The sequence below is a fragment of the Phodopus roborovskii genome, unplaced genomic scaffold, assembly GCF_943737965.1.
Source record: "Phodopus roborovskii unplaced genomic scaffold, PHOROB, whole genome shotgun sequence".
In the NCBI taxonomy this organism is placed as follows: Eukaryota; Metazoa; Chordata; class Mammalia; order Rodentia; family Cricetidae; genus Phodopus; species Phodopus roborovskii.
This window is the reverse complement of record NW_026126639.1, coordinates 1,351,232-1,423,320: the sequence shown is the minus strand read 5'-3', so window position 1 is coordinate 1,423,320 and position 72,089 is coordinate 1,351,232. Positions and strand designations below refer to the sequence as shown.

Below are 72,089 nucleotides of genomic sequence, written 5' to 3'. Positions count from 1 at the left end.
CAAGAGACTCCTCATTGCACAAAGGTGCACAGGGTTTGCTTGCTTGCTTGTTTTTTTCATTGTGCGTGTGTGTGTGTGTGTGTGTGTGTGTGTGTGTGTGTGTGTGCATATTCAAGTGTGGTTTTGAGTGCATACATATGTGTAGAGGCCCAAAGATAATCCCAGTTGTCGTCCATCCTTAGAAGGACTGAATTGCCTTCTTGGAGGCAGTCTCTATCATTGACATGGAACTTGCCAGACATTTGTGGCAAGTTCCGTGTTTCAGCTTCTCGTGTTCTGGGGTTGTGTGTGTATGTCACTACATTCTCATAAACTAAAATACATTTTGAACAGAAAGTCCTCATTGCCTCCTTAGAGGGAAACACGGGAAACAAGGCACGGGAAAGTATGTTTTGGAGTTGGTTTACTAAGACTTGCATCGGGTAGACGAGCACTGTCAAGAGAGGAAAGGGGAGCAGTAACTGCACGGTGGTAGGCCCAATGGGATTCCGAAGAAAAGGAATCTGAGTAAATGACATCTATTTGCTAAGTTGTCTAACGAAGGCCCTTTCAGCTATTGTGGGGATGAAACTGAAAAAAGGTGCATTTCCACAAAAGCGTGATTACTGCTCATTTAGGAATAAATGTAAAATTTCACCTAATTACATTAACCAGTACTGATGAGTAATAATTAAAGGTCTTTTGCAAAAACTTCAGGGGAAATGAAGCCTTTGACCACAGCCAGTTAGCACTGAGATTCTGTCTTTTATTGTGTGAATCCAGACTTCCTGTGATTCAGCTAATGAGCCGAGAACCCAGAGATGGGATGAACTCAGACAGGCTGCGGTTTGTCCGTAGCCCACGTCTATCTACATTACGTGGTAATGTGGCTAGAGAGACAGTTCCAGTGATTAGCAGCACCTACCATTCCCCTAGAAGATCCCAGTTCAGTTCCTATATTGAGAGAATCACAACTGCCTGCAACTCCAACTCCAGAAGATTTGTCACCTCTGACCCCTGTGGGCACCTGTACTCACATGTACCTGTCCTCATGCAGATACACACATATATACTTAAAAAAACAAAACAAAACAAAACAAGCTCTTAAAAATAATATCCTCTAGGAAGTTGTTTTAAAATTTTCTTGGTGAGCTGGAGATGATAATGCAACTGTTTGGTTTACTGATAATAATTCTGCCCAATCTCAAAGTTAAAGAAAGCGGGTAGTGGGCTGGAGGGATAGCTCAGCCATTAAAGGCTAGGCTCACAACCATAAATATAAGAAAGTGGGTAGCTATCTACAAACTGTTAGCAGAAATGTCTTGTTTAAGCGTTTTGTAGGAGTCGTCTGTTCTTTGATTTGCATTCAGCCTCCTCAGCAGCCATGCACGGTCTTTTGTGTTGGACTTATTTCACTTGTTTTTAGGGAATGCATTACTCTTTGTTGACTCAGTTTTCCATTCATAGTATTGTTACCCTCAGCTAGGCTGCACAAGGGAATCCTCTGTGGCTCTGCCAGCATGAACAAATGTCCCTATATGGAAGGCTACCAGGCTACTTTCTTGCAGCTTTCCAGAAACCATAGATCCATGGAAGATAGCTTAGACCAGATGAAACTTGGACCATTTCCTTGTGGTGTTCATATTATAATTCATGTTTGTTCGCCTGTAAACATGTAGAAACTCAAATATATCTATACAGAAGTGAACCTCCACAGCTGTTACCTCAGCAAAGACCCACCCTGAATGTGGGTAATTTCATGCCTGTAGCCCCGGAACAGAACAAAACAGGAGGAAGAGAGCTGCGTTCCAATCTTTATCTCTTCCTGTTCCTGGCTGAGGGTATGATGTGACTGGCTGCCCTGTGCTCCGATACTAGATCTTTCCCACCATGATTATGGTGCGACTCACAAGCTCATGAAAAACTGTTGTGAGAAATTACACATAAAATACACTAAGTGCTTCCTGTACACTTCTCATGCTCCTGATTAACTTCTTCACAAACATCCCTCATCCATATTCGCAGAGTAGAAAATCAGCTGGATTCACTGATTCTTCACTCACTCCTATTTAACTTCTGTTTTTAATCTTCATGGTGACTATGTGTAGTGTTTTCATTCTACCTGGGCAGTCCATGATGCCTTGATCACTTTCATTTTTCTAGGTCACACGCACACTCACACACACACACACACACACACACACACACACACACAAAGAGGCATGCATATTCATGTGTGAGCACACACTCAAATGCATGCATTCATGCACAGATCACATGTACATGCAGGGACATACACAGGCAAACACACGCTCACGCGTACACATGTTCAAAGATGAAGAAAAGATAGTATTATAATAGCCATACAGACATTCCTGATGGAGTTACAGACAGACATACATTTGAGCCCAGTATTTGGAAACCACATTGGTGATGTTATACTGCAAATACCATACCAGAAGATGCTTCTGGAATGCCAAGGAGGCTTCGTTAGAGGAACATAAAACAGGTACATCTCAAAATAAGGTTTATGGGTTTTTTTTTTTTTTTAACGGTTCAGCAATTTTTTTTTCTGTATGGTTTATCATGTGCATCTTTCTGCATTTTTTTGTCATTTAATTTCCAATGGTTACGTGGGTTTCTGTCACGTGGTTTTATCATATTCTACTAATGATAACTATATTGAGCTCATATACACACAGCATTCAGTAAACATGTTTGTTGATAAATAGCGACTTTTTAAATGTTTTGAATAATTTCAACTCAGTATATGAAAAAGTCAACTGCAGGAAGGAAACTCTTACTTTGGCTTCTAGCTTGAGGGGAGGCATCATGGCAGGCACCATCTAACTGGCTGCATGTGTCTGTATTCAGAAAGCAGAGAGAAATGGATGGCGACACTCAGTCAGCTCTCTTATTATTATTCCATTCAGAACCCACTTGGGGTTGATTTTTCTCTATGCAGTTAACTCTACTCCTTCACAGACATGCCTAGAAATCTATTTCTTAGGGGATCCTAGATCCGATAGGTCAAGGTGACAATCAGTGTGTCAGCCATCATAAGTCTACTTGTCAACTTGACACCCAAGCATATAACTTTTAATCCACAATATTCCACCTATTGCTCACACCAAACTTCCTCCATCAAACTTCCCATTCTTGTGTTTCTCCTCTTTCTACTGGATATCTGAATGAGAACAGGAAGCAGTAGCCACGTCACAGCCTGAATGCTGCGCTATCGAGAGATTCCCTCTGCCGAAGAGATTCATCCATTTCCTTTTAGTTTACTGTCACTCAAGTTCTCAGCCATGCACAGAATCTAGCCAGGTATGGTAAAAGGAGAGAATTGGCTTCCCAGGGATTCCTTCTCATTTCTATGTATGTGCACTATAGCGTGTATTACCCACAGTCACATACATATGAAATGGTCATTGCTGTGATGCATGTGAGCTCATTACCTCACTCCTTTGGGACTGGTTTGTGTGAAGGTGGAGAGTCTGGAGATTAATTCTGGGGAAGCCTAGAGTGCTTTAAGCAGAACATAATGCATAATTCTGGCAGGAATCTGAAGACCAGAATGCCAAGAGAATGACAGGAGCAAGTGCCTTGCTCGTGGTGTTTCAAGGGTTGGAGGTAATCCAGGCCGAATGGTTCATGGACTTTTATGATAATGAAAATCCTTTATCCAATGTAATTGCGGAAGTCCAGCAAAAAGAACACAGCTGCCCTTAGAGAATCCGAGGGGATACACCCCATTCTTCCAGGGCCCTTGAGTAAATGTGCTCGCTCTTCTTTGAACACACCCCACACCCTGCAAGTGTGATTATTCCAGAGGGATCCTAGAACTTCACTGATGTTAAGAAGAATATCCTTCATGCATTCCAAGGACAGTTGAACTCAAATCCTTCATGCCACCTGGCTTGTTGTTGAGGAAAATCACCAAGACAACAAACATGAGAGTCTACTTGGCTCTTATTATTAGACACTCTCTTGGGTGTATTTTTTTTTTTTGTAACTACACCAAGGTGTGAAATTCAATCCCCAACACCAATGGGAATCAGATTTGTCATCTTATATTACTGTCACCTTGATTCTCTGTGGGATCTCACCTCTATAACCTTCTTGATTTTCCCTGAAATGGGAAATAGACAGGTGCTTCTGTTTTCTACAGTAAGTGGCATGCAGTGGTATGCAACAATGTGTTTATGGAAGATAGTCCATGATCAATTCAAAATCAATCCCGGAGTAGTCTGAAGTTTGTAAGATGTTGAAATTGTGAAACAGAAGTTTCTTAACAAAACAAAAACGGAGTAAAATTTTATGGAGCTGTTTATACGACTATAGGCAATGGACATGGATATTTATTGATTACTTGCTACACACAGGACCTTGCCATGGCTGCTGTGGGCAGGAGAGAGTAAGTTCTATGTGTTGGCTAGTTCTTAGAGCAGGAAGAAATCACCACAAGGCTAGGAGTGATTAGTGTTGCAATTATTTTAAGGAGACACGAGAGAAGCCGTCAGTCACATGGGCCAGGGAATAAAGACATGTTGGGATGAAAAGGCTTGGAGTTAGTCAGATGGCTCAGTGGGTAAAGACACTCGTCAATAAGCCCGATAACCTCAGTTTGATTTCCAAAACTCATTTAATGGAAAGAAAGATTCTTAACATTTGCACTGTGACCCCTCCACTACTGTTGCACGGTACGCTTATGCTTGCATTTCTACACAGAAAACATACACATACCCACACCAATAATAATTAAAGCTTGAAAGCTTGAAATGACAGAGGCTCCAAATCTGGATGCAGCAGCTAAGTCTCTCGTCTTCTGATCCAGTGGCCCCCATCTTTCTGCATTGGGGTGCTGTGGTCACACACTATGCAGATAACCAACTGTGTGATTGGCGTCTCATCCCCCACTGGTTATTCCCACCTGACTGTGGAACACTGTTTATATCAAAATCTACACCTCTTCCTTGTGCCTCTCTCCCTACTTCATTCTATGTGTCAGCGACCAGAGCTGCTGAGTCAGCGGGCTTTGGGTTCCATCTGACCTTTGCTCTTTCTTCTCTATCTTAGTTGACTCCCAAAGGTATTACTTATAGACCATTAACCTCTAACATGATTGTTTTTAGACAGTTGGTGCTACCTAAAGTGTTTTATTTAGGATAATGTGTAGATAATGCATGAAGTTTATTGTGGTATCTAGCAATATTTACTACAAACAAATGTCTTCTTTCTTACATCTGATGTCACTTAAGGTATGATATACACTTTTAATAGTCCATTAGCATTGTGTGGGCAAAAATGGCCTTTAAATAAATGAAAGAAGATGGCACGTTGTAACCTGGCATTTATTCTATATGCTAAGTTGTTTAAATCAGAAAAGGCTGGTTTGATGATGTTTCAAATTCCACACCCAAAGACTTAGAATGTTTTTTTAAGAAATAAATAAACTTTTATAAACATTCACTTTTTTTTAAATTTGAGGTTAGAGGTTTTTTTTTTTTTTTTTTTTTTTTTGGTGTGTGTGTGTTTGTTTGCAGATATTTCTTGAAGTATGAATGCCTAGGTATGTACAATTTTCCTTACTAATTCCTTTCAAAAATACTTCTGATCGATACAACCACATAAAATGAGGTACTAAAACTTTGAATCAAAGTCAAATTTGAGAATCAGGAGAAAATAATTTATCAAGTCACTTTTCTCAAGCAGCTCAGTGGGTTGGTTGGGCCTTCCCATCGGTGCTCGTCATGCATCCCTCTTGATCTAATGGCCCCATTAGAAGTGTAAACACAAAGGCACATGGCCACAAAAGAACACTGGAAGTTGCCTAATGATCCAAAGCATGATGCTGATGACAACTTATATATAGACACACCTCTGATGAACCCAGTCCCTGATTACCCAGATATTTATCTAGAGCCACATGCTGTTCCCTTTGTCAAGTTTACATAAATATTTTGTTTTCCATCTCCCACACAGAAACCTGGATCATACTGCTCTGACATCAAACAAATGGAGCCGGTAGGCCATTATGAGCAGTTACTGAAGGCACTTGTTGGTTATTTTTTGGCTCTGGATAGAAACTTAGGATGGCCTTGGACTGTCTAATTAAACTCAAATCCATATAAAGCAAAGAAGGGAGAACATGAGGGGGCTTTCCAGATGTGCTGAGCGAAATGAAAATAGTTAGTTAGTAATTAGCAAGAACAGTGAATATTCGACACCAGCCTGGCTCAGAAGTGTATAGTATTCTTGTTGGTATTAAAGAGTCAAATTTAGAACTGTCTTTAAAATGTGTCTAACTCTACTTGTGTCTTTGTGACTGTTTCCTCACATTAAATTTTTCTGGAATCTGTCAAGAACTCGATTTTTCGTACCTGTACGTTGAGAACAATAATAGATAAACTGAATGATCTGTTCAAAAGCATGCAGATAGTTTGCAAACAGAGCTTCAAACATGTGCGTATTTTAATGCACAAAGGGTTAAACTATTCTACTGCACTCAAGTGACACAGGCATGAGAATGTTTTCACTAATCTCTTCCCTCTGACATTGACTGCATCATGGCAATAGCTACCCATCACCACTTAATGATCCGTCTCTCACAATAGCTTCTGAGACTTTTTAAGAGCAAGCACAAGCTATTTATCTCCAGCTCCCTAACACCTGCTACTGTGCTGGGAATTCTGTAAAGCTTTAATATAAATATTTGTGGAGTGAAGGAATAATGTTCAAAGCCACGGACAGGGGGACTGCTTCACTCTGGCCCCATGCGAGGGTGCTGATGGGAATTTTTCAGTTCGGTCTTCATAACAGTCTTGCATGACAGACATGAAGATTCCTGTCTTTCAATATAAACAGGCTAAAAAGCACATATAGACCAGTCAGCTCACCAGGATTAAAGCCGGAATGATGTGTCACACCTGACACTCTCCAGCTGTCTCCTCCTTTTTACTATGTGAATTATTAAATGCACACATAAATAGATTAGGGGAAAGTCCTGGGATTTTGTTATACTTCCAGATATGTAGGGCACACTGGGAAAAAGGTAAACTCTTCTATGAGAAAAAGGAAGTCAACTATCCTTCTATGAGATTAAGTAGAGGTGCCTACCTTTGTTCTTCAAACTGTGCCTGTGCTTATAAGAAGGAGGAAATAACTGAGACCATCTGAAGAAATTATAATTCCCATTGTATTGACCCCATATAAAAGCTAGTGTTGACAGTGAATGGAGCAAGGCAAGCTTTCTTCAGGGACTGAAACAAATGCTGGGCATGCTTCAGTGTGGAATGGGGTGCTGGCCATGGAGCAATGGAGATCAGTGGGGACTTGCAGACAAGGAGGCAGATGTCATCAAGAGGAAACGGCATGCCAGCTGCTCCAGTGCTAGCAAAGCCAACCTGACAATTGCTGCTGGCAACGGCCAGGGGATGGCCGAACAAACGCTGAAGGGACTGGGTATCAACAGTGGGCATTCTGCACACTGGCTCGACCTGATTCTCGCTGTAACCAGAAGGCACAGGGCTCAACAGGACTGCACATTAGAGAACTTAAAGCTGCCTGGCAAGACCCAGAACTGGACCTCCTGCAATCATCTCTTCATTCTTTAGATGTGTTTGTAGGGGAAGTGATGACATTCCCAGGTGGCTCTGTGAAAGGAAGAACTCATGTCTAGACTTAGAGCTGGTGAAGGGTTTGCCCATGTTTCCAGTCTTGTCTCTCATGGTACAATCACACCAGTGGGTAATAGTCTTGATGTCTGGTGAAGTGTTCTCTAGAGTGGCACATTCCTGGTATCTTTAGTGTAGGAAGTAAAATCGTTACTATGTTTGTCAGACTTAACAGGCAGAATTCATGTTGTCTCCTTCGATTTTTGACTGGAAAAAGCTGAACAAAGTAAAATGATTCGCTAGGAATCAAACAAAAAGCCATTGCTGATTCTCCACGCCCTTTCTTGGCTTGGTATTGGTTGAACCCTTTTCAGTTGGACAGCACCCAATAGGCTGCCCCCAGCAGTTAGAGACAATTTGAGGATTCCAGAACAAGGACTAAGTCCTAAGACGTTTGCTGCTGTGACTTTTTCTTCCCTCACCAGGGAGAGGACCGTCTCCTAAGGCTTCTTCATGTATGTACTATTCACTTGGCCATGGTAACGCAAGCCTTTGTTTCATTAATTCAGTAGCACAGGGTGATGTGGAATGAACAGCATGCATTTTCTGATAATCACAGGCTGTGTAGGCACTGAGCATGAGTGAGTGTGTTTATTCACCTTGTATAGAGCTGTGTTTTCCTGTGGTTGTGATGCCGTTAAGGACCATTACCAAAGGGTCCCCATCCAGGGTTGCTGCTCAGCGTGTATAGAGCGCCAGTACTGCAAGGTAGATGCTGTGCTAGAGATCTGCTTTGTAGTATGCTCACCCCACCCACCTACTCAGCAACTCTGCACTGTATTCTTGAAATGTTTGAGAGAGCAGGCGTTCTATCATACATCTTTATGATAACACAAGCAGTGCAAAATGGTTCAGAGTTGTGGACTCTTTTGCCGGAGAATGAGGGTGGTGTGTTCCCACTCCTCATGTGGATGCTAAAGAGAAGGGGACATGGCTGTGTTGTCTGTTTAATAAACGTGTAGCATCCTGTTTTCACTTGCACTGATGACTGATATGGATTTGTTTGTGATACTGTGTGATCCTGGGAGCAGAAGTCATTGTTTAAACAACACTGTGCTAACAAAGGGACACTGTTCATGTGGCTTCCACTTAGTCTGTGTACATTTCTCATTTAGATTCAAATTGTCCAACAGGGGAATGTGACATGTTTAAGGATTGGGTTACACAGGTTTTGTTGAGTCAGTGAAAGAGATGTTTCTTCCCCTCCTTTCCTCTGTGGACATGTTTAAAGTGCATCTGAAAAGATATAATATTTTTCATAGAACATGTTGGCACATTAGAGGAAGATGGGGGTCAGTTTATTAACTTTGAAGATGCTTTTGAGTGCTTGGCATTGTACACTTTATTTACAGCCGAGACACTTGTCTGTAAAACTTCTTTGACAACAAAAATATTCCGAAAGGAATCTGCTTATAAAAACTACCTGGATGGTTACTTATTGTGCACAGAAAGAGCCACCCCGGCGTCTGGATGCGAACTCCAGTTTCTCGTGGCTGAAAACTGACAAGAATGGTTGTATTTTAATCCACTAAAGAAAGTGAAGACAGCGTTGATACGGGAGAGGAGTTACGTTCTCCTAGTGATGAGTAGGGTTACCATTCTGGGCTCAGGAAAGCGCAAGGAGAAAGAGAAGAAGAGGGAGGAGGATGAGATCACACTGAGGATGCGGGAAAGAGAATCAGGTGAGGAGAGGTTGATGTGTCATCTGTATCTGGTGGAGAGTTAAATCACAGTCTCCCCTCTACTGGAATCACCCCTTGTGTCAATCTTCCCACAACAAATATCAGGTCCCCATGGAGTTGAATGAGCTTAAAGTTTTATGTGGGAGCCTTGAGTCTGGGGTTTCATTCCTATGTCTGTCTGTGTATAACTGCCAAGACAGCCGCTATACTTTTCATCCATATCCTATGAATTTTCTTTCCCATTTCCACAATAAGGACGTTGTACCTCAGCCTATAGCCCAGTATTTATTTATTTATTTATTTATTATTTATATTTATCTACTGGAAATTGTATCTTTCCCAGGAGAAGCATAGGTTCCCAGGGATATGGGTCTAAGCAGCTTCCAGCGGTGACTGAGTCATCTCAAAAACCTTCACTTCTCTATAGAACAGCAAGGTTTTTCTTGCTCTGTTTTTCTGTCTTGGTGCTTCATGCAGTGAGGGCTACACAGTAGGTGTTCTGTACTTATTTGTTGCATTGCAAAGTAGTAAAGAGAACTATAGTCGTATATAAATGCTCGGTGACAACTGGGATTTGGAGTTTTGGAAAATGTTTGAGATGTTTTATAAACTTAGATCCATTCTGTTAAATGGGTGTTGTTCACAGGATTTTCAGAAATTAGTGCTCTGGATAGTGCTGAGGAATCATACAAATATGCTGAAAAAGATCTTCTAGAATGAATGTGAAATTAAAATGTTTTGGTGGTGATGAAAAATATCCTACTTTCAAGACACGAAATAGATTGACAGACTAGTAATGCACACATGTCACCTCTCTGTAGTGCCCATAATACTCATGCTTACATGTACCTGTACAGAGGGACATGTTCACCCATACATAATGTAGGCCATAAATAAACATGTGTAGATCTCTGTTTAGGTGTCTGGTGTTTTTCCTAAACCCCAAGTTTTTAAAGCTGGAAGTGTTGGATTTGTCCCCAATTGTAGGCGCACTTGTTGTTTTTATTTAGGTTGCTTTCTTAATTAAAATTCTCTGCCTCCCAGGTTTCTGTGAATCAACGGTGCCCTGGAAGTTATTTCTCTTCTTGAGACTCCATGAAGTCTTGGAATGCATAGACATCAAGAAGGAAGCCTGGTCAAACAGCCTTCGTGGGCTCAGTGAGGCTGAGGTTTAGAATAAACACAACGGATGCCTTCATGTTCTTAAGGCAACAACCTTCAAGTGAGTTCAAAGGGTATCACTTGGGTCTCATTTGCTTTGCTAAATAATTGAAAGGGTTTATTTTAACCACATTGTCATTAGCTTAAGGTAAGAGGCTAACAAGCCATTAACCAATAAGAGAAACATACACACATAATGATACCTCCTCTCATAGGATGAGCAAGCCATGGGGTGCAAAGCAGGAAGCAGCATTCCTACATGGTCTCTGTATCTTTTCCTGCATCCAGGTTGCTGCCATGAGCTCCTGCCCTGACTTCCATCAGGGATGAAATGTGGTGTAGAACTGTGAGCTAAAATAAAACCTTTTCCCTTTAATTTGCTCTTGGTTCTGGTATTTTATCCTAGCATAGAAACCCCGAGTGAGACACCCCAGCCCTCTGTGGCCCTTCTGCAGCCAGGGTCTCGGTTGATGTCATGGCTCCTGACACCATCAAAGGCCATGCTGATACCAGGGGTCTGAGCCACCACCTGGGGCCATGTTGCTGTCTGAGAGCCACTCTGTTGTGGTGGTCATGCTGTTCAGAGTTCCCTGTGCTGCCACCTGGGGTCATGGTGACACCTGAGTCTGGGCTGTTACCAGGAACCATGTGTGGGTATGTAGCTCTACCATAGCTAGGGTCTGTGATGTCCATGGCCTGTGGTGCAACCAAAGGCCACATGGATGCCTGCAGTCTGGTTATTCACTTGACATTATGTTTGTTTCTGAGGGCCTTGTGGCCACTAGGACCTTAGTGATGTCCAGGCCTGAATGGCTGCTGAGAGCATGTCTGGGTCTGTGTTGCTGCTGCAGCTGGGGTCTGTGATGATATCCATGGCCTTCATTACCTCAGGGGTTAATAGGAACCACTCTTGTTGAAATACAAGGGCCCTGCTGAGCCCATGTGCCCCTCACTGTCCCTGAGACAGCTGGCTATGACCCTCTCTGGACTGCAGCAGGAGAGCTGGTCCCATACCCCCAAAAGAGAGCTGCCCTCCCACACTTGGGAGAGATGTCCCCACCCCTCACCATGGGCATTGGAGAGCTGGCTCTGCCCTTCACCTGGGGGCAGTGGTCTCAATGGCCAGTACCAACCAGCTCAGCTACCTCCCAGACCCACACTCGGGGTCTTGGGCTGGCCTTATCCTAACATCTACCCTTCTATGACCTGTTGGAGTGCATGGAGCCACTGGTCCTAAACACCAGGTTCCCCATGAGTCAGGCGACAGCAGGGTATTGGAGATAAGTTTCAGTGAGAGTCCCATGATAGTGGTGTTCCAGAGACCTTGAACAAGGTCAATGTCTCATTAAAATTAATGAACATTGTCCTGAATGGCAGTGAAGCCTCCTGCCTCATCTCTTTCACCTCTTCAGATGGTGGTGAGAACAGGGGAGAGGTGTCAGGCTGGTCAACCCTGCAACTACCCAGGTCCATAGCAAGGGTTACGTGCTGGTCCACCCCACCTGTGATCTGCTAGAGCATGGCGGAGGTGGGATGATGTGGTGTATCAGTAATACAGATCCAGGGCTGCAGGGTCTCTAGGACACAGGGCAGACACCAGATGTCCAGGAAGAGTCTCAGAGAGGGGGCCCATCATCTGTCATTGGTGTAGCGGAGACCAGAGGCCTCAAGCCAGACCAGTGATAACATATATGGATAAAGGGGTTTACTGCCTGACTCACTGTGTCTTACTGCCCCTTCCATGACGAGGTTTGCCCATTCTTATCCCACCCCCATCTTTTTCTCTTATATTTTATTGTGGAATGGGGAGGAGATGGATGGGATCAGGAGACATGACGTGAAAGACCCAAAGAATAAATAAAAATGAAATAAAACAAAAACCTAAAACATTGAGCGTTTTGTGGGTGGAACTGATTGGATAAAGGAGTATCGTGCCACGCCACAGCTCCTGATGCCACTAGGAAGAATGAAGAGGTGCTGGAGAGATGGAGGAGCGAGCTGTTTTAAAAATTAACTTTTTGGGGGCAAGCTGCAGGGTTGAGGCAGATACCGAGTGACTGGAAGGTGAGTGGGATTGGGGCACATGATGTGAAATTCCCACAAAACAATAAAGAATTATGTTTAAAAATATGTTAAAAAGATATACCCCAGTCCTGAGAGGATTTTTTTAAAAATGACTTGTTACTATTCAGTAAATAACTTAATTAACAACTATCCGTTTTCTTGCAAAGGCAGCAGTAAGACATTTAAAGCATAGACGTCTGGAAGCAACCAGAAGTACAGTACACCATGGCAGAACCTGAGAAAAGGTTGGCAACTCGTGGGGTGAGATGCTTTTCCAAGATCAAGGTATGGATTGTTTGCATGTGTATGAATACACACACACACACACACACACACACACACACACACACACACACACACACACACAGTCAGCAAGCCTTGCCTCCTGGGTGAATTCCAGGCAGGCGAGAGTCCCTGTTACTAAAAAGAACTGTACAAAGCTTGAGGAATTACACCTGGGGTTGTCTTCTGTCTCCCATGTACATATAGACACATGAACTCATTCTGCACGAACATGCACACACTTTCACAAAGAGAAAGGATGGGAGAAAAAGGAGACCTCCCTCGGGAGGAATGAGGGGACCTCTCTGAGAGCATTTGCTCCAAACTGTAGAGTGCTGAGGCCAATAGTCAGCAGGACTGGCTTTCTAATCACACATCGTATGTAGCAGTAGATCTGAACCAGCACGGACCCTGGTTCCTTTCACTTTCTGCACAGAACCGAATCGTTCGGAGAAAGGGCAGTGTATTCAAAACTCATTTAGCTTTCTTCTTCAAAACATAAATCAATAACCCCCTGATCCCCCCAAAGCCTGATTTTCTTAATTTGGTAGAATTTACTATTAAATATAGGGCATTATCAAATATCAATTATCAAATATCAAATATCAATTACATCCTTAAAAGATTTATAGTGGAAAGAGGGAACATCTCTGTCAATATCATTTAGAGTTAGAAGACAAACTTCTAGAGCCGGAATTGCACTATCTTATAGTACAGAGTACTATTGAGCTATACTGAACGTGTTGTTCATATTTCCCTGTTCTTTTTTTGCATATATATATATATATGTTCTGATGTATCCAAAATAATTGGTATTTGTGGCAATAAATTTACAAGCAGTAAATACTAACCTAACACAAGATGATTTGCCAGTTATTTCAGATGAGACAGCACAGCAGTTCCAGAAGTTGGGATGATGACATTTGGCATCAGCCAGCCGCTGGAAGAAAAGTTAAGGGAAACAGGAAGCTCAGTTACTATAGCACTCAAAGTAATGAGGAGTCTTACTGTACATAGCCACATGATAACCCGAAGGACCCCACAATGTTCTGCATTTCCAGAGTTACAACATTATGATAGAGGAGATATTACACTTTAAATTTGATTCCACTTTCAAGGGATGTTTATGTTGGATACAATCCTCTACCTCATGGTAGAGGGTGTTTTTTAAGGAGTCTCTTTTCTGTACCACCAGCCAGATCCCAAATAATGTTACAGAAACTTCTTACTAATTGTGAAAGCTTGGCCTATAGCTTAGGCTTGTTCCTAACTAGCTCTTACACCGCAATTTAAAAATTGCTATTAATCTACATGCTGTCACATGGTGTTACCTCTCTTCCATCTTGTACCTCCTAGTTCCTGAGTCTCCTAGCATCTCCTGAGTGCCCATATTCTTCTCTTTCTTTCTCCCCCCCCCCAGAAATTTCCCCTGTACATCCTGCCTAGATAATGGCTATTGAGCCTTTTATTACACCAATCACATCAATAGACCTTCAAACAGTATGCAAATATCCCATAAGCCTGTGGTCAGTGGATGCCAGATATGTGAGTGAAAAACTAATTTTCTTAATGTTTTCCTTCCTAGATGTTTCTGGTGGCATTAACATGGGCATTTGTATCCAAATCACTATCAGGAACTTACATGAATTCCATGCTCACACAAATAGAGAGACAATTTGATATTCCCACATCTATAGTTGGATTTATCAATGGGAGCTTTGAGATTGGTGAGTTATTTTCGCATTTACTTATGGTTATATATTGACATTCTCTCCTTATTTCCTGCGTTAGTCTACCTAATTTGACTGAGTTACATGCTCTCTGATGCGACTGAATAAGCTGGTTTGTGTGTGAAGAAACAACTACTTAAATATGACATTTGTCACACCCAATTTTTGCCACATACCCTGACATGGTCCCCCCCTTTTTTCTGACAAGTGACAGAAGATTTAGAGTATTAATATCTAATTCCATCATTTGATAACACAGGGAGACACTAAGGCCTTTTCCATGGCATCTTAGAAGGCTGCTTTGGGAGCCTGGAGAAATGGTGTCCTGAAGGAGAGCTAATGTTTCTCTTGCCCTACTGGTCTGAAGTTGACAGCTCTCCACTCCTAGTCACTAGAAAGATGAGGATGCTTTCCTGTATTTGACTAGTGCCCACACAATTCCTAAGACTGAATGAGCTTTAGCTCCCGACTGCGTGATGAACTGCGATAGGAGAATACAAAGTGTGGAGGAGGGAAAGATGCTCTCAGTAAACACAGTGACCTGGAAGTCTTGGTGCCTCTCATCTCTAGTTTAATCAGAGTTTTTACTCCCTTCAAGGTGAAATAGCCCTTAATATATTCATTGAAAACAGCAAAGGGAACCAGACTGTGAGGTGGCTAACGCACACTGAGGATGCTCCATCCTGTCTCTCAGGATCAAACTCTTTAGTGTTTACTCTGCCCACTGTGTCCTAGGCCTTCATAGAGCAGCCGGGGTGAATGCCTTACATAGACCTTACACAGATTCTAGTGTGTTAGAGGCAGCAAGTGCAGTCCATTGGTTATACAAAGTCTAATGTAACACATTGTGCTGGGGAAGACAATCTCCTGAAAGAGTAATGTTTGCCAGTGGAGAAATAGACAGGTAAATGTTAAGGAGACATTTGTACAGAGGGCGAAGCATCAAACAGTTTATGCTGGGATGAAGTCAGCCTAATGTTATGGGAAGGTGGAAGAATGCTTTTTCATTTTTCATTTTTCAAATGACAGAGATTTCAGACAAGATCCAATGCATTTGGCAGTGTGGGGGATACAGGCATAGACTGCAAACATTCGCAGAGAGTTCAAACAGTGGGTATGGTATCCTGGGATATTACTTTCTGCATGATGATCTCAGCGCAGTGAGGATATAGGGGTGGCCTACACTCTCATTATAGCAACATCTCTTCTGCATAGACAGCAGACTAGAGAGAAATGGAATTGGAAGAAAAACAAAGTCTTCAAATCTCAAGTATTGAGATCACTTAGCTATTTGCTAAGTCATCAAAGAAGGGTGTTTGAGTTTTCTGACCTTTCCTTTATGGGTAATATGAGCAGGGTAAATATCCTTCATCAAACTAAAAATATGTGGTTTGAGGAAAGCTTACTTTTCCTCTTTGTGTGTGTATGTGTGTGTGTGCATAATACTCATTGAGCCTAGGGCCTCACACAATTAGACAAACATTCTACCATTCTATTCCCAGCCCCTTTATTTACTTTTTATTTTGAAGGAGTTCTCAGTAAGATGCCCAGGCTGGTCTTGAACTCACTGTGTAGCCCAGGCAGACTTGATCTTGCAGTCTTGTCTTATCCCCATGTGACTGGGGGTGGCAGGTGTGACACCAGCCACGCTTGTTCCTTCATCTCTGAAGCATGTTTATCTAAGGCTCCCCTGTCAGGCTGGGGCTTCCCACCGAGTTTCTTTAAACACAAGCTTTCTCCTAAGCCACAGACATGAATGCTTGGTTTGACTCCCACAATCTAGACCTAAGACATGGTTGGAGGGTTAGGACTCTTAAATTCTCTCTGCTTAACAAACAGTATCACCTGGTCTAAGGAAAGATGTGACAGCAGAAGCAGACATCCAGCTTGGCCATGTTGAATAAATAAGGGGTTTTTGAATAGTCAGTTAAAAGACATGAACCCATTTGACTCTGTATAGAGAAGGTGAGAGAGGAGATGTCAGATATGACTTGTAGGCCATCATCTGCTTTTGTATCCATTCTGAAGGGCTGGATGATCCTGAATAGAGCACTAAATATTCTCCAGAATGTCCAGAATGTCCAGAATGGAGGAGAACATTCCCTCACACACACACACACACACACATACACACAAACCTCCTAACCACCCATCCCTGTTTTCTTAAGGTGATTGTTAAACAATGAACACAATGCTGGAGAGGCTGTTGGCTATGATGTGATAACACTTTACTGAAATAAGCATTCTCATTTCTCCCTCCCAGGAAACCTTTTATTGATTATATTTGTGAGTTATTTTGGAACAAAACTGCACAGGCCTATCATGATTGGTGTTGGATGTGTGGTTATGGGCCTAGGGTGTTTCTTAATATCACTACCTCATTTCCTGATGGGCCGGTGAGTATTTTAGTCTTTGATGATATTCTAGGTTCAACTTTTCCCTACAGGAAATGAAGCTCAGAATTTCCTCTCTAGGAGGAGCGATGTTCCCCAAAAGTACAGAATGCTAATATGGAAATTAGAAGATATGGTTTCCACTTTGCCTGTATGATTTGTGAATCTTATGGTCTTGGGACTGTTTAAGTCCCCATCTAGTACATTATGAATTGGGAATTTAAGACACTGCTTCCATGAAGTTGAGATACTGTCAGATTCTCTGAATCTGCCAGCGCTGTTCTGTTAAGACAGAGCTAGCCAATAAGAAACCCTAGTCATCAGCCAACAGTTTATAACTAATATACTCTTGGTGTGTTCATTTGGGGCTGATGCAGCCGTGGGACTAGGTTGGTGGGAAGGAGTGCTCATAACAAAATGGTGCCCACTGTGGTTAAGAGGGTCCATAATCATGCTGAGTCCTTCATCAGCGCTATTGCTATTTAGACACTCCAATTACAAGGGGTCTACAGTGTGACATAATCATGGGTCACCAAGAGATAGACTAATGTCAAGACTGACTTTATTTTCATGTTTACCAATGTATTATAACACAGCAAACTGTAAAATTGAAAGTTTGTTGAGTTAACTATTACCCCCTTCCTTGCTTTCTGGGGACAATTTTCAATTCTTCTGCCTGCCTGTGTGTCTTGTTGGTTCTTAACACCTGAATATTAAATGATATACAAAATAAGGTATTCTTTCATAGAATGCAATTATATCTAGATTTACTACCTAGCTCATGTTTCCCCCATTTGATTGATATTCTTTCTGTCTCTCTCACCTTACAAGTCCCTCATTGGCTGGCAGTATGAACACCCCTCAACACAGGTCAGGGACTTCATGTTCATCCTGGCCATGCCTCTTGCTCTTGTCTGGTCTACTCCACCTGCCTCTGAACTGCTACCTCATGGCCAGCTCAAGGCCATTTCCTTGTAATTCTCCACCATTCTTTTCCTTATAAATTTGTTTAACTTCCTCCTCTCATCTTCCCTTTCGCCAGCCGCTCCTCCACACTTTTTTCCTTATGTCTTTCTTCTATCTTTTCTTTTGTTTTTAATATTAAAAAAAATCAATTTGATTTGTGTCAGTGTTTTACCTGCATGTACATATGTGTACCGTGTGTGTGTGTGTGTGTGTGTGTGTGTGTGTTATCCACAGATAATAAGGTGTGCTGGATCCCCTGGAACTGGAGTTAGAGATGGTTGCCAGCTACCATGCTGGTGCTGGAAATATGAACCCAGGTCCTCTGCAAGGGTACGAAGTGCTGGTAGCCAGCGAGCCATATCACCAGATCCCTTTTCTTTTCTTTTTTGAGACAAGGTCTTGACATGTAGCCTAGGCTTACATGGAGTTTACTTTGTAGCTCAGGCTGTCCTCAAATTCTTGCTGATCTTCCTACTTCAACACTTGGAAAGCTGCCGGCACTGCAAGGGTGAGCCACCACAACTACGTTCTTGCTCTTCATTTCACTCCTCAATGGAGGCACATTCTACCCTCTGCTTCCCTCTTTAATCTCCCTCACCTCTTTCTGGAGAGAAAAAGTATTCCCCACAGCCTTTGAATTTGAAGACATTGCTTCCAAATTCATGTATTCTAACTCCTGTGACTGGTTTCTCTTTTAGCTCTACAGGTTGACACTGGTGACCACCTTTTTTTTTTTTTTTTTTTTTTTTTTTTTAATATTATTTTGATGTGTATTAATTTTCCTCTCTTTTTTAAAATTTAAATTAGAAACAGTCTTGTTTTACATGTCAATCCCAGTTCCCTGTCCTCTCCCCCCCCCCATCCCATTCCCTTTTTGCTCCCCAGGGAGGGTGAGGCCTCCCATGGGAGATCAGGGCCTACTGTTTTAAGTCCTTTGCCTCCTTGATCATGTGCCTTTGCTCAGGAGATGTTGTTACCTTTATTTTTTTTGTGCTCTCTTCTCCTTGATAAAGCTTCCTTTCTCTCCTCTTCTGCAGCTGTTATTTGAGCACTGGTACCCTGGATTTCATTCATATCTTGCCATCTTTCTAACTTCATGGGTTGACTCTCCTATGTACTTCCTGGGAGAGATAGCATTGTTATCCAGCTCTTGAATGGGCATGTCACTTATTTTATAATATTTCTAAAGTTTTATTGTCAAGAACACCACTTCACCTTGAATATCTCCTTTGAGGGGACATCTTTTTATTTTCTTAATAATTCAGTGTCACTTTCCATGTGACTTTCTTCATCTCTCTCCATTGCTTCTGGCTTCTAGCTTGTGTTTGTCTTTGACTTGTGGTAATAGAGTGTCCCTACAGATTGCCCTAGGTTATTTGTTCATATTTAAGAGAGAATTACAATGGAAAACTAACTGGAAATTCTGTATACAGATTAGAACAGTTTTTGTCTTTTTCAGTAGGATGAGTCAACAGGTGATTGAGTTGGCCTGGGTGCTGTTCGAGATGAACTCTGCTTTTGAGCCATCTCAGAAATGTGTGTAACTTGTGATCCTAGGCAAGAATTCTCTGCACTTGGCTACCAGCCAGAAAGAAACAGAAACATCATCTTTTATTTTGTGAAGTTCTGAATACAATCATCCTTCTTCTTGACTTCTCTGTCCTCATTGTACCAGTTTGGGTTCTCTCTTACCTGTGAGCATTTCCACTTGGAGAGATTGAGGATGAGTTTGAGCTTCTAGATATTTCTTATGTGCACTTTAACCCTCACTTTAGACTTTGCTTATTATGTTCAACTAGGACCTGAACTGGAAATCTTCTCATACAGCTTTCAATGGAGACCCAGAACATATTCCACTGCTCCCAGAAGCACGATGGTTTTGTTTCCCTTGTCTTCTGATTCACTGGCCATTCGCTTACCCACATCCCAATCTCATGATTTGATTGAGCTTAAGTTGATCACACTTTCAATCTCTCATTTATGGTTTTTTTATTTTTAGCTATTTTGTTTTTACATGTTGGGGTGGTGAAGTGTATGTGCTTTCATGTGAAGCCAGGCAACAACACTCAGGAGTCAATTCCTTCTGCTTACCCTGTGGGACCTGGTGTGCAATTTAGGTTATCAGACCTGAATTAAAAAAAATAATCTGTACTGGGTGCATCTGGTACCTCACAAGGGCTTTACTTTTATTTGAAGCAGAGTCTCATGGTAAGGGTGGCTTTAAACTCACTCGGCTGTTGAGCATAATCATGAACTTCTGACCTCCTGCTTCTACCTCCTGTGTGTTGGTACTATAGGCATGGTCCGCTATCTCTGGTTTTATTTTGAGCTCAAGATCAAAGCCAGGATTTGTGCATCCAAGTGCCAATGTAACAACTGAACAACATCCCCATATCTAGGTTTCTTTATCTTTGAGGAAGAACTTTCTTCTTTTTCTATTTTGAAATGATTTTCTGCCATTTATTGTAAATTGGGAAATGCATGGTCCTCGAGTGGACAACTGTAGATAGTAAACTAAATGAAAAAAAACTTTATCTTCTTAGTTGTTCTTGAAGGTAACTGAAAATTTGTGGGTGGAATTTAAAAATTATTTTTTACTTTCTATTCTATTCAAATCAATGTCAAGAAATATTTAACTGTTTTTATGTTTCTTACCTTCTGCTAATGGTGATTATTCTCTGAAACTGACCTGTCCTCATGGGATCATGAGTGAAAAGTTGCAGGATCTTGTCTGCATTTCACGGCAACATCAGTGGGGACAGCCAGGCTGTGGTTCTAGGGGGAAGGGACTCTGACTTCTGTGCTAAATTGTACACTGTAGGATGTTGGAAGTGTAGCTCCACACATAATTCAGCAGCCTTGGTTTCCTCTGGCTGTCTGTCTTCTAAAAAACACTTAGACATAATAGATAACTAACTAACTAAATAAATGAAATCCATAATACCTACAATGAATAGATAGATACTTAGCTGGACACTTTCTCTTTTACTATTGCATTCTGTCATTTTCTTTTTAGGACAAGCTGGTCCTTGGTGATTTTGTCAAGTTAAATGACCAGAGTTTGTTAGCACTTTTGGTCCCGTGACACTGCATTGTCAGGTGATGGATTCTGTCATCTCTTGTTATGACGTGTGAAGCTTTTCTCCTCCTGGAGTTAATGAACACTTGGGGAATGAATGAGTTCTCAGAACGGAAGGGTGGGGCCGCAGCCGGGAGACTGCAGAGCAGGTGTCTTGATTTGTTGTTTTGTGTTTGTGTAAAACTTTTACCTTTTCAGTCCTACTTTAATGCATCTCTTTCTGTTTGTTACTTTTGTTCTTTATCTTGCCCCAATTATTTTTAGTAAATAGTTACTTAGAAATCATAGACAGAGCTGGAGAGATGACTCAGTGGTTAAGAACACGAGTTGCTCTTCCTGAGATCCTGAGTTCAATCCTCAGAAACCATGGGGTAGCTCACAACCTTCTGTGATGGGATCCGATGCCCTCCTCTGTCATGCAGGTGTAGATGCAGGACACTCATAATCAAAATATAACTAAATAATGTTGAAAAATGAAATCACAGAGAGTTGACATTAGAGAATCCGAAATCTATGTCACCTACATGTAGAAACTTGAGATCTAACTGTAAAGAAGGTGCATGTTTTGGTGATTATCAAATTATTTTGATGATTACTTAATTTATTTGGGTGGTTGTTTTCGATATTTTCTGCTTTTCTTTTGAGGCGATCTCTCCTGAAGCCCAGGATAGTCTCAAGGTTGCTGAATAGATAAGGGTGGCCCTGAGCTTCTGATTCTCCTCTCAAGTGCTAGGGTGGGCAGGCATGGCTCACCACAACCAGTTTATGCAGTTCTAGAGTTCAAACCTAGAATTACATGTCCAGCCTCTAATAATACAGAAATACAGATCTTCCTTCCTCCCTCTCTCCCTCCCTCTCTTCCTCCCTCTCTTCCTCCCTTTCTCCCTCTCTTTCTCCCTCCCTTCCTTCTTTCCTTCCTTCCTTCCTCCCTTCCCTTCCTTCCCTCATGTGTGCATGTGTATTTATGTATGCATACGTGTTTCATGTGTTGTGCATGTGTTTATATGTTTCTGTGTGCATGGTGTGTGTGTGTGTGTGTGTGTGTGTGTGTGTGTGTGTGTGCGTGTGTACATGGAGAATTCTGGGAACTACTCTATGGGGTCATTCCTCTCCTTCTACCTTTATGTGATTTCAGTGATTGAACTAAGGTCATCAGGTTTGTGTAGAAAGTTTCTTACCTGCTTGCCGCGCACTAAGACTTACTATGATTAGAATGACTCCTGTGGAATCATGACTGAACAGGCTCTGGATGCTGTTTTCAGGGAAGCGGAGTCAGTAATCTGCAGATGCTCTCATTGCTCTCAGTTACTCACAGTCAATGTTTCCTGTGTCCACACAGATATGAATATGAAACAACAATTTCACCTGCAAGCAACTTGTCCTCAAACAGCTTCTTGTGTTCAGGAAACAGAACCGAGACCTTAATGCCAACACCTGACCCAAAAGGTTGACTAATGGTTTTTATTGCTTTCTGCTCATAGAGTGGGCCAGAGAATACTCTTTTGTGAAGGGCTTTAAAGACGATCCTGGGTTTCTTAGGCATCTAAGACAAATGAACAAACTTTATGTACCTCTTCAGGGAAGGGGATTGTCTAATAACACAGAATACTCTGCCTCCTGAGTTTGAGTATACTTATTAAGAATCCTTTGTTTCTTAAAGTAGGTGTTTTAAAAACAAGCCAAAGATATCCACTCCAGCACCATAGTAGAGTTATTCCCACAAAGGGAAATGACTTAGAGGTATGGATTTAGACACATGGTGAGATCTATGTGATTGTTCTAGTTTGGTCTTCTTTTGCACGGACTAAAACCAACTCAGGTAGGAAAGAGTTTATGTAATTTACAAATTGTAGCTCACCATGAGGGAAGCTTAGCAAGAACATGGAGGCAGAGGCCAAAGCAGAGAGCACCAGTGAGTCTTGCATACTGTATTTATTGCTAAGTTACCTCTCGTACACACACCGGTCAACCTGTCCGGGTCTAGTACTGTCCACAGTCATCTATGCTATCTTTCATCAATTACCCAAGAGGAAAATTCCTCATAGACATTGCCACAGGCCAGTCTGATAAAGCAGTTCCCCAACTGAGATTCCTCCTCTGCAGGTATATTTAGATTTGTATCAAGTTGACAAAAACTAGCCATCACAGTGATCAGCCATCATAAACAGGAGATACAGCCAGAAAGGAGCTTTCGCAGATCTGTGCCGTGTACCTGGTGCACCATGGTAAGGCAGATCCCCATGTCACAGTGCAGAATTCCTTAATTGCCAGAAATTTGTCTTTCAGTATCCTTTTCCCTCTTTAACAGAGATATTACTTTGCAGTTCAACCAAACAGCGGTGTTCCCTTAGCTTTTATAAGTCCGGGCACGGTGGTCCTGGATTCTGCCCTTCATATGCTGTATTAGTAACTTTCTCCTCACTGAGGTCAAAATCCAGAAGAACAACTCAAGGGAAGGAATTTTTGTTTTCACTCCTCATGGTCACTTGGCTCTATGTTTACGGACATAGTATCACGGTGACATGAGTTTTGGGTGATGCTCTTCTTCAGTTCTTGGTGGGGAGGAAGAATGGGCAATAAGATGCAGGAAGTGCCGTGTGAAATAGCTTCTTTGGACAGGCCGCTCCCAGGACCAACTTCCTCCAATTAGACTGGCCTCCTACCTTTCAGTATTTCTCATCAGTGTCAGCATCTTCATCAACAAATTAGTCCACTGGTGATTATGTTAGAACCATGGCCCCTGTCTCCATATACGCCTCAGAGACACAACCAGGTGTTGTGTAAAAGCAGTTACTGTATGCATTATTTACTTTCCTTTGGCTTTGTAGAACACCATGACCAAGGGAACTTATACAAGAAAGTTTATTTGTGCTGATGGTGACAGAGCAGTGGTTCTCAACTTCCCTAATGCTGTGATTGTATAATATAGTTTCTTATGTTGCGGTGACCACAACCATAAATTATTTTCATTGTTACTTCATAACTGTAATTTTGCTACTGTTATAAATTGTAATGTATCACACACACACACACACACACACACACACACGCACACATGTTTTTATATGGTCTTAGGTGACTTCTGTAAAAGGGTCGCTAGACCCTCAAAGGAGTCATGACCCAGAGGTTGAGACCTGCTGTTCATGAGAATCAATCATGGTAGAGAGAATGGCAGCATGAGCAGGGAATTAGAAACTCACATCTCAGCTATAAGCATAAGGCAGAGAGTGCAAACTGGACGCAGGGTAAGGCTTTAAGCCCTTGAAGCCCATCTCCAGTAACATTCTTCCTGCACTTTCCAAAATAGCACCACCAACTGGAGACTAAATATTTAATGCTAGAGACCATTGAGGGTTATTTTGGTTCAGAGCACCATGCCGTTCTTACAGACGGCCTGATTAGTTCCCAGAACTGACATCAGGTTGCACATAATCCCCTGAGAGTCCAGTTCAGGGGAAATGAGTGCTCTCTTCTGGAAATCTTGGCCACCTGCACACACAATGTGTACATAATGCTCATAAAGGTACATACACACATTTAAAAAGTATTTTTACAGTCACATGTGCTAAAGGACCCAACATGTCTTCCGAACATTTAGTCTAGAACTGTCTCAGCAGGATCATCTCAGGCCAGACGATCTCCATCTTGCACTAGATTCATGCCACAGAATTTGCAGCAGTCTCCAAGGCTTGGGATGTCACTGCTCTCAGGGAGTCTGTGGAGACCAAAATATCTTGAGAGTCAAAGAGCAGCCATCTTGAAGCTCTGAGCCATACAAACCCTCTAAGCAAAGCAACCCGAAATGAGGACCTCAGTGGTAGCCTATTCTCACCCCTTGAGCTAACTTCTGAAAAGCTACTCATTGTACTTCTTGCACTGCAGTAGATAAATTAAATTCTCCCCCTGTGCACAGGCCCAGGAACGGCCTTGATGCTTCCAGCGTCTGATGTTTTCACTTCTGCCTTAGAAGAGGGTTGAGAGTCTCCCTGGGATCTGTAGACAGAAATCCTTGGAGAGGCTGCCTTAAATGCCCTTCCCCGATAATGAGATTGATGACTACCTTATATGCCATCCTAGAGTCCTCATCTAGTAGTTGATGGAAGCAGAAGCTGATACCCACAGCTAATCACTGAGCAGAATTGGAATCCAATTGCAGAGAGGGAGGAGGGATGAGCAAAGGGATCAAGACCAGGCTGGAGAAACCCACAGAAACAGCTGACCTGAATAAGGGGGAGCTCATGGACCCCAGTCTGATAGCTGGGAAACCAGAATAGGACTGACCCAGACTCCCTGAACGTGTGTCTTAGTTAGAAGGACTGAGCAGGCTATGGGACCTTTGACAGTGGAACCAGGATGCATCCCTGGTGCACAAACGGACTTTGGGAGCACATTCCTCATGGAGGGATACTCCCTTAGCCTAGAGTCAGGAGGGAGGGCCCAGGCCCTATCCCAAGTGACTTGACAGATTTTGATGATCCTTCATGGAAGGCCTCACCCTCTCTGGGGAGTGGATAGGGGATGGGATGGGGGAGGTCAGAGGAAGGCATGGGCAGGTGGGAGGAGGAGGGAACGGGGATCAATATGTAAAATAAGAAAAACATATTAAGTAATAAAAATTAAAAAAAAAATCACGGTGTTTATCAAAATAAGAACCTGAATTCTTAGAGATGGAAACTGATTTTCCTTTAACCAGGAATAAGAGTTAGATCTCATGTTCCAGTTGTGCTTAGGACATTTAATGGCATCCCTGATCAATCCACAGTTTAGAGTGCACTGTCCTTCATTTCTCTGAAAACAAACAAACAAACAAACAAAAACAAAAATATAAACAAACAAAAAACAATATCAAGCTTCCCTAGGGAGTGGAAGTTCATTTAGCTTAGGACAAATGTGGGTGGTGCATGCACACCTTCAAAGACTTCCCCCTTTGCCTTTCAAGTCCATCTGGCCTTAGTTTATCTTATTACACTGATTGCATGCTATTTGATCCATTGGAGTACTTGTTGATAGTAAAAGATGATTCTATACAAAAGTAGGGTTATTGTTCAGTGAAAATATTTAGTTCTTAAAAAGTAATTGAGGGTGTGTGCAGTTCAAACTTCCATCAGTCTTCTCAGGGTTGGGTCATACAACATGGATCGTCAGAGACATACACACGTGTGCTTCCTTTCCCTTTTTCCAAGTTGTGGAGAAACGAGGCGCTACACATTAACTTCCTGGGTCCGCTGGTTGGTGGAAAACTGAGTCCCTGGAGATGAGAAAAGCCCTACTTTTTACTGTTTGTCTATTTCTATGGTGTAAACTCTCACAACCAATGTGTTGTCACTGAATACTGAATTGGGAAGAGGCATCTATCCGTAGAGTCATCTCTCCTACCCAAGAGGGCATTGTTTCCAATATAGAACTTATATTCCACTGCTGGGCAATCTTTCAAAGCAAGCAGTAGGGGGTGACTGACAAATTCATAGACAGCATAGTAGGTAAGGCAAGTCACTGAATGACCGGTGTGGGCATGTGACCTGAGAAAGGCTTACAGAAACATTTGAATTAGTAACACTTGAATGCCAAAATACTCACGCAAGTTTCTTTTGTTTTAATGCAGAGTGTGTGAAAGAAATCAAATCATTAATGTGGATATACGTAGTAGTAGGAAATATTATACGTGGAATTGGCGAAACTCCCATCATGCCTTTGGGTATTTCCTACATAGAAGATTTTGCCAAATCTGAAAACTCCCCTTTGTACATTGGTAAGTGTCTTAGTTAGGGTTTCTATTTCTGTGATGAGATACCATGACCATGGCAACTCTTATAAAAGAAAAACATTTAATTGGAGTGGGTTACACTTCATAGGTTTAGTACATCATTACCATGGTGGGGGATATGGTGGTATGCAGGCAGACGTGATCCTGGAGAAGGAGCTGCTACATGTTGATATGCAGGAAACAAGAAGCAGACTGTCTCAGTTGGCATGGCTTGAACATGTATGAGACGTCAAAGCCCGCCTCCACGGTGACACACTTCCTCTAACAAGATCACGCCTTCTAACAATGTCAGCCACTCCCTTTGGGATCCAAAACAAACTGACACAGTAAATTTGAAAAGTCAACCTTTCTGGAAGGGTAGAAATCAACTATTGATTTGAACACTTTGTGGTTTCTAGGATAGTGAGCAGAGTTCATAAGATTGTCCAACGGGGGAATTAAAAGGTAGCCCCAGACAAAGTGCTTCAAGTTACTTCTCATGATTTGAGAACCCTACCTACACTCCTCTGATGCTGCCACGCCATCTTTAAACCAGTAGAACTTCACCAACATTTTCTGGAAAGTGTCCTGTAAATCCTATTTTTTTTAATGGTTTTCCTGCTTTTAGAGACTCATTCTTTCATTTTCAAGTTATTATGACTTCAATATTAGGCATTTTGTGTCTGTAGTATTATAAAATGTAAGATTTACATTTTATCTCTCTCTCTCTCTCTCTCTCTCTCTCTCTCTCTGTGTGTGTGTGTTTGTGTGTGTGTGAGTGTATAAACTTGCATGGAACTGTGGTGGTCAGACGACAGCTTTTGGTAGTTGGCCTGGGGATTGAACCGGGCTCTTCGGGGCCTGGTTCCATGGAGAAGTGCCTTTATCTGCTGAGCTGTCTGCCTGGTTGTGCAGTGTTTTGCTTGTGTTGCATTCTAATAAATATTCTTGCAGTTTAAGCTTTACCAAAGATGGTCTTAATCACATCTCCTCTACCGTGTTCACCAAGCAACTTCTCATTTTCCATCTGCTCCCCTATGCTACTTGGGGCTCTGCATCCTGCTTCTCTATGAAGTTAATGAAGTTAATGACAGTTTCCTTCCATATAACCCCTCAGCCTAGACATTGTTTTGACAAATATCCAAGTTCATTCTTTTGGTTGTATTACTTGATATTATCAATAAAACACATATGTATCTTCCATGTAATAACCTCTAATATATTGCGCAGCTGCAGGATCTCCCAGGCTCTGAACAATACTAGGATGCCAGAGTTGGATAATGGTTCTTTGTCTGGATTTGGACTCCTTGAAAGACCTTCAGACTCCCTGCTGCCCTTGGAGGCCGTGTATATGTCTTTAGTTCATCTTGTCATCTGGAGTCATGTGGATGTGTGTGGCTTGTGCTGCTGCCTGTGGCCATGTTGATGTCTGTGGTCCCTGCTGCCACCAATGGTTATATTGATTTCTGTAGTGACATTTTGTTTGTAATCTAACAAATAAAGCTTGCCTGAAGTTCAGAGTGTAGGGCTAAGGATCTTGTTAGCCACACACCCAGTTAATAGCTAAGCCACTAGTTAGCCATATACCTAAACTACTAGTTAACCACACACCTAGTTAATAGCTAAGCTACTAGTTAGCCACACACCTAAGGCACTGGTTATCTACACACCTAAACCACCACTAGTTAGCCATAGAGAACAGGCAGTGGTGGCCACAACTTTAATCCTGGCACTTGGAAGACAGAGGCAGATGGATCTCTGTGAGTTCAAAGCTACTCTGGGCTACATGAGAGTGAATTGGTCTAAAAAAGAAACAGAGTTTACACCTTTGATCCCAGCACTAGAGAGGGATAGAAGGCAGGAACTCCGTGTAGTCTCAGGGCAGTGTGAGGTTTGTGGTGGAGAGCCTTGCAGTCTGCAGTCACTCTGAGGACAGGATGGCTCCTTTTTGGTCTTAGCCTTGATAAAGGTAAGAACTCTCTGGTGGCTTAGCTGCTTTGCTCTTCTGATCTTCAGGAAAGCTTTGTCTGTTAGATTACAAACAATACATCACTACAGGTTTCTGTGTTTTTGCTGCAGCCAGGGCTCCCATGGATGTCTGCCCTGTTTTCCCACTAAAGGCCATGTGGATGCCTATGGTCTGTGCTGCCAGCTGAAGTCACTTTGATGCCCTTGGGCCTTGCTCCTTCAGGAGGCTGCACGATGGTATCTGTGGTTCACGCTGCTGCCCAAGGCCACGTGCATCTCCATTGTCTGTGTACCTTCTATCAGCCATGTTGATGTCCCTGATCTGTGTTACCACTGAAGGCTATGTGGATGTCCATGGTTTCTGCTGTCACCCGAAGTCATGTTAGTGTCCTTGACCCATGTTGCCTCCTGGAGGTCATGTTGCTGTCTGTGGCCTGTGTTGCCAACTCAGAGCCATGATGGTGTCTGTGTTTCATGCTGCATCTGAGGGCTTTGTTGTTGTCTGTGGCCTGTGCTGCCCCCAGAAACTACATGGAAGTCCATGACCCATGCTGCCACAGAGAGTGAAGGACAAGAAATGTTTTGCAGTGGTGTTGATGGCTGAAGTCTCACAGTTGAGAATGAGAGACAGAGTGCTTCTGTGACACCCTCTTCTCCCCACAGCCCCCCCCCAAGAAAAGAAACAGTCGAGAGAGGAAGCCATTCAATAGAACTCTTAAAATTTGTGATAGGGATCCTGAAGTCTAGCTCTTCACAGTTGATGGTTCCTGGCAGGAATAGGGGTGGGTAATGACCCAGTTTTCCTTGAAAGGCTGGCCGCAGGGAGATTGACCATGGTTCAGAGAGAACATGACTAACACAAATTAGACTTGGTATCTTCTCCTCCTCCTCCTCTTTCTCCTTCTCCTTCTTCTTCTCTTTAGGGGAGGTCACAAGGGAGGAGGGGTGGACTTGCGAAGTCTGTGAAGTAAATGTGTGCATGTGTGAAACTCATAAGAATCAATGGAAATATCAAAAGTGAGGATAGTGACTTATGATGGAGGTCACTGGAGGTTCCAAGAGAGTGTGTTAGAATTAGAAAGGGACTGAGCAGAGTGAGAGACTAGGAGCAGACAGCACAGGACAGGAAAGAACCCAGTGGAGGTTGGAGATTGTGCAGGAATCATTGGATAGAGGACATCAAAGATCAGGGAGTGTTTGAGAGAACAAAGAAGACAGGAATGCTTGGTATTGAGAACTCAGGCTCATAGAGGAGGACCAACCCACAGAACCACAGAGAAAGAGGAAAAGACAAGGTGTAAAGTGAAGAGAAGCCAGGAAGTTGAAGTTTTGTGAGCAGGGATGGCTCAGCAGAGATTCTGAACTCAGGTAAGTTGGGAGATTGCTGGTGGTTTCAAGGAAGCCAGGTGAGGATGGAAGGGACCAAGGAAATGAAAGTAAAAATAAGAAAGAAGACCAGAGCGGATGGGGAGGGGGGTAGATAGGAGTCAAGGGGGAGGGAACAGGAGAAAAGGATGGAGGGGAAACTGTGGTCAGGATGAAAATAAATGAATAATAATAATAATAATAATAAAAGTAAAAAAGGAGACCAGGGTAGCATCCAAGAGAAGTGCTGTTATGAGGACACATTCTTTCTTTGGGACGAAGTTTCAAGAGAAGAGCTTTAACGAAGGCACAATACAAGAAATTCGTCACAGGTCATACTGCTTTTGAAACTATGCATGTTTCATTGAGAAAATTTAACCTTGGCTAGAATGGGGTTCACTTGGTTAAGAACTGCATCACAACAGAGAATCCCCAGTAGCAGGAGCTTGAAGCAGCTGGTTACACCCACCAGAGTAGAGAGAGTGACAGCATGCATGCTGTGTCTTTGCTTGCACGATTGTGCTCAGCTCTCCCCATGCTGCCTAGGGAATGTTGATGCCCACAGTGGGCTGGGTCTTCTCACATCAATTAACTTAATTAAGACAATCTCCTGCTGACATGGCCACAGCTAAACCCACTTCATTAAATCTCTCTTCCAAGGTAGCTCTAGGCTGTGCCCAATTGACAAAGCTAAGCATCACAGAGTCCCTTGGAAAACTTGGCTCTGGAAGCAACAAAAGGAGCTTTTACTTTCATGGGTTTGATCGGACTGCCCATGATAGTACAGCTTTGACCTTTAACGCAGCATAAAAGAAAATTTGGAATGTGACGCTGAGTGATGAAGCTTTTGTGTCAGTCAGATTTCCATCACTTTAGTAAATACCGGAGATGATGGTTGATAACGAGAAAGGTTCATTTGCTTCAGAGGTTTTGGTCTATGTCACTGGACTGTCATTTTTGGAGGTCTGTCAAGAGGCAGTTCATTATGGAGAAAGTAAGGATGAGGTAAAATCATTCATCTTGTGACTGGGAAGCAAAGCAGAACGAGGAAGGGGCCGTGGTTCTACTCGTGATGACCTGGGGACTCAACACCATGCCCTGCATTGGAATGGCTCCCTCAGATCCTGGCAGTGTCACCTGGGAAACAAGTCTACAACACATGAGCTTCTGGGAGTCACTCTATATTGAAACAGTGGAAGGGTCTTTCTCAGTATTTATAGAAACCAAAGTACATGCATGTAACACATATGTACATGTAACATATATATGTACACATAGCATACATACCAAGCTTAAATTTTTATGTATTGAATATAAAAATATCTGAGGTAGTGGGGTGTAGCTCCATTGTAAAACACTTGCCTAGACTATTGGATTTGATGCCCAGCTCTGCAAAGGAAGGAAAAGAAATCTAACATTAAAAACAATCCAATCTCAAGGCTTTTTGATGTGAGCAAATTTTTGTGTAACTTCCTGTCTTTGTTTACTTCCAGGGATTTTGGAAACAGGAATGATCATCGGCCCTTTGATTGGACTTTTGTTGGGATCCTTCTGTGCAAACATTTATGTAGACACTGGGTCTGTGAATACAGGTAACACAATACATTTTATTTATACGGTCCATTTCCTACAGGGTGAGAGAAGGCTCCAGATTGCTATGCCATTGCCTCCTTTGACCCTCAGTTAGGCATATTATCACCATTTACAGCCTGCAGATCTAAGAGAAGCAGAAGCAAGGATGAAATGTCAGGTTCTGATAAAAAATCCACCACTCTCCCAGCACATTTCAGCCTCACCTTTGGTCTCAAAAGATTTACTCACATAGGTTTTTCTCAGTGAGGCAGTCACTGTGGATAATGAAAGAAACATTTCTGTTATGTGATGAGCACCAATTTATAAAGTCACAAGACAGACAGAAACAGTCGTTACTGCTGGAAAAATATATCACCTATACTGGTAGATACAATCACACAAACCATAAAAATCGGATGCCATGAGATGCTTTATTTTCTCTATGCAAATGTGTATGTCTGTGTGTGGGTGCCTGCTGAGGTCAGAAGGGGGTTTCAGATGTTCTAAAATCAGAGTGGCAGGCAGGAGTGAGCTTCCTTGTGTGTGCTAGGAACAGAAGTCAGCATGGCTGCCAGAGCAGCAGTCACTCTCAGCCCTGAACTGTCTCTCCTGTCCCCTTCATCCCCCACTGTGATGCTGTGAGATGGGAATACCTCAGGTTAAAGCTGGCTCCTTAAACGTGTCTCCCATACTTTTCTGTCTTTTTAAAATGACGTTGTAACTGTTATGATACATAATAGTCTAGGACTGCCTTCTTAATTTTAACTTTACTTAATATATGTCAACCTCAGACACTTTTTCTAAAGATGCGAATTCAACCTGTGGGGTGGCAGATACCTATAATCCCAGCATTTAGGAAGCAGAGTTCAGAGTACAAGGCCCAAACAAGAACAAAAAGAAACATGAATAGTTCACATAGAATATACAAATTTTGTATATGCTTCTTAATAACTTTCTACAGTTTACACAGGAAATGGTGGAAACTAATAAATTGTCTGTATTTCTTCACAGATGACCTGACCATTACTCCCACGGATACGCGCTGGGTCGGTGCTTGGTGGGTCGGCTTTTTGATCTGCGCAGGAGTGAATATCCTCACCAGCACCCCCTTTTTCTTTATCCCCAAAACACTGCCAAAGGAAGGACTGGAGGATAACGTGGATGTGACTAAACGTGACAAAGAAGAGAAACACCAAGGAAGAGCCACGGAGGAGAAGCGTGGACTCACTAAAGGCAAACAGGAAAACTTTAATCCCTGTGTTTGGTTTAGATGGGTCTGCAGTTAGTGTAGCATTTGTCATGCTGTGCTGAGTTCAGAGAGTTTGTCACTAGTTGTCTCTACTCACATGGGGAGGGGGTATTTCTTCACCTGTCAATTGAGGGTGACAGTACATTATGTTCTTGGGTTTCTGTGCTTTTCTGCCTGGACTGCACTGGGGAGCACGTCACTGATGATGTCTCTATTTCCTCCATCACTCATAACCTCCAACACCATTGTGCACCGACTAATCACACATCTACCTTAAACTCTGCTGACCATAGCTGGGGAGCCAGTCACCGGCACCGGTTCAGAGAGAGGCTTGACCATTGTTAGGATCAGGGTCACTTAACAATTCTCCTGCAGGCTAACCCTGACAGCCTTTGTGTGCCTGTGTGGTCTGCCAGATCAACGTAAGTTTATTTTTTTAACTTAAGTTTTTACTCTTAATACATCTTGACCACAGTTTTCCCTCCCTCCCAGTGTTCCATCCACCTCCCCTCACTCAGAACTTCTTCTCTGTGTTCCTCCAGGAAAACAAACAAACAAACAAAAACAGGGTTCCCGGAGATATCTACTGAACATGGCATAACATGATACAGCGAAACTGGGCCCAAACCCACACTCAAGGCCACCTGAGACAACCCAGTAGGAGAACAGGTCCCGAGAGCAGGCAAAAGTGTCAGAGACACCGTCACTTGCACTGTTAGGCATCACACAAAACACCAAGCTAACAAACACAACACATATGCAGATGACCTAGTGTAGACCTGTGAATACTCCATGATTGCCTTTTCGGTCGCTGGGAGTCCCTAGGAACCCTACTTAGTTGCAGTCAGTGGGCCATGCTCTCTTGGTGTCCTTGAACCCCCAGGCTCCTACATTTCTTTCTACCCGTTTTTTTGTGTGCTTCCCCAAGCTCCAAGGGGAGGGACCCAAGGGAGTCCTCCAATTTGGGCTCTCTACCTGATGTTTGGCTGTGGGTCTTTGTATTTGCTCCGGTCATCTGCTAGTGGGAAGCCTCTTTGATGGTGATTCAGCTAGGCACTGATCTATTGGTATGTAAGAATATCCTAAGTAATCCTTTTATTGATTTCCTTCTATCGTAGATTTTTGGACTATCCAGCTTCCTGTTCTTGGTCATCCAGGCTGTATTGGACATGGGCTCTTTCTAGTGATGTGGGTCTCATATTAAGCTAACCATTGGGTGGCGACTCCCACAGGTTCTGCTCCTTCAATATCTTACCCCATCTTGCAGGTGGAATAGATTATAGGTTGAAGCTTTCTATTATTTCTGTTTTTGTTGAAATCCATCTTTAATCCATGGTTGTCTGTTAGGAAGCAGAAGTTATTCCAATTTTCTTGTATCTGTTGAGACTTGCTTTGTGGCTAAATATTTGGTCAACTTTAGGGGAAATTCTATGAACTGATGAGAAGGCTTATTATTTGTGTTTTGGTGAAATGTTATGTAGGCATCTGTGTAGACAAAAGTTTCTGCCCTGCCTCTTCCCACAGCCGTTTAGTTCCAATAAACACACAGAGGCTTATATTATTTACAAAATGTTTGGCCAATGGCTCAGACTTCTTACTGTCCAACTAGCTCTTAATTGTTAACTTATTTCTATTAATCTGTGTATCTCCGTGTGATCTTGGTTTACTGGTAATTCCTGGGCTATTTCTTCCTTGGCAGCAAGATGGCATCTCCCTGACTCTGCCTGCTACCTTTCTCTTTCCCTATTTGGATTTCCCTCCTTGCTAATTCCTGCCTATCCATTGGCCAAAATAGCTTTATTTATCAACCAATAAGAGAAGCATATATTCACAGCATAGAGAAGGACCCTCCTGATCATATCTGTTAAGTCTATTTGGTACATAACTGTCTGTTAGCTCCAGTAAGTCTCTGTGTAGTTTTTGTCTGAATGACCTCTCTGTTGGTTACAATAGGACAATGAAGTCTTCAAATATCAATGTGTAAGGTTAAATATGTGACTTTTAGCTTTATTAGTATTCCTTTTATATTATAGTATTAGTATTATAGTATAGTATTAGTATTATATTATAGTATTAGTATTCCTTTTATAAGAATAGTTGCCATTGCATTTGGGGGCTTAGATATTAAGGACCGAAACATCATCTTGGTGGATTTTTCCTTTGAGGAGTACAAGGTGTCCTTCCACATTTATCTTGATTAGTTTTGCTTTGAAGTCTATTTTGCTAGATATTAGAATGGCGACACCATATTGTTTGTTAGGTCCATTTGCTTGGAAAAAATCTTTCCCAGCCCTTTTCTCAGGCAGTGTCTATCTTTGACATTGAATTGTGTTTCTTGTATGCAGCAGAAGGATGGATCCTGTTTTTGTATCAGTTCTGTCATTTGGTGTCTTCTTATTGGGGGATTAAGTACATTGTTATTGAGTAATATCAAAGACCAGTTATTAGTAGGTTGCTGTTGATGGTAGTGGTGGTGGTGATGGTGTGTGTGTGTGTGTGTGTGTGGTTGTGTGTTTGTGTTTCCCTTCTTTTGGTTTTGCTTGTATGAGGTTATTTATTTTATTTATTTCCTGTGCTTTCTTGGGTATAGTTAATCTTCTCGGGTTGGAGTTTTTCTTCCAGTTCTTTCTGTTGGGCTGAATTTGTGGATAAAGATTGCTTAAATCTGGCTCCATTTTGTTTTCTCCTTCTACAATGGTTCAAAGTGTTGCTGAGTAAATTAGTCTTGGCTGGAATATGTTGTCTCTGAGTCTGCAATACATTTCTCCAACCTGTCAGGCCTTTAGAGTCTCCTCCACAGAGAAGTCAGATGCAATTTAAATAGGTCTGCCTCCATATGCTACTTTACTTGCTCTTTTTGCCTTGCGGCTTTTAATATTATTTCTTTGTTCTGTATGCGTAGTGTTTTGATCATTTTATATGAGGGACTTTCTTTTCTGGTTTAATCTATTTGGTGTTCTGTGAACTTCCTGTAGGCATTGCCTTCTTTAAGTTGGGCAAATTTTCTCTTATGATTTTGTTGAAACTCTTTTCTGGGTCTTTAAACTGGGATTCTTCTCCTTCTTTTATCCTATTCTTTTATATAACAAAGTCCAATTAAATAAAAACAAACATTTATACACAATATTTGGGAATTTGGGCGTAGTTCTTTCCAAACTACTTCCTGCTGATAAGGGGCGCTGTCTTGGGGGATTCGAAGAAGATTCAGATATCCTAGCTGTAGTCTGTAGGGCTGTTTTGTCCAGCTGTTTTGAATGTAGGATCAGCTTGTACTCTGTTTCAGGTGGTCTGGCGTGATCAAACCACATTAGTCTGGAAGGAATCCACATCTTTTCATTTTCTGTGGAAACAAAAATAGAAATCCTTTTCCCCAGTAACTTGTTCTTCAACTTAAATTTTGGAGTCAAAACGTTTTTTTTTTTTTTTTAAATTTATTATTTTACATGTCGATCCCAGTTCCCTCTCCCTCCCTCCCTCCCTCCCTCCCCTCCAGTCCTCCCTGCCGTCTCACAAGCACTCTAAACACCCTCCCCTCCCAACCCCCTACCACAATACCATATGTAGGGGAATGCCATCCAGTTGGGGTCATGTGGATCTGACAGGTCCTATGAAGTAGGGACTAGGGCTTCTCTCCTATCTCTAGAATAAGGCAGTTATCCCTCCATGGGGGATATGTTTGCAAAGTCCTTTTGTGCATCAGGGATACATCCTGGCTCCACTCCACTGTCTGAGTTCTCTTAGACTGCTCAGACCTTCTGGCTGAGACCCATATTCAGGGGGGTCCGAGTCAGTCCCCTGCTGGCTTCCCAGCTATCAGTCTAGTGGTAGCCATTTCAGAGATTTTTGTATTCTTAGACTCATGGTCATGTTAATGATTCTCCTGTAATAGTTAATACTGCTTGCTATGTGCAATTGTGTGGCCTGTCAGGTCAACCTGAGTTTCAAAACTAGGAACGGACCTAGTATAAGACAGACAGAAAAATCAATGTCAATTGTGGATACTCATTTTAGGAGAGCAGAGATGTAAGCAAACAAGGGTGAGTTCAAAACTCCTGGGAGTTCCTACTGCAACCCTCTCATTCATAAAGATGGATTTTGCCACAAGAGTCCATTTTTTTTTTTAATTATGCTGCCCTTCTAAACTTATTTATACTTTATGCTCTATTAAGGAGTGTATAAAATTAGAAAAAATCAAGATAGTAAACATGAAGACAGGAAAAGGAAATAGACTATTAAGTGTGAAGTTCATTATCTTTCTTCCGATCAAATCCATTTCCTAGAGACAGGCTACAAACTTGTCTCTGCTCTTTTAAACAGGGAGACGTTCTGGTTAAGTCTGTTGGAAGGTGGTTGGTATACACCAAATGAGTCACCAATCCTTAAAGTGAGATGCTCATGTTGAGATATTTAAAAATATCACTAGGTGCTTCTAATGAATGTTGTGTTATAGAAGGCTTTAGGAATATTGGGGTTGGCTGAGCTGCAGAGTGATTCCTGTAGTCTTCATCAATTTTTAGTTATCTGCACAAAGGACTGACCATAGCATCAGTGTTTGATTAATACAGGATATTAATAGAAGGAAAACAAAGAAAAGGAAATGAAAGTGTATGGCCATAGATGTGGTTCCATCTCCTTATAGTTTTGCTCAATGAGATAATTGGGTTCTGACTCTTAAATAACCAGTTGTATCACCAACTTTCAGAAGCAATTTAAATAATATGGAACTGTAGCCCCAGGGGGTAAATATTTGTCAAATATGCTTGTGTCACAGCAATGAATTTGTGAGATTTTAGGAGAACAGTGGGACACAAAATTCAAGGAAAGTTAGCTTAATGGTTTTGGCATTCTCTTGTTTCAGATTTCTTGCCATTCATGAAGAGCCTCTCCTGCAACCCAATTTACATGCTTTTCATCCTTATAAGTGTGCTCCAGTTCAATGCATTTATCAATTCATTTACCTTCATGCCTAAGTATCTGGAACAGCAATATGGAAAATCAACCGCAGAGATAGTCTTTCTCATAGGTATGAGGTCTCATTATTTCTTTAGTAAACCTTCTCCATCCCACAGGGACATGATAAGCACTATCCCCATCCCCAAGGGCACGGTAAACAGCAAGACAATGTGACCCGGAGACTAGGACAAAATCGAAATGTTAGGATATTCTTGTAAATTTCTTCTTTCCAGTCTCCAGGGGAATCAAGAATGGAATGGAAAAGGAAGAGGTCAGAAATATCCTCTTGATTCTCTCTCCAATCAGGTGGAAATTGTTATCAGTATGGCATCTTGGGGGATACCCATATTAGTCAATTTTTGAGAGGCAATATGTTTATTCAAAGAGGAATTGACTTAACTCATGGGAACTCTGTATTTTACTTCTAGATTTTATTTCAGGGCTTCCGTTCTTGCCTTGCAAAATACTCCTAATTCAGTTACTTGGTCCCCTGTGTGTCCGAGGATTTTGGGCAGCCAGTCTCTGCTTTCCTTGGTAGTACACTAAATCCGTGGATACTACCCAATTTTGGATTTTTCTGGGTTCTTTTTAGTCCTGATAATTGATGATCATAGGCTTATTATATTCACATTGCTTCGAGTTTTGTAGAAGCCCCTACCAAATCCCAGTCCTTACCCTCAGATGTAGAAAATTAAATGTAATGGTATAGTACTGCAAAGAATGGGCTAAATTCTCTCAAATGTTATATGAATGCTACCTGGCTGGAATTTTCTCTTCTATTTTCTTCTTTGCTTTCATTTTTGCCTGGGGAAGGAACACCAGCCAGGAAGACTGATGGACAACATCAACAGTGCGTATAATGCTTTGCACTTTTCAAGTATGGACTTAACTGTGACCTTCTAAATCATCTTGAGCTGAGTCAAATTCCCAACAAACAGACTGGATAGAAATAACATGAAATATCTGTTATCAAATACATCTCTCTCTCTCTCTCTCTCTCTCTCTCTCTCTGTGATACTTATACATGCAGCCTGCTGCAAATGATTCAATAAGTAGTAATAGTATTTTTTAAAGTGACATTATGGGACGTTTGAAAATCTTTTTTTTTAAAATTTAATGTGTGAGCCTGTCTGTATAATGATAACTCTATATTAGAGCTAAATAGTTTCTTAAGTAAGATGTATTAGACAAATTTACTTTTTTGCTGTTTCTTAATGGTATTTTACTCATGTTTATAGGTCTTTATAATTTACCCCCAATATGTGTTGGATATATAATTGGTGGCTTGATTATGAAGAAGTTCAAGATTACTGTCAAGAAAGCTGCATACATAGCATTCTGCCTATCCCTGATTGAGTATCTTCTATCTTTCTTCAACTTCATGTGGACCTGTGACAATTTCCCAGTTGCTGGTTTAACTACCTCTTATGAAGGGTATGCTGTTTCCTAATGAAGACCATAGTATCTTTGCAATGGCTAATCCATTTTCTTCAATGATCGTGTATGACAAGATTATTTTATTAAAACTTAGTTGCAGTGATGCATGGCTTTCTTGTATTTTTCTTCTACTCATCATCCTTGTATCAGGCCATATAAGTTGTAATCTTATTAAAAAGATCTTTGGACTACCTGTGAGTAAGTTTATGATTCAATATATATATATATATATATATATATATATATATATATATATATATATTCACCATGATATCATAATCTACTTTAAAATGTAATAAAGGAAAATAACCAAGAGATTTGTAGCCTAAATTATCCATATATTTTATACTCCCACAACAGATACCTTTAAAATTTGACTATACAGGCCTGTAAGCCTCCATAGGTTGTTATGAATAGCTAATAAAAAACATCAACAATAGGTTTCTACAATGGGCTCAAAGTTATTACAATTGTGTCTAATACATTGTAAGTCAATTAAGAATATATTTATATGTAGGTCACTGGTACAGTTATATCTTGTACACTCTGTAGTCAGATTTTGTGTTATAAAATCATAATTATATATATAAGTACACACACAAACATACATACATACATACATACATACATACATACACACATATATATATATATATATATATATAATCTGCCTTGTTTATCTTTTAAGACAGGACTGATTCTTTTCACTTGGTACATGTAGACATTGAAACTCAGGGGGCATTTGTGAATTTATAGACAATGACTTCAACCGCACCAGAGTAGAAATGTCCTGACTCCATGTCCAGCCACGCTCACCTCACAAGGGGGTTGAGTGACAGGGTTTGAATTCAGCCTCTAGACTCTTACAGTGTCCTCCTTCAATCCCGATGTAAGTGCTGGCCACAATGTGTTTCAGAAGAGGGTGTCAGGTTACTCAAGCCACTCTGTTTTGGTGGCTAAAGATGGCATTTGTTTTATGAATGGAAATTACAGATTTTGGTGAAGCCAGCCCTCTTTCATTATTTCCCGTCATGCTCATCAATGAGAGATTACATCCCCACTTTTACCTGTGACAGCACAGTGCCTTCCTATGGAGTGGACACGTCATATTCATTTCTGCAATAATTAAACAGCAGTATGTGACCACTGGAGCAGATGACTTGTGTGCCAAAACGTAGGACAGAGACCACACGTTGATATTAGGATAATTGATTTTTGTTTCTATTCTGGGGGGGGGGAGATGAAAGGTTTCTCTGTCTTGGTCCCTGTCTCTTTCTTTCTCTCTCTGTGTGTATACTGAGATGGGGATAAGAGAAGAAAATAAAGTGTCTGGGTGGCTTTTTGGTATCCCTAACATTATTTAAAATCATTCCAGAATTCAACAGTCATTATATGTGGAGAATAAGGTCCTTGATGACTGCAACACAAAGTGTGACTGCTTAACCAAAACATGGGATCCAGTGTGTGGAGACAATGGCCTAGCATACATGTCAGCCTGCCTTGCCGGCTGTGAGAAGTCTGTCGGAACAGGAATCAACATGGTAAACACCCTTTTTGTGTTTTGGGCTGTGTAGTATATTAACGTGATATCACGTGGTATCTACTCCTGCATCTGCTAAAAAGCAAAAATTAGCTTGTGCTTAAAATAGATTAATATATTTTTATGAACAACTAAATCTCTTTTATATATTTATATTCGACTTTGTAATTTTTAGGTATTATATAAAACCTCGACAGAGTCTGAGAACTAGTTTGTAATTTCAAAGCAGTGGAGACCACTGTTCCAATGACTGGAGTTAGAATTCTCAGGATGAGCTGGAGAGCTAGCTCAGCTCTTATGAGCACTTCCTGGTTTTCCAGTGGACCTGTTCGGTTCCCAGCACCCACATCGGGCAGCTCACAACTGGCACTGACACTCTCGTCTGCCTTCCTCAGTCACCCTCATGCACGTGTTCGAGACCACACAGATATAGAAGCACACACATAAATAAACATTAACACCAGACCTTTAAAGCACTCTGGACAGAATCTGCCCCTTTTTGACACAGGGTCTCAAGAAGCCCAGGCTGATCTCAAACTAGCTCTGCAGTTGAGGTGGAGAGAAAACGTATCTTTTCCTATCACGAGCTCCTTTCGTTTATTTATCCATTTATTGTGGGTGTATGTGTGTGTGCACACAGGTGCATATGCATATGAGGCCAGAAGGCAACCTAGGCTGCTGACTCCCAGCTCCATCCTCTTGGTGCTTTTGAGGCAGGATCTCAGGGGCCTGTGATTTGCTGATTCTGTTAGGCTGCCTGACAAGTGAGCCCCAGGGGGTCACGTGTTCCCACCACAGAGCAGCAGTGTTGCAAGCACATCCTCTACACTCAACATCCATCTCATGTGTGCTGGGATCTGAACTCAGGTCCTCGTGTGTGAGCAGGACTTTCAGACTGTGCCATCTGCACAGCCCCACAGCATCATACTCTAACAGATGAAGATTTAATAATTTTTTCCCTTGATTAAACATGTTATAATACCTACAGAGGGACCAGGCATTGGTGGCTCACACCTTTAATCCCAGCACTCGGGAGGCAGATGCAGGCAGATCTCTGTGAGTCTGAGGCCAGCCTGGTCTACAGAGAGAGTTCCAGGATAGGCTTGAAAACAATAGAGAAACCATGTCTCAAAAAATCCCCCAAAATAATACTTACAGAGCTGATTGATAGTCAAAATGAAATATAAGTTTTGATTACTAATCAGACCCTTAAATAACAATTAAGAAAAGAATTGACTTTATTGTAGAAGTAAATTCTTTTCTTGGAGACACGATGTTATTAGTAAGCATCTAACTATTCTTTATGTATCCAAAACACGTTTTGTGTGCGTACTTAGTACTAGGCTAGCACAAAACAGAGTAGTGTTCATTTACTTTTCCAAAGGTTATGTGCAGACTACAATGTTGGCTTAGTGGGTAAAGGCATTTGCCACCAGGTTTTACCACCAGAACTACATCCCACATTGTAGACGGAGAGAAATTAGTTGCATAATTTATCCCCTAACTTCCATATGTAACTCATGGTACACACATGTTCACACATAGACATGCACATGCACACACATACATACTCACATGCATTGATACCCACAAAGAATATCAAGCAAACATACAAATAAATAATAAAGTAAAATAAAATGTGCATTCAGGATAATTAATTTTTGTTATTTTTTTTTGCAAATTACCCCATGCATTTAGAAAAGAAAAACATAACCAATTTTTGAGAAAATCTACCCCTTTATATTTTATAGCAGACTTCTGAAATATCAAAAAGAGATGGAAATAAAGGGGGAAGGGACGTCCATTTTACTTACTTTGTATTTTTTATTCAGTAGTGTTTGTGTTCAAACTAGGGGCCTCATTCAAAGTAGGCGCGTGCTCTTCCCATGAGCCACCCGTCCGTCTTTGGCCCTCCACTCTCCACTTTGATCTAGCTGGCCTTGCAGAGAGTACTGAAGGGTTATGCCCAATCTTTTTCTGCCTTAAACAGGACACTTTGCTTTTTGACAGGTGTTTCAAAATTGCAGCTGCATTCGGTCTTCAGGGAACTCGTCTGCAGTCCTTGGGCTGTGTAAGAAAGGCCCCGAGTGTACTGTCAATCTGCAGTACTATTTAATCATATCTCTGATTGGCTGTTTCATCTACTCTCTATCAGCCATCCCTGGGTATATGGTTCTTCTGAGGTAATAAGTAACTTGTTCTTTGGTCTTCTCTCTTTCCTTTTTTTAGTAGTGTGTGTGTGTGTGTGTGTGTGTGTGTGTGTGTGTGTGGTGTGGGCTCCTGGGTGCCACTAAGAGCATGGGGAGGTCAGAAGACATCGGGGAATCAGTTCTCTCCATTCATTATGTTTTTGAGGCAGGGTCTCTCTCTCTCTCTCTCTCTCTCTCTCTCTCTCTCTCTCTCTCTCTCTCTCTCTCTCTGTGTGTGTGTCTCCTGATGTTCTGGCTGTATATTATTTCATCGTACAAGGTTTTCAAGTTCCCAAGCAATTCTGTTTTCTCCCATTTCACTATGGGAATGATGGGATTACAAATGCATGCCACTGAATTGGACTTTTTAAAATTTATTTTTATGTATATCTCTAGGTTCTGGGTATTGAACTTAGGTCTTCTAGTTAGAGCCTCCCTTTTTTTATCTGTGCGATAAATTTATCTTGAATTTTTATATAGTAAGGATTAGTTATTTTTTATCAACATGACAAAATACCTGGTTAACAACTTAAGAGAAGAAGGATTTATTTGGTTTGTGGTTTCAAAGTTTTGGGTCAGTTATGCTGGGGATAGCCTGGTGTTCACCATGGTAATCAGGAAACTATGCACCTTGGTTAGCAGCCAGTGTCTAACCATTACATGGGTTCCACCCCACTTTAGATGTGTGGAGGACAGAGGACAGCTTTCAGAAGTCATAGTCTACTTCCTCTGTGTGCACCCAACAGTAGAGCTCTATTATCTTCGCTTCAGGATGAAAAACTTAACCATCAGGGTCATGAAATATAACAGTCATGGGAGGATGCTAGTACAGATATGGGTTTGCATGATGAACTTTTATATGTGTGCATGTATTTTTCAGGTGTATCAAGTCTGAAGAGAAGTCACTTGGAATTGGATTACATGCATTTTGCACAAGAATATTTGGTATGAACAATTTCCCTCCGTATCAGACCAATATAAATACTTAGTAAACTAATACATTTTCTCTTTTCAACCCAAAGCACAACTCTCACCTTAAAGGGAATAGGTGGTTTTATTCTGGAATCAAATGTGAGTCACCATAATGTGGGGACATAGATTCGGGTCATCTAAATATCTGGTTCCAACATGGTTCTAGTTTTATAGTTGGAGAACAAAGGAAACCATGAAAAAGGCACTTCTCAAATCTATCTAGGATGTTGTTGACAGGAAAGCATGGCATTCTCTTCTCTGGGTTCAGATGGAATCTGATGGCATTCTTAGTGTTTGGGTGAGTGGAGGCTAGCAACCTGTTAATTCAAACATCCCCAAAGGCTTCGTGTGATAGTCACATGATGTAAGGTCAGACACAGGGATGGGGCAAGGAATGGTAAATAAGAGAGGTGAAGATAATTTGTCTCTGGATCTTCTTCAATATCCCAACTGTTTATATCCAGGAAATTCTGATGAGCTTGCGGCATCTTTAACATAAATATGCTCATTACCCTCAACTATAGTTCACAGGCCCTTGTGTTTAAAAATGGCAACTTGTAGTTAGTCGGAGAGGTAAGTAAAAGAGCTCACCCGAACTTAATTACACCTTTCATCTTTTAGTAGATTCAAGCATAAAGTGAGAAGGAAAATGTTTCTGTTAGATGTGTAGAAAAACAGTGTGAGGCGTACATTTTCAGAGAATACCTGAAGCTCATGGTTATAAACTCAATGGACACTTTCTTAGCATCTATAAACATTACATTGACTTACAATTTCAAAAAATAAGTGTAGGGCCACTGATTCATAATTTTTTTTTTTTTTTAAGGGAGAAAGGGAAGTACTTCCAAATACAATTGCACACCTCTTTTTTTTTTCTCCCTGTTAATTGGTTTCTTCTCTTTCTCTCCTCATTGCAGCTGGCATTCCGGCACCTATTTACTTTGGTGCCTTGATAGACAGAACCTGTTTACACTGGGGAACTCTGAAATGTGGCAAGCCAGGGGCATGCAGGATATATGATATACATAACTTCAGGTGAAGATAATTTTTAAATGATTTATTTATTTTTACTTTTCGTGCATTGGTGTTTTGCATGCATGTGTGTCTGTGTGATGGTGTCAGATTTCCTGGAGATAGAATTTCGGGCAGTTTCTAAGCTGCCATGTGGGTTCTGGGAATTGAATCTGGGTCCACTGGAAGAACAGCCAGTGCTTTTAAATGCTGAGTCACCATTCCAGACAAAGGTAAAGATAATTTTTGAGACCTACTTTTGTAGTTCGTAAAATGCCCTCATTCATATCTAACATTTTCTCGAGTGATAAGATTGCATTTGGCTTCATTTTCAGAATGCACATGGGAGGTATAACTTCCCTATTTGTGTATTTTTTTTATTTCCCAATTATTTCTGAAGTGCTTGATACATATAAGCATGAGTGGCTTTCCTCATCCTCACCTAACTTTTCACAGTATGCCAGAAAGGAAGCATGGAGTCTGTGTAGATGCCCTGGAGCAATACGGGGAGAGCTGAATCTTGAGCTGAGCTAGCATGGCAGAACACTGGAGTTAAACAAGACAGCAAGATCCAGAGACTGGAGACAATGGTGCCATTGGTGGGGACAAACTCTCTCAGCTCCTCCCAGCCTGTACCTAAGGCAGAGAGGACTCCCTTTCTGTAGCAGTCAGCATGATGGTCCCAGGATATTCAAGCAGAACGGATCCTGGAATTCTAGCTCCTGGAAAGTTCAAAGCCCTGTGATGCTTGCATCCAGATACCAATAACCCCGAATTGGTGTACTGCCTTTGCAATTTAACCACACATTTTGGGTGCTGTGGCCCAGGGCTGTCTTAAGAAGGAACCTGCTATCTGTATTTGACTAACACTCTTATCTCCAGGAAGCCATAGATAACTCCATTACACTTAGTGGTTGGCTGCTCCATGAACACAGCATATGTCAGTAGAATGATTGTCTTACACACAAACTGAGAGTGCTTCAAAGGGAGAGGAGGTTGCCCCACATAGAAATAACTGAAGCCATTACCCTCAAGAACCAGTGTTATGAGTAGTTTCTCCACCAGCCTGGTCCCAGAGCTGTGCCAGCCACAAATAACACACAGAGACTCTGTATTAGATATAATTCTGTTGGCCAGTTAGTAGTTCCTTATCTGCTGGCTCTGTCTTAAATATTAACCCATTTCTATTAATCTAAGTACTTCCACGTGGTCTCATCTTACTGGAGAGAGGGGCTGGCATTCTGCTCTCTCCGTCTTCCATCTTGAATCTTTTCCCTACTACATCCTCTCTTCTCCTTGTATTGTGGTCCTGCCTATCTTGCCTTCCTATTGGCCAACAGTGATTTATTCATTAACCAATACAAGAAACATATTTACAGAATGACATCTCCCAGCAAACCAGCAAGCCAGGGATCCTTGGCCTTTGAGATCTGGGCACATCCAGTTGTCTTGCTTCCTTGCTGTTGCTTGAATAAAAGCAGCGTGGGCATGGTCCCACTGCTCCCAGCATTACACAGGCCCCTGTCACCAACAGTATAGTTTAAGGAGTGTGGGTTCAGTGCTGCCCCATACCCAGGGGTCAGACTTTCGCTATCACCTTGCTGGTCCTCTAGGACAGCAGGCCCAAGGAAGTCCACAGAGAAAGGTTGTTTGCTACAGACTGCACTGGGTTCCTTCTTGCTCCTAATGCAACTTCAGCCAGAGGGAATTTTGGGCTTCTCTGCTCTGTTTCTGGATGAGGAGGACGCTGGAAGATTCTAAAAGAGAAAAGTGCTGGCCATTGCCCTGTTCCCAAGCGTGTATGGTTGGGGGTGGCCACTGTCCCATTCTCAGACTGGCATGCCCATAGTAACAGTGTGGAAGGACAAAACTACTTCTGTCATTGTATCTAGGTGAAAACATTCTCATAGACACACCCAGAGATGTGTCTCTATAACGATCCTTATTCAGTCAAGTTGACAATATACACTAACCATCATCAAAATTAAATAAATGCATTTAAATTTGTATGTTGGAAATGTTTGAATCTTAACAAAAAGAATAGCTCATCAAAGTAGATTATATAAATTTGTCAGCATAATAAATCACCTGATTGTTTTTGAAGAATAAATAATCTGTGAGAATATACAAAATTGGCTTTCACTGAACATGTGAAGATTTAATACAGATTAATTGTTTTCAATAGGCGCTTTTACCTTGGATTGCCAGCAGCTCTAAGAGGATCAAGCTTCTTCCCAGCAGTCTTCATTCTAATACTTATAAGGAAGCGCCAACTCCCCGGGGAAACTGACTCTTCAGGACCTGAACTTCCAGAGATAAAGCTCACAGAGAAGGAAAGCAAGTGCATGGATATGCACAGAAGTCCTGAGGTTGAAAAGGATGGAGAACTGAAAACTAAGCTATAATGAGGTTTCTATGGGCCTGCACAAGACCATAGACAGCGTGTGCATTTGGCTTCATTTGAATAATATGAGGTATTATAGGAACTCCTTTCTTATCCTTAAGGACCTCAAAATTATTTTACACACTATAAAAATATTTACTGATAACATTTTCTGAAACATTGGGGTAGCACTTGAAATTTTCCTAGGGAAGACTCTGGTGGCGCCACACCGAACTTTAAATCTGTCTTTATTTGCAAACAGCCTTTTCTGTTTTGACTCAATCAAAACAAGTGTGAGTTTCTCACATATCTTCAAATAGCGTTTAAACTCCCCCATTCCTGAAACACTATTTAATTGAGTTTATGCTTCCTTGTTGGAGTTATTTAGAGCTGAAAATTTACATCTTGGTTTTGTTGCATTGAAATAATGTGTTTCAATTTATCCTACCTCTTTATCTATTTAGGAGTTGTCAACTATTATTTTTAAGGTCTAGACATGATGCTTCAAAATTAGACTTCTCATTAATGTGTCCTCTCTTGTTTTCAGTCCCTTCTTACATTACTTATATCACATACTTGATCATTTTGTTTAGAGCACTGAAAAATTTAATTAGGTTATTTAAAACCATGCAGCAAAGATGGTTGGAAGTTTTCCTAGGATTTCCAATCTGGTAAAGGAACTCATTCTTAAAAGCAAATATTTGAGGAATCCAGTCCTTTCCAAGGCCCTTTGTAGAGAGGAGGTTATGTATCATTGTTACAATGCTTGCCTAGTTTGTGGGAGGCCCTGGGTTCTACAACAAGGTGGACTACTGATAATAATATAAACTATAGCGTAAGAATAAAGGATAGCTGCAGATCAGGCGTTCTCAAAAGACTCCTTCCTCATATTCAGGCTGTTTCTTTACTCAGAGCACTTGGGTAATTAATTTCCAAAATCATTTTTAGAGTAAAACCATTAAAGAGGAGCCAGCTAGATGGCTCAGTGCAAGGTGACCTTTGCTACCAAGCCAGAAAAGGTGGTTTGATCCTTGTCCTTTGCTGTCTTCTATACTTCCCCACCTGCAAACAAGTGAAAAAACACGTAGAAAGCTTTAAAGAGTGACTATTGCTATAAAATTGGGATTCGTAAAATTTAAGGCATCCAAAAAACAAATTTGATTGAGAACCGTCCCTCCTGGGCTCAGGCATTTGGACATTGGGTTCCAATTGATAACTTTCCTTGGGGAGGATTAGGGAGAACATCCTTAATGGAGGAAGTGCATCACTGGGCTGGGCTTTGAGCCTTAAAAGCCTCACCCTACTTGTGATTCGCTCTCTGCTTTGTGCTTTGAGGATGTGAAATCTGCGCTCCTTGCTCCAGTCACCACACCTGATGCTTGTTGCCATATACCTCCTTGTCATGAGGGACTTCTATCCCTCTGGAATCATAAGCAAAAATAAACACTTTCTTGTACACATTGATTTGTGGTGTTTTTATCACAACACTGAAAAGTAACTGATACAGAGGTCATCTTATTTCATGACTGATGAAGAATGAAGAGATTGTAAAGAGTAAACGCTGGTCTGTTGTTTTAGAGCTGTGGCTCAAGTTAATAGCATGGTCAAAGCTATTTCTTTCGGTTCCTCGTTTTTCTTCCCTTGAAAGTCAATAATATGAAATGACACAAATCCCTAAAGATTGGAAGGATGATGGAAGAGCAGGTCATGGATGAAGGTCAATACATAGTAAAGTGAAAATATCTATCTTGAACAGAATGAAGGCAGGCAGAATTTTTAAAGCCCTGTGAGGGGACTGGGATGTTCATGGTGGCTAAGGTGACAGCTTCCTGTTACTTGAACTGTAGCCAATCCACATAAGGAAAGGCTTATTTTTCTCATGCTTCCAGAGGTCTCAGGCCATGATTAACTCATCCTTTCTGCTCTGGATCTGTGTCTATGCAGCACATTGGGAAAGAAACCTATAGAAAGGAATTTGCTGACCTTACTTAGGCTAGGATCTCTTTCAAGGGCTTACCAAAATGGACCCAACTTGCTTTTTTTTTCTAGGCCCCACCTCTTTTTCTGGGCCCCAACTCTTAATGCTTCAACCACTTTTCAACAGCATCTTGCTGAAGACTAGGATTTTAACACCTGGGGCCATTGGGATGGGGTGGGTTGGCCAAACCCAAACAATAGCAAAAAGAGGAAGTAGGAAACTTAACTGGAGGGCTTCCTGCAGTTTTAATTTGCTGAATCAGTGAGTGTGTCTTATAAAAGAAAAGTTTCAGGGGCACAGATGCCATGGCTCCACAGTCAAGAGCATGAGCTCTGCTCTTGCACAGGATCTGAGTTTGGTTCCCACCACCCACAACTACATGTGACCATAGCCTTGGGGGAGGGTCTGATGTCTCTCATATTCCAGGCCTCTGCGCTCACATACATATACCTAGCGCCTGGGACTCACTCCTTGTGAAGTAGGTAGTGTTTCACTCTAAAAGCACATGTTCTTCCTTGACACTTCTTCTCGGGGAAAGCAGTCCAGAAAACATAGGCATTGCAGTCCTTGGGGATTTCCCAGTGGTGCCCATGAGGCCTGGGCAGATGGTCTATTATTCTGATTTTTATTCTCATCAGGCTGTGGTCACGGCACAGCAGACAGACATGCACGAGAGGAATGAGGGAAGAGGCAGGGAAACCTGCAGGTGATTCAGTTTCCCATTTAGCATTGTTATGTTTCTAAACTTAATAGAATACATAATAGTTTGTCACTAGGAAAGCTGTAATCCCATTGCAATAGAATTTCAAGGAGTTCAAATGTCAACAGTAAAAACACAGAAGGCAATCTTTGTGTCTTGTATTCCATCATGTGAAATTGAACTTGATAAGTTAATGTCCTATGTATGTGTTTGTTAACATGTTTGAATTCACTACCAGAGGGACCAAGGAGATGTTTGCAATCTCACAGGTGGTCATCTCTGGGCCATTGTGAGAGTAAGTGGAAAGAACAAAGGCCTGGGCATTTGTCTTTCATGTTAATTTCTTTTGTGTGTCTTGATTTTATCTCACACAAATAAAATAAAGAGCATTTTTCTTCAAAATCCATGCTTAGATAAAATTAGTAATGCTCTTTATAGAAGAGGAAGGAACTGAGTCCATCATTTATTGGTATTTTATATCTAAATAATTGCAAAAGTTGGAGGGTGTCTGTTTCATTTGTGAAAACATAATGTGTTGATTTCTAGAAAAGTTAATTGGGTGCAAACCAGCATCTGGAGAAGCACTTTCTGTTTTCATGATGCATGTTTTTAAGACCCAGGAGAAAGCAATCATGGTGTTGTATACATACAATAACTTTGACAAATGAAACAGTTGGTCTGTGGCTAGGTCTTCTTATTGGCTCATCCTGTCTTAATTATTAACCCATTACTCTTAAACTATGTATTTCTACATGGTCTAGGCTTACTGGAGAACTCATATGTGTCCTCTCTTCCCAGTTCACATTGTATCTTCTGTCTGCCTACATTTCCCAGTGTTCTTCTTGTCTCCTAGTCCCGCCTATCTTCCTACCTCATTGGCTATGGTGTTTTTTATTTATTCATCAACCAATAAGATAAATATACATATTCCCCTATCAGACTGGGGTCTAGTGAGCCACATCAGACCATATTGTTCTCAAAGGACCATGCCACTGCTGGGACCATACTGATCTGGCTGGCCATGAAGACATATTGTCATGGGCTGCAGCCTAGACTAATGTCTAGGTCTGTGGCCCTGCAGTGGCAGAAGTCTGGGTTGGTGTCATGTCTCCTGTTACCACCAAGAGATTCCCAGGGTCTGGTCAGCTACCAGAGACCATGTTGGTGCCTTAGGGCTCTGCTGCCACTGGGGGAATACTGATGTGGGTGGCCTGTGCAACTACTGGGCTTTGGAGACATCTGGGACCTAGCTGCTGCCAATGGCCATGTCTAGGTCATGGTCCTGCTGTAGCCTGGGGTCTTTGAAGATGCCCATGGCCCATGTTAGCACAAGGGGTCTTTGGGACCATGCTGTGCTGAGTCATCTCTCAGCTTCACTGGCCCATCCTGTCTCTCACTGGATACTACAGCAAGAGAGCTCGCCCTGCATGCAGAAAAGATGGACCCACCCCTTAACAAAGGCATGAGCCTCACCTGTGTGCAACACAATAGAACTGGTCTTGCTATCCGGGGCTGGTGAGCCAGTACTGAGGGCTTAAGAAGGGCTGACCACGATGCCACCATTGCATGCTGCCCCCTGTAACAGTCAGGAGAGAGGGCCCTGCACCTTGCCGGGGCAAAACAGCAGGATCTCTATGACACAGGACCACAGTAGGGTGTGCAAGAGGAGCTCCAGCAGGAGCCAATTATCAGTGGTGTTGCAGCAATCAGAACCCTTGAGCCAATCATGGCAACGAACCCTTGCAAGTAAAGGTGAGTGGACCGGAGGGTGAACTGTGTGACACACTGCAGCCCCCATGACAAGCTTCTTCCTCTTTGCTGTTGCTTTTTGTTTGGTTCACTTGTTTTGTTCGGTGTTTGGTTCTTCTTTTAAATTTGGTTTTGATTTGGGGGTGGGGGAGGGGAAGGTCGAAAGGGCAGAAGGCAGAAGGGAGGAGGAGACAGGAGATGAGTGGGATCAGAATTCATGTTGTGGAATCCACGAAGAGTCAATAAAAGTTAAAAAGAGTGTTTCAGAGAAACGCTGCTGCTGCTGTTCGATTTGCATCCGGTCCCCTCAGTAGCCATGCACTGCCATCCCTGCTGGATCTATGTCCCTTATTTAGGGGTTATGCACTGGCCCTTTGTTGACTCATCTCTCCATTCTTAGTGTTATTATCCTTGCACAAGTGAATTCACTGCGGCTCTGCCAACTCCTCTGACAGATAACCCTAATGGGAGGCTACAAGGTCACCTTCTTATAGGTTTGCAGAAACCATTGATTCATGGGAGATAGCTTAGACTCGATGAAACTCGAACTGCTTCCTTCTCGAGTTCATGTTGTAATTCACGTTTGTTCATCTGTAAATAAGTAGAAACTCAAATGTAGCTGTACAGAAGTGAGTCTCTACAGGTGTTAACTCAGCAGAGACCCACCCTGAACGCCATCCCACTGCCTGTAGTCCTGAACAGAATAAACAGGAGGAAGAGAGATGAGGGGCAATCTTTATCTCTTTCTGCTCCTGACTGATTGGCTGCCTTGAGCTCTGATGCTATGTCTTTCCCACTATGATAATGGTGGAGCTCACAGGAATACAGATCATAGGAAACTATTATGAGAAATTACATGCTGAAACACTGGAAAAAAGAAGAAATGGGTAAATTCCCAAACACAATTGACTTGGCAAACTTCAAATAGGTCAAAGAATGAAGACAGCTCCCATGACGGAGTAATTGCCTCACATACAGAATGCCCTAGGTTTCATCCTCAGTGCAAGCACACAGAAACAACATGAATTAATTAGGTTAAGAATATTACATCTGAAAACAAATAAAAACAAAACAAAAGGCTAGGACCTGTGGTGGTACTTCAGCTGGTCTTGTGTGTGTGTGAGTGTGTGTGTGTGTGTGTGTGTGTGTGTGCACGAACACACACACACACACACACACACACACGTATTTGACATTGAGGTGTCAGTGGGTTACTGTAGGAGAGAAGCAGGATGTTCTAGTGGGATGTGGGAGCACCGGGAAAGACATGCTAGCCATGATAGAATGGATGCCGATCTGCACACTGCTGTATTCCCTGACGCCTTCCATTGCTGCTTATTCATCTTCACCATTGACAATGTCCTGGAGTTACACTCGATGAGGCCACTTGTCTTGTCATATCAAGCGATGACCTAGATGGCCTGAAATTGACACGGAAGGCTGCTGGTCACCTTTAACATATGCAGCCACTAAGGCATCCTGAGTGGTGACTCGTGGCATCTGTTGGCCATTGAGTGTCTCTGCTTAGAAGTTTAGGATGGTCTTGGACTGTCCAGCCAATCTCAAATGTGTGCAAAGCAAAAGAAGGGAGCAGATGAGGGCACTGAACAGATGTTCTGAGTGGAATCAAAGTGTGACATAACAGTTAACAAAAATAGTTACAATGTAACACCAGTCTGGCTCAGGAGTGCATAGTGTTCTGGTTAATATTAAAGAGTCAACTCCAGGGATAATGATTCATTTTATGACTGTCTTTAATTCTTTTTCTTCTTGAGACAGGCTCATCTTGTGTACCTTGGTTAGCATGGGATCCACCATGAAGACCAGGCTCACTTACAACCATCCTCCTGCCTCTGCCTCTGAAGTGTTAAAGCTGAGATCATAGGCTTGTGCTGTGTGTCATTAAAAAAAAAAAACACACATCTATTTTATTTATATGTTTGTACGTTTCTGTGCCCATGGAAACCAGAAGCAGGGTTTTGGATCCCCTTGCATGAGTCCAGGTATTTGAGGGCTGCCTGATGTGTGTGCAGGGGACCCACATGAGGTCCTCTGGCCAATGCACATCACACATGGAGTTCAAAATACCACTGAGCACTTAAATAATCTCCTGTTTCAGAATGTGGCGCCTTGTCTCTGTTGGTAAGTGGATTGCCTGGCAGTAAGCTTCCAAACAGTTGGCCTTTTCCTTGTGGACACATCGTGCTCTGTGAAATCCTGGTGAGTATGGCTCTTTTTGCAGTGACAGAGAAGGGATGAGTCCATACAATCAACTCAACAAAGAAACACATTGACTTGATGGCAAAGCTTGTGTTTAGTGTGGACGAGAGGTGTGAGAATAGGAAGTGAGGGCTCCTGAAAGAATCACGGAGCTGTCTCCTGATCTGGTGAGAACAGCACTGAGGACCTAAGTCTCATTTTGCAGGAGCAAATGGCTACCATTGGTTGACGGATGCTTGTGTGCCCGTTTTATAATATGCATGAGCATATTTAACCCATTAGTGAGGATTATGGGTGTCTTGGTTTGTGTTCATCTGCTTTCATATCTGTTCCCACCATGCTCTGTCCGTTCTATGTCCCAGAGACTGATATTTGAAGACGAAGGCTCCCTGTTCAACAGACTCTGTTAGGTTGTGCTGTTGAGAAATACTTGTGTGGATTGTGGAGAAGCAGGTGTGGGGGGTCCTAGGGCTTTTCTAGCTTCCAATGGAGACCTTATGACTTTGAGGACCCTCCGTCTGGGCATCTCAGTTCCTTCCCTTCTGATACAGCCTTTAAATTGCTTCCCAGTTTGGATTTCTAACTCTTCTTGTGCCTTTGGGACAACCTTCCCATGTTAAATTCTCCTGCTATAGATGAGACCACGTGGAAGTACTTAGATTAATAGAAATGGGTTAATACTTAAGACAGAGCTAGTCGATAAGAAACTAGTACCTGGCCAACAGCATTATATCAAATACAGAGTGTGTTATTTGGGGCTGGCGTTGCGGTGGGTCCAGGCCCGGCAGGAAAACCTACTCTTAACATGCTATCTGTTGGGAACTCTGTTTCCTTGCGTGTACTTTGAGAAATATAGTTGCTGTTTCATTTGTGATAGAGTAACCGAGTAGTCCATCCAAGGGCATGAAGATAGTCTTCAAACGTATCTTCAAACTAGTGCTTATCCTATAAACTATTATGCTGAACCCAAATGATAGTATTTATTGCAGGCATGAGAATGGTTTCCATTAATTGTTTTTTTCCCCTCTGAAATTAACTGCATCATGGCGATAGCTACCCATCACCACTGGTTTTAGTTAGGTTTCTATTGCTCTGAAGAGACACTGTGACTATGGCAACTCCTATAAAGGAATAACATTTAAATGGGGTGGCTTACATTTTCAGAGGTTTTGTCCATTATTATCATGGTACAATATGGTGATGTACAGGCAGACATGGTGTTAGAGATATAGTTGAGAGTCCTACATCTTGACTTGAAGGCAGATCACATACTTCCAACATATAATGGCAGCATATATACATTATCATTCTAATGAAGGGAAGGGGGCACAGTAAGAAAATGCTGGATCAAAGCAAGACTGAAAATCAGGTGAACAAACCCCCAAATATGCATCTCCATGTCTGATGTCAAATGCTCTTCAGATCTCTAATTCCTCTCATCTTTGTCCACAGTAAGGCACATCTTTATCTTGAGCTGGTTCCACTTCCGGTTAGTAGCCCTCCTTGCCAGGTAACCCACAACCCTGACATCTCAACATCTTGGGTTCTCCAAGGTAATCCAAGCTTCAACTTCACAGCTTCACAAGACGACCTCTGTAGGCCTATACAGGGACACCCCTGACACATGCCTGGCCTCAGCAGCTTTTATTTATAGTGCCCTGAAAGACCAGCTCCCAAACTGCTACCCAGGGTGGCTCAGAGAAGACTTATCAGGAGCAGGGATTAAACGATTTCTAAAATAACTTCACATATCACCCGAGGGTCATTTTTATATATATTTATTATTTTTCTTATTTTACATATCGATCCCAGTTCTCTCTCCCTCCCTCCCTCCCATGTCCCTTGACCCCCCCTCCAATCCTATTCCCTCCCCCCTCCATTGCACAGGGAGGGTGATGCCTTCCAGGAGGGATCGTCAATATCTGTCAAGTCATTTGGAGTAGTGTCTAGGCCCTCCCTCCTGCCTCTAGGCTAAGTGAGTGTCCCTCCATGGGGAATGTGCCTCCAAAGTCCTTTCATGAACCAAGGAGTTAGGAGAAAGAGAAGGGGAGGACAGAACATGTGGGACCAGGAAGATTGAGTTTGGGGATGAATAGACGAGAAAAACAAACAAACAAAAAACAAACAAAAACAAACAAACAAACAAACACAACCAAAAACAAGATCCCATAATAGAGGGAGCCATTATAGGCCTGAAGAGAAAACTGACTCTAGAGAAATGTCCACAGACCAACAAGGATGACCCCAACTAATGATCTGAGCAACAGTGGAAAGGCTACCTTAAATGTCCTTACCTGATAATGCGATTGATAACTAACTTATCGTAGAGCCCTCATCTAGTAGCTGATGGAAACAGAAGCAGACATCCACAGCTAAACACTGAGCCAAACTCTTAGAATCCAGTTGCAGAGAGGGAGGAATGATAAGAAAAGGGATCAAGACCAGGCTACAGAAACCCACAGAAACAGCTGACCTGAACAAGGGGGAATTAATGGACCCCCCAGTCTGATAGCTGGGAAACCAGCATAGGACTGACGCAGACCCCCTGAATGTGGGTTCAGTTAGGAGGCCTGGGCAGTCTAAGGGTCATTTTACTTATTATTGTGCAGCTCTAATTTCCTTGCTCTAATACTCGTTAACTCTGTTTCACTCTTTCAATTCTCCCTGCTACTCTGTTCACCTAGCTTAAATAATTATATTTTACAGAAGGATGAGGCAAAAATAAAAAAGTTACAAGAATTACATCTCATTGGTCATATCACATTCCTCGAGACAGCAACAAGGATAGAGCCATTTTTTATGGCAACACAAGGTTTCAAGGTTTCTGGAGTAAGAGTGTGACGGACGAGAGGCTGGAGGCCCAGGGCCTGCTGAGACAAGCTGCCAGACAAAGGTCTTTATCAGCCAGACCTGGCAAGGGAAGAATTGGCATGATGTTTTAGGCTGCTCTGTGTTAACAACCTTGTTTAGACATATGCAACTCTGACACTGTGCATATCAGTAAAGATTTTAACTTATGATCCATTAATAGAAACATTCATTCTACCTTGACATTGATTGAGATGCAAGGGGGTGTTGGTGGTGCACACCTTTAATCCCAGCACTCAGGAGGCAGAGGCAGGCGGATCTCTGTGACTTCGAGGCCAGACTGGTCTACAGAGCTAGTTCCAGGACAGGCTCCAAAGCCACAGAGAAACCCTGTCTTGAAAGGTAAAAAGATTGAGATGCAATCATGAGATTACATTCTACAATACAAGTATTAAGGAGACAACACAGCTACTTTTGCACATGTAAAATTACAGACAGGATCCACATTTTCCAGAGACAGTTCCCACAGGCCTTGCCCAGATGGGATTCTCCTCTATTAGAGAATCATCTATTAATCTGTTTTTCTCCCTGAGCACAGGACTGAGCTCCATTCCACTTCCTGGTGCCCCTTTTCTCCTTGGATTGTTCCTCCTTTTCATTGTAAATCTGCATTAGCGTTACTACCAATAACCGCATGAAAGTGTCTATACAGGCCTGCTTTTGAGATTTCCTCTGCCAATTGAATTAATCCAAATCTCTTTGCTTTAGCCTCAGGCAGACTCATTGAACAAGGGAAAAAGAAGCCACACTCTTCACCAAAATAATATCACAATGTCTCTAGGACACATATTAAAGTTTTTCTCCCCTGAAAGTTCTTGAATCAAGGCCCCCGCAGTTCAAATCTTCCATGCACTTACTATTATGTCCTATTAAGCACAACTTAAGACATACCACTGCTTTCCTAACCCAAAGTACCAATGTCCAAATTCTTCCCAACACTAACATGGTTAGGACTATCACAATAACTCATGTCTGTCTTAGGATTTCTACTGCTGTTAAGCGATGCCATGACCACAGCAGTTCTTACGAAGGAAAAACATTTAATTGAGGTGGCTTCCATTTCAGTGGGTTAGCCCATTATAATCCTGGTGGGACATGCTGGTGTGCAGGCAGACCTGTTGTTGTAGAAGTAGTCGAGAGCCCTGCGTGTTGACTCTAAGGCAAAGGCAAGTGGTCTGTCTCACTAGATGTAGTGTGAGCATATATGAGACCTCAAAGCCTCCCTCCACAGTGACACAGTTCCTCAAACAAGGCCACACTTACTTCAATGAAGCCATCCCTCCTAACAGTGTCACTCCATTTGGGGACCATTTTCTTACAAACCAGCATATCTGTCTCTTCTAATATCTTCTGAGACCTTTAGAGCAAGCACAAGCTATTCATCTTCAGATCTCTGCCACCTACTACTATGATTGGAATTCAGTAAAGCCTCAACAAATGTTTGTGGAATCAATAATAAGCATTACCATTGAGAGACCCCTAGATGACAGTCCTTATACTTTTCATCTACTAAGAATTGTCTTCCCTAGTTCAACAATAAGTAAATTGTATCTTAGCCTATGTGGTCCCATTCTATTCCAGTATATATTTATTTATCATCTATCTATCTATCTATCTATCTATCTATCTATCTATCTATCTATCTATCTATCTATCTTTATTTTTTTAAGAAATTTTACCTTTCCCAGGAGAAACATAGGTTCCTAGGGATCTGGGTCTAAGCAACTTTCTGTGGTGATTGAGGCATCTTGAACAACTTCACTTATCTACAGCAAGCTTATCTTGTTTTTTTCTCCCTCCAGTCTTGGTATTTTATGTAGTGACTGGCACATAGTAAGCGTTAAATAAGAGTTCATTGCACTGTTAGGCAGTAAGAGAACTAGGGTCATATATAATCCCTCGATGGCAACTAGGACTTAGAACTCTGGTTAACTTTTCAAATGTTTTAAAAACATAGAACAAGCGTAGAGCCATCAGGCTTACTTGTTAAATGGACATTGTTCAGAGGATTCCATAAATTAGTGTTGTAGGTGGTTGTTAAACAATGAACACTGAGTGCACATGTTGGAGATGCTGTTGACAAGTATTCTCATCCCCCTCCTCCTAGAAAACCTTTTGTTGATTATATATATATATACTTTAGAACAAAACTACACAGGCCCATTATGATTGTTGTTGGATGTGTGATTATGGGCCTAGGGTGTTTCTTAATATCACTACCTCATTTCCTGATGGGGCTGTGAATATTCCAGTCCCTAATGTTATTTTTAGATTCAACTTTCCCCATTAGAAATAAGGTTCAGAATTTCCCCCAAAGTACAGAATGCTAATATGGAAATTAGAAGATATGGTCTCCACTGTGCTGGTATGATGTGTGAATCTTGTGATCTTGGGTCTGTCCAAGGTCTCATCTAGTCCATTGTGAACTGGGGATTTGAGACATGGCTTTCATGAAGTTGAGATACCTGAATGGATTCTCTGAATCTGCCAAAGATGTGTTGAGTCCTTCATCGGGGCTATTTAGACACTCCAGTTACAAGGGGTCTACAGTGTGATATAATCTTGGATCAGCAAGAGACAGGCCAACGTCAAGAGTGATTGTATTTTCATGTTTAACAATGTATCATAACACAGAAAAGTGTTCAAGTGAAATCATGTTGAGTTAACTCTTACCCCTTTCCTGCTTTCTGTGGACAGTTTTTGGTTCTTCTGTCTTTCTGGTGTCTTCTTAGTTTTTAATACCTTAATATTAAATAATATGAAATTAATCTTTTATATCATAGGATAATTGTCTTCTTTATTATAGATTTCAATTTTTATCTAGGTATAATACATAGGTCATTTCCTCCCATTTGATTGGTTTTCTCTGGGTTTCTCACTGTCTCACAAACCCCTCACTGGCTGGCGGGGTGAACATCCCTCAACAAAGTCAGGGGCTTCACTTTTGTCCTGGCCATGCCTCTTGCTATTGTCTGCCATACTGCACCCGCCTCGGAACTGCAAACGTCTAAGCCTGCTCTTGCCATTGTAATTCTCCATCATTCTTTTCCTCTTGAATTTATTTGCCCTCCTTCCCACATCTTCCTCTTCTTCCTGACTCCCCTCTACTCTTTACTATTTCTTCTGTCTTTCTTTTTGTTTTTAAGATCTTTCATCAATTTGATGTGTGTCAGTGGTTTACCTGCATGTGCACGTGTGTACCATAAGTCCATCTGGTGCCCACAGATATCAGAAGCATGTCTGATCCCCTGGAACTCATGTTAGAGATGGTTGCCAGTTACCATGCAGGTGCTGGGAAAATGAACCTGGATTCTGAAGAGCAACAAGCACTCCTAACCACTGAGCCATCTCTCCAGAAGCTCTTTGCTTTTCTTTTTTGAGCCAGGGTCTTGCTATATATCCCGGGCTTGCATGGAATGTGTTATGGAGCACGGGCAGACCTCAAGCTTTCGCTTCTCCTGCTTCAGCCTTTCAAGTGTTGGTTCTTTTTGATACTTTTGGTGTTACTGCTTCTGCTCCCACGATACTGCATTGTCAGGTAATGGATTCTGTCACCTCTTGCTACGACACTGTAAGCAGAGTTTTCCAGTACTGTCTACCTGGTCTCAAATAATCACTCAGAGGTGTATATCAATTACAGATGCTTGGCTAATAGCTCAAGCTTGTTACTAGCTAACTCTGACATCTTAAGTTAACACATATCCCTTATTTATGCTCTGCCATGTGGCAGTGCCTTTATTAGCATGGCGTGACCATCTCCTGTTCCCTCTGCAACTGGATGATGCAGACCCCTTTCCCCTTCTCCTTCCCATCATCCTTAGTATGGTCACGCCACCTATACTTCCTACCTGGCTAATGGCTGGCCAATCGAATTATTTTTAAAAAAATCCTAGTGATAAATCTTTACAGTGTACGACAATATTATTTCACAGCAATCCCCCTTTTCTCTTTAACTAAAGAGGAAGGTTTTATGTTTAACTTAGTGAGATTATGTACAACAAAAACAGTTATCAAGTACAAATTACAGTTACAATATTCAGTCTATTTGTATGTGGCAAAATTTTAAAAAACATTCTATTATCTCTCTTACCTTTGTGAGTCCAAAGTTTTGCACCTAATTTATCTTTTGTCATAACTAAAGAAAACTATAACTATTTAGTCTTCAACTCCATCAAAGACCCCAGAAGGATGAAATGTTACCTAATGACAGGTACATCAGGCTGCCTGGACAGCCACCCAAAGTTCCTCTGCATTGTTGAGGCATCCATCATTTGTCCATAGGGCTAGTACATCTGACAGACTTTTCCCAGAAGCAGGAGATTTTCAAGGACTTTCCTGCCTTGTCTTGGCAAAGTTTGGTAGTCACTCTCCTTTGTGTCTTGCTGGTCCAGTTTGGACAATAATTGTCAGCAACTAAAGCAAGGTCAGTTCCTTTGTTAATGTGGCTGGCTTTTGCCATAAAGAAAGCAAACACCCTACAGAGTTCCTTTGATTGATGTCCATCATCTTCTCTGAAGTAGATCAGTGCTGCCAGGAGCAGATATGTCTCATTGTCATGAAAACCCTTAGGTTATTAACCATGTTAAATGCCATATTCTGTATGTCTTTGAAGTGTTTGAAGACAATCTATCTAAATATATCTGTGTATGACCTTGAAAACGTACCTAACATGACTATAAGTTTAACTATTCTAGATGACTAATTAATCTATATTTCTTAATATACATTGCATTTTAAAATGTGCTATATAAGCACATTATCTTAAAGTAGAAATATAAATATGGTGTAATAGAAAAAAAAATAAATTTGTATCAACAAATTAAAATCCACACCAATGTAAAACATCCTGAGATTAATAACTGCTTTCTGGATTCTATAATCTATCCTTTTATCTCATCATTTCTATATCCCATCTCCCCCTTTTTTCCCTTCAGAAAGAGATCTTTGAATTTAACTCCTTTGTTTGTTTGTTTTTCTGTGACCTCACATTGAGCACCAGATGAAGCATACATCTAATTAATCTTAACAATCAAACCAGGAGTCTTGGGGCAAAATCCCTGAATGAACAGAGAAGCAGTAGAGAAGCTGCCAGTGACCTCCTCCCTCTACAGTTCCTCTGACCACAATCCCATCCCACCCCACCCCATCACTCCATCTTCTCCTCGCTGTACAAATGTCCAGACTTCATGGTTAACCAGTGGCTATCTCTACCCTCTTACGCCAAGCAAGCCTTATTTTTTCAGAACACAATTAAAGTATTACACAACATGACACATTGACTCATGGAGAATGATTGAATTCTCAGAAAGGAAGGGCAGGACCACAGCTCAGAGAACACAAAGCAGGTGTCTTGATTCGCTGGGTTGTTCTGTGTCTCTCTAAAGCTTTTATCTTCTCAGTTCTACTTTAATGAGTCTCTTTATTTGTCTTGCTTTTGTTCTTTATTTCACCCCAATTATTTCTAGGAAATTTGCCTTGAGAAATCTCAGAAAACTGACATTAGAGAATCTGAAAGCTATGTCACCCACAGGTAGAGACCTGAGAGCTAACTGTACAGAAGGGGCATGTTTTGTTGATTATCAAGTTCTTTAGATGACATTGATTGCTATGTTCTTTCCTTCTCTTTCTTTTCTTTTGAGACAGGCTTCCGTGAGGCCCGTGCTGTCGTCAAACTAGGTGCATAGCTGAGGGTGACCTTGAGTTTTTCATTCCCCTGTCTCCACTTCTCGAGTACTAGAGTGGCAGGCATGAACCACCACACCCTGTTTATGCAGTTATAGAGTTTAATCCTAGAGCTACTGTCCTGTTCAATGGGATGATACAGATTTCTGTTTCTATTTATTCATTTTGTGTGTTTGTATGTGCCTATGTTTATTTATATGTGTTCCTGTGTGCATGGAGCATGGTGTGTGTGTACATGTAGAGTTCTGGGGACTACTCTATGGGGTCATTCCTCTCCTTCCACTTTATGTGATTTCCAGGGATTGAAGTCAGGACATCAGGTTTGTACAGCACGTTCTTTGCCTGCCGAGTCCTCCTGCTTGCCGCGCACTAGGACTTACTATGATTAGAATGACTCCTGTGGAATCATGACTGTACAGGCTCTGGATGCTGTTTTCAGGGAAGCCGGAGTCAGTAATCTGTAGATGCTCTAACATTGCTCTCAGTTACTCACAGTCAATGTTTCCTGTGTCCACACAGATATGAATATGAAACAACAATTTCACCTGCAAGCAACTTGTCCTCAAACAGCTTCTTGTGTTCAGGAAACAGAACCGAGACCTTAATGCCAACACCTGACCCAAAAGGTTGACTAATGGTTCTTATTGCTTTCTGCTCATAGACTGGGCCAGAGAATACTCTTTTGTGAAGGGCTTTAAAGACGACCCTGGGTTTCTTAGGCATCTAAGACAAATAAACAAACTTTATGTACCTCTTCAGGGAAGGGGATTGTCTAATAACACAGAATACTCTGCCTCCTGAGTTTGAGTATACTTATTAAGAATCCTTTGTTTCTTAAAGTAGGTGTTTTAAAAAAACAAGCCAAAGATATCCACTTGAGCACCATAGTAGTGTTAGTCCCACAAGGGAAAACTACTTAGAAGGATGGATTTAGACACATGGTGAGATCTACATGATTGGTCGAGTTTGATTTTCTGTTGCTTTGATACAACATGAACTGAAACCAGCTAGGTCATAAGTTGTAGTCCACCGTGAGGGAAACTAAGGCAGGATATGGAAGTAGAGGCCAAAGCAGAGAGTAGACATGAATCGTTCATATTTGTATTTTTCAGTTACCTCTCTTATACAGCATAGGCCAGCCTGCCCAGGGATGATGCTATCCACAGTAGTCTGTGCAATCTCACATCAATTTGCCAAGAGGAAAACGTCTCATAGACACACTCACAGGCCAGTTCTATAAAGTCAGATCTCTAACTGAGATTCCCCCTTCTCAGGTATGTTCAGATATGTGTCAAGTTGATAGAAACTAGACATCACAGTGATAACATATAAGAATTACAGACAGGAAGAAGTTTTCCCAGATCGATGCTATGCACCTGATGAATCATGGGAAAGCAGGCTGTGAGGATAGAGCTGCACAGCTTTGTCTCTGCCCCTCACTGGCTACAGTATTTTGGAGATTGGACTCTGCCCTCTCCTGGGCAGCACAGTAGAGCTGATTCTGTTGATGGGGGGTGTTTGGGCGAGCTTGTCCCAAGACTATGAGAGTGGGAGATCTGGCCCCACTAAGGTATCAGCCATGCAGCAGTGTGGGCGAGGGAGAGATGCTCCCTGCCCCTGCTTGGCTTTGCCTCTTGACACCTGCAGGGGGCAGAAGAGCTCACCTTGGGAGAATGAGAGCAAGAAAGCCAGCCCTGCCTCTCACCATCTGCAGCGGTCAGGAGAGTGGGCCCTGCTCCTTACCTGGGCAACCCAGTGGAGCTGGCCCTGCTGGTATGGGTGTGAGTGGACCAGGGATAGATCCTGGTCCCACTACCAGGGTCCCCACAAACAGACCAAGCCACACAGTTGTCTCCATTGCAGAGGGTTTGGTTTGGTCCCATGCAGGCTTCCCACCTCTCTGTATAGTTCATGAGCTTGGGTCAGCTGTCTCTGTGGGTGTTCCATAATGATTCTGGCATCTCTTGCTCATATAATCCCTCCTCCCTTTCTCCAACTGGAATGCAGGAGCCCAGCCTACTGACTGGCTGTGGATCTTTGCATGTGCTTTCATCGATTACGGGATAAAGGCTCTATGACGACACTTCTGATTACAGAAGGACAGTTCAGGTACCCTCTTAGCTTTTGCTAGGAGTCTTAACTGGTGTCATCCTTGTGGTTTCCTGGGAAGTTCCATAGCATCAGGTTTTTCCATAACCCTATAATGGCATCCTCTATCAAGAAATCTCTTTCATTGTTCTCACATTCTGTCCCTTCCCCAAACTGACCATCCCGTTCCCTCATGTTCTTATCCCCTATCTCCTCCCCTCTACAAGCCCCTCCCTGACCCCCAGTTCATCCAGGAGATCTCATCTATTTCCCCTGAATGAGCTGATGATTCCCTGGTTTTCCTCAGGGAGCAACAAGCCCATCTGTTGTTTTAGAGCTGTGGCTCACCGAGATAATAGCATGGCCAACACTATTCATTTGGGTTCCCTATTTGTTTTTCCTTGATAACCAAAGTCAATGATATGAAAATGGCATAAATCCCTGAAGACGGGAAGGATGAAGGAATGGAAAATGAGGGTGGAGGTCAACATACTGTGGTTATTTATGCATAAAAAATGAGAATATCTACAAGCTAGAGCAGAATGAAGGCAGGCACGAGCTTGGAAGCTCTTTGAGGGGACTGGGATGTTCACGGTAGCTAAGTTAACAGCTTTCTGTAACTTGAACTGAGGCCAATCCGCTCTCAAGAAGGAAAGGTTTATTTTTCTCATGCTTCCAGAGGTCTCAGGTCCTGCTGCTGGACTTGTGTCGATGCAGCACATTGGGGAAACATTCACAGGAAGGAATTTGCTGGCCTCACATTGTCTGGGAAGCAAGGAGAAAGAGAAGGAATGGGCTAGTAGCCTAATGTCTCTTCCTAGGGCTTACCACTATGGACCCAACGTCCTGCTTCTACGCCCAAGGCCTTAATGCTTCAAGCACCTTTCCATTCCACAGCATCTTGTTGAAGACCAAGATTTTAACACATAGGCATTGTCCAAACCCAAACAACAGCAAAGAGAAAACAGACAACCTAACTAAAGGGCTTTGTGTAGTTACCTTCATATTTTCAATGATTTTCTGAAATAGTGAGTATATCTTTTATTTAAAAGGAAGTTTCATAGAGATGGAGGGATGGCTCAGCACTTAAGTGCATGTTCTGAGTTTGGTTCCCACCACTCAAATCAAGAGGCTCGCAACCATCTGTGGCCAACTTCTGGGGGTTCTATCTGTGATCTTTCAGGAGTCTGTCTCATGCATATATCCAGTGCCCGGGGCTCACTCCTTATGAAGGAGGTAGTCTTTTACTATAAAAGCACTGGGTTCTTCTTTGACTCTTCTTAGTAAGAAAGGGAGTCCACCGGAATTGAAATGCTTGAGGATTTCCTCATGGTGTCTATGAGGCCTGGGAAGATTATTCTGAGCTGTATTATCATCATGGTGTAATCATGGCATGGCAGGCAGATGAACAGGAGAGGAGCAAAAGGCAGAGGTGGAGAGACCTCAAGGTGAGCTGGGTTCCCAGTCAGCAGTGTTAAACCTAACAGAATGCCTAACATTTTCGCAGTGGTTTAGCTACGATCCCAATATAACCACAATTGCTACAAGTTAAAATGCCAACATCAAAAAACACAGAACCCTGAAAAAGGAATGGAAAAGGAAGGGTGTCGGGTAGAAGGGACAGCTAAAGAAATCCACCCTGGCCCTGAAACCAGTGCCACTGAGAGAAACACTTTGTTCCTGAACCCAGAACCAAGTAAAAACACCATGACTCTGAAAGCAGAGCTAGAGAAACACACTTTGGTCCTGGAACCAGAGCCACTGAAAGAAATACACCCTGGCTCTTAAACTAGAGCCAAAAGGCCCAAAAGGGCAGGCCCATCTCACCCTACTAGGCAGTTGTCCTACTCATCCAAGGTTTGGATAAGCTATTTTTGATCCAGTCTACAGCTGCAGCTGCAATAAGAACAAACAAACCAAAAACTCAACACATTCCACATCTCCTGTTGGTGACTCAGATTGTTGGGGTCATCCTTGTAGATCTCTGGACTCTCTTCTTCCACACTTTTCTCTCATTGGTAGTCTTTGTAGTGACCACGACTACTGTCTTGGGACTCTCAAAAGATGCTCTCATCTCACACTTCTGAATCTTCCAGTGGGAAGTTCTGTTCTACTTTCCATTAGTGTGGTCCTGAGAGTCTCATCCAGGATGCAGCTCCTCTTCAAAGACACGCCTCATCACTGGCTCCTTGCTGGCTCAGAGCCCACCAAATGCATCATAATATCTTTAGACATGACAGGAGGGAATCTGTCTGAACATTTAAGTGCTTGCTGTATAAACAAATCTGATTTCTACCTCATCAGAACTCAAAGGACTTCAAAGAATTTATTTTGAAATTAGAGTTGACATCACAGAAAGCCAAGAGAGTGCACAAGCTTCCAGTGTTTCCAATACAAACCCTTAATCAAACTACTTCCCATTCACTTCCAACTTCACTCTTGTTTACAAAACTCATACAGAGCTGGGTATGAGTTTTTGATGATAGTGGAAAATGTTCATATATATTGAGAAATAATTATCTCTATTGCATTAAAAAATATTGGTAGTTTAATGGATACAAATTAATGCCCACAAGCAAGGAAGCCAAGAGAGCAAACTCTCAAAGCCCACCTCCATCATACTTCCTCCAACGAGAGCACACCTCCTAAACCCACCCACGCAGTGCCAAGGACTGAAGACCAAATACTCAAATCCCCAACACTACTGGGGGAGGCATCTCATTCAAACCACCACACCACCTATGAAAATCACTCTTCCCCAGTCATTAAAAATGCCAGAGTTGACTTGACAGATTTCTGTTGACCCCCTCCCGGAAGGCATCACCCTCCCTGTGGAGTGGGGGTGGGGTGGGATGGCAGGGTTGTCGGGGACATGGGTGGGAGGGAGAGAGGAACGGAGGGAGAGGGAGGGAACTGGGATCCACATTGTTATAAATATGAATACACCCTCTCAACTTAGGATTTCTAAAACATAGGATAAAGGAAGGGTTTAAGGAGCTAAACCAGTAACTTGGAGGCATGGTGGCTAGTGTTTGAGAGACGCTATCTTGTTCCCTTTTCTGATTCTACTTACTCAGGCCTATATTTAATGCTATATACATCTGAGCAAATACAGTGACATGATAAAATCAATGACGGAATCATTCTTTGCCACTATATTCTGAACACCTGCAAACATTTAAAAACCACTCAATCAGAGTCCAGGTAAATAGTTATTCCTTCCCCTCACATAATAAATTTTAATCATATCTACCACTTTTAATTGTCCCAGACACATCCGTCCAAACTTGTGCCTTCCCATTTTCATAAAACTCATCAACTGTAGCTTGTGCCACCCCCATGCTCTTGGGTGTGGCCTCCACCAGAGCATGGTCAACCCATCACAGGCCATACTCTTAGACAAAACTTATTCTCCCTGTCCTAGTACCTATCAACTGCTAATAGCTCCTTAGCTAGAGATGAGATTTTGTACCCACCTCCCTTCTCAATGCTAGGGGTTTGTCCACCTTGAACTTATAAATGAATGTTTTTCATGCTACTTTTTGTAAAATATAGTATTAAGCAATCGTTTCTTCAAGTGTTTTTTTTTTTTCCTAGGGTTCAGAGTTTAAGATTAGTAGCTGCTCTTCCAGAGGACCTGGGTTCACTTTCTACACCCAAATGGTAGCTCATAACCATCTGTAACTTTAATTCCAGGGAAACTGACACCCTCTTCTGACATTCTTGGGCACTGTATATGTGTGGTGCACAGACATAAAGGCAGGCAAAAACAGTCATACACATAAAATAAAAATAAATAAGTCTAAAATCAATTTAAAATAATTAATTTAGAAATCCTATCATTTTAAGGTTAAACCCAGAGAAATGGAGGACTGAACTTGAAATGTTCTGTATACTACCTAAGAACAGAGGGATGCCCTTCTTTTACGAAGTCATTAATATAGGGAATTCCCGGGGACACGGTTGGTGTGTCCCCATCCCATAAAGCATGTTCCCCACCAAGAAATAAATCAACACGTGAGACTTGCACCCATTTTCAGAAACTGTGTGGACAAGACAGCGCTTTGTTTTAAACATCAATTACTCCACCAATACCAAGAATTTCAAAAATTCAAATATTTAATTGTTTATGGGATGTAGAACTTGCTAGTTCTTTCTTTATTCTTAAGTAATTCCTATTCAATCTGCAAAAGTTTGAAAATTGAGAAAGACACAAAGGGAAAACAAAACATACAGAAGGCAATCATGATCTGAAATTTCTCTATGCAAAGAAAGCCACTTAGTGTTTGCTATTCATTTCCCACATTTTGGGCACACGTAGACTATACAGACTTCAGCCAGACCACTGGAAGAGCATGAACAGTGAAGCTTGCCCAGCTGCCAGGAGAGAGTAAACTGCACAGTGGGCCAGGCTGGTGGGTGAGTGTGAGCATGGTGGACAAAGTGGCGGCAGCAGCCTCCAGAGACTATCTAGCCACCAGAACCTCAGCCTCAGCCCCACCTGCACCGAGAGGAGTGGTCACTAGAGGCTCAGCCCTGCCTGCACATGAAGGAATGTTCAACAGAGCCCCCAACTACACCAAGTAGAGGAAGAGAGACCCTCTGAAACAAGATTCCGCCTGTACCGATTGCAAGAAGACATGGGTGGACAACAGTGTGAGAACTCACTCACCAGCATAAAGAGCAAGAAACTAGTGCTCTACACCAGAAACTAGTGCTCTACAACAGCAAGACCTGAGCATCCCAAAGCCGATGAAGCACAATAAAATGACCTTAAAAATAACTTTACGAAGATGATAGAGGCCCTTAAACAGGAAATGAAAACTTCCCTTAAATAAGTGGAGGGAAAAACAAACAAAAATTTGGAAGAAATAAGAAAAGCCCTTAAAGAAAACCAAGAAAAAACAAACAAACAGGACAAGCAAATAGTTCCAGACTTGAAAACTGAAATAGAGGCAATAAAGAAAACACAAACTGAGGGAATGCTGGAAATGAAAAATCTAGGTGAATGGCCAGGAACTACAGATACAAGCATAAACAACAGCACACAAGAGATGGAAGACAGACTCTTAGGCACTGAAGATACACTAGAGGAAACAGACTCATCATCAGTCAAAGAAATTGTTAAATCCAACAAATTCTTAACCCAAACTATCCAGGAAATCTGGGGTACCGTGAAATGACTGAACCTAAGAATAATAGAAGGAGAAGTCCAGCCCTAACAGCCTAATGTGCCTCTTAACGGACTAGGAAGAGAAGGATCAACCAAACCTAAAACTGTAAAAATGAAACAAGGAGCAAAAGCAGAAAGCTGACTTAGAGATACACAGAAAGCGGAAACATATAATGTATTCCTTAGACATAAAAAAGAATCACAGAAGGTACTATGAAGATTATATGCCAACAAATTGAAATACATTCTTAGAGGCACATAGTGTGCAAAAAAGCTGACTCAAGAATCAATAGCAAGTGTGAGCCCACGCGTGGACTGAGTAAGTAATAAGAGCACCACCCGAGGAAAGCCAGAGCCTCCCGAGGATGCCAGCACATAGGCGAATGGGGCCATTAAGCCACTTTCAAACTCCCTCTAATGATTGAAGAGGGCACGATCACACTCTTTGTTACCATCACCTTGATACCTACTGGAGATAATGCCACTAGAGAAGATGATGGTGGTCCGGGAATCCTGCCAAATACAGGAGCAGAAATGCTCAGCGGCATTGCAACAGGGAGGACGGGACAGCGCACTGAGAGCAGGGCAGCGCAGACGTTAGCTTTGCCTTCACGTGTTCGTTTCCAGGGCACTCTAGTAATTTCACAATACTGTGGCTTTACTTCCAGTTGTCTCCAGATAAGTTTCAAAGTGACTCTGAATTTTCTTCTTAATCTGTTGCTCATTAAAGAGCACAGAGTTCGTGGGGTCTGGAGCAATGGCCCAGTGGGTAAAATCATAATCTGCTCTTCCAGGACTCCTGAGTCCAGACAGTGGCCACCACGTTAGGAAGCTTGCAAATGCCTCCATCTCCAGCTCCAGATGTTCTCGTCTGAACACTGTGAGGACCTGTAATTAAATAACACACACACACACACACACACACACACACACACTTATACACACTTTTAAAAATAGTAAAAACTAATCCTTTGTGGGAAAACATGATTTAAAATTTTTATTGTGTGTGCGGGTAGGCGTTGGCCCATAGCACCACAGGGCAATTTTATGGAGTCAGTTATCCCTTCCACCTTTATTCCTGAGGCTTGAACTCAGACTCTCAGGTTTTTCAGGTTGCCGTTAACTTTTATTGCGCTAATGAGTTGCTTTGTACTGACTGATTTTCACAGATTGAACCACCCTCTTCACTCTTGGTTGAGATCCCACTTGGTTGCGCTATCCTGCTCTCCTAGTTCCCCTTTGAGTTTCCCTCCTAGCATTTCAGCGACCACTTCTGCTTCACACATTCAGCAGCAGCTTTGGATTCTAATCTCTTTTGTCTTTATCCTGTGTTGGTACCAGAGGGATACTGATGACGATGAGTATGGGAAGGTTCTTTTCAGTCCTTTGAGAGAGCTTGGAAATGGTTTTTGAGTCCCCTTCTGAGTGTTTGCTGGGATTCTGGAGCGAAGCCATCTGGTCCTGGCTTTTCTTGGAAGGAGCTCTCATTGCCGCCCTACTCCTTCACTAGTTCCCCGCATCGTGATTCTGCCTGAGTAGGTTGAATCCCTCTAGAAGTTTACTACAACTGTAGATAGACATCTTCAGGAGAAGGAATGTTGGCAAAGATGTAGAGTTGACGCTGGCTGATGTGAATGCAAACTTGTGTCATCGTCATTATAGAAAATACCACAGTGGGTCCTTTTAAAAAGAAAAGACAAATGACATGCCTCACTAATCTTCTTCAGTGTATATACTTAAAAGCCTTCAAAGCTGGGTTTAAAGGGATACTTTATATACGCCGTGGCATCACCAACTCTGTTCTACACTTTCAAAACTCTCTTTATCCTCCTCTTCCCTCCAGGGAAATTTAATTTTTCCACTTTCTCTCTCTTAATGGATTACACACACCTACAAAGTTAAGCCTAAAATTAAATATGAGTAGATGCTCCTCAAACCATTCAGAGATATATTGAATAGGACACTGAAAATGTTTACACTCTCCATTAAAGATATATTCAAGAGTAACACAAACCCTATAATCTCCAAAGAAGGCAGATAAGACACAATGATGACTTCACCTGGATTATGTTAACGCTAACCACTTGGATAAACTACCACATGCATTACCTGCTGCCAGAACTCTGCTCAAATTGTAAATACTTTTGGGTTGGTTGCCCTACTCTGCCTGGTCAAAGTAAGGTCAGTTTTCCCAAGGGCCTCCTCTACAGAAACAATCTCTCGGGCCTGGCTCTGAG

The 72,089-nt window shown here is 42.0% G+C and overlaps 1 protein-coding gene across 1 annotated transcript; it reads left to right on the top strand.

Annotated features, from left to right (window-relative positions):
• The first annotated feature begins 12,730 nt into the window (after positions 1–12,730).
• Positions 12,731–48,854, top strand: LOC127213110 (solute carrier organic anion transporter family member 1A5). Its single transcript, XM_051173357.1, has 14 exons — positions 12,731–12,847; positions 14,430–14,571; positions 16,838–16,970; positions 22,352–22,458; positions 26,615–26,761; positions 31,582–31,680; positions 32,672–32,893; positions 37,768–37,932; positions 39,101–39,296; positions 40,675–40,840; positions 42,850–43,022; positions 43,909–43,973; positions 44,918–45,035; positions 47,197–48,854. Exons 1-14 carry the CDS (start codon positions 12,788–12,790, stop codon positions 47,414–47,416), a joined length of 2,013 nt encoding a protein of 670 aa, XP_051029314.1. The 5' UTR covers positions 12,731–12,787; the 3' UTR covers positions 47,417–48,854.
• Positions 48,855–72,089: the final 23,235 nt, after the last annotated feature.

Bases quoted from the DNA above. Each gene is read 5' to 3' on its own strand.
- LOC127213110 (XM_051173357.1), top strand. From the start codon at position 12,788: ATGGCAGAACCTGAGAAAAGGTTGGCAACTCGTGGGGTGAGATGCTTT. The intron at 37,933-39,100 runs GTATGAGGTCTC...TCATGTTTATAG, and splicing joins AGAGATAGTCTTTCTCATAG to GTCTTTATAATTTACCCCCA. The intron at 40,841-42,849 runs GTAAACACCCTT...GCTTTTTGACAG, and splicing joins TCGGAACAGGAATCAACATG to GTGTTTCAAAATTGCAGCTG.